A 72,089-nucleotide genomic window follows, 5' to 3' on the forward strand; every position below is an offset into this window, starting at 1 on the left:
GTGTTTTTTTTTTAAATGTCTTTTTGTGTTTTGCTTTAAGTAAACATTTGTCTTCAAAATTGTTTTTCAATGTAAATGGACTTTCCCCCTTTGCACGGGCAGAAAAAGGCCAAATTTTCAAGTCAAGTCTCACATGCCTACTATTTTCACAACATTTTCACAATGCATAAATTCCAAAAACAGTCGATTTTGTGTTTTTCTTGATATTAAGCTTAGAAAATATCAATCGAAAATATGTGCATTTTAACTAAAGAAAGTCGTGTGACATTTGCAATATACATTGGTAGAAATCAGAAATTAAAAACACGTGTACCGCCCGGTATCTACAACATATTAGCTACTCCGCTGCCTTTTATAGTCCCAACATTTTTTTATATATTAAATGAGCTTATCGTTATTCCATTCACCATTTGCTTGCTACACTGAATAAAAAGACATGCATTATTTTTATTTAGTGAAAGCAAATGTTTTTTCAACGTCAATACATACATTCCATTGTTACTACAGCATTGGCATTATAATACTTTTCTCAATGTCTTTAAGTGATATAACGTCGTCGTAGCCGGGTGTAAGATATCCATGGAAACGTCTATAAAAACAATATCAAGTAAAAAGCTTTCTTTGACAGGTTTGTCATGTCTAAAGATTGCACATTAGCTGGCAAACAGCAAAGCAATCGTAAAAGAAAATATTAAAGTGAAGTTTTGTTGGAGTTTCTTGTTAATTTGCAGACGACAAATTGTCTTTGCTGTGGTAGTGGTTTTCGTTAATTACAATTTAAGATATTTCTGTTTTCTTTATCTAGAAACTTTATCACACCGTTGATAAAGAAAGAGAACAAAAATTGAAAAGGAACGTATGCTGATATTCTCTTCATTTAGATAGGAAGGATTTTATCTGTTCAGATTTAAAGGGGAGGTTTTGTTGCTCATTATACCGATTGAGGTAATTTTTTTAAAACATGATACCTATTTAAAATGAAAAGTTTTTATTTATTTATTTTTTTTTTATTTTTTTTATTTATTTGTTAGTTTATTAATTTATTTATTTATTTGTTTTTTATTTTTATTTATTTTTATTTATTTACCTTTTTATTTATTTTTTATTATTTTATTTTATTTATTTATTTATTTATTTTTTTATTTATTTTATTTATTTATTTATATTTATCATTTATCTATATTATTTATTATTATTATTATTATTATTATTATTATTATTATTATCATTATTATTATTATTATTATTATTATTATTATTATTATTACTTTATTAATTCAGTCATTTATTTATTTATCTTTTAAGCTTCTAGAAGTGTTTATAAATCGGTTGACCAGTTTGATAGATTTATACTTAGACATTTTTTCGTACATCAATACACACTGCAAATAGTTATCAACGTGTCTGCCATCACAAACATTTTTATCAATATTTTGATATTTTATATTTTTTAGCTTTTGAATTTATTTTTCATTATTTTGTATACTTTTGGTAATTTTTTGATAAACTATAACGAACGCAGGTACGAAAAGTTAAAAATAAAACAGAAAGAGAAAAATGACATAGATTTTCTATGTAACGGTCGATTTTACATTTGAATTCCGACGTTATGTGATGTGACTTTTATCATCATGTGACGTCTGTGAAGGCAGAGATTAAAATTCTGCCAAGGGAGGTAATCACTGTGAGAAGTTTGCTCCAACACAATAGTATGAATACACAGAACGGATGCGGTATTTTGGTCTACCTACGCTAAGAAACAAATGGCAATTTAATGCTGGGAGTTGTTGACAAGTTTATTTGGTAAAAGTCTACCTAAAATAAGTGAATTCATAGATACAAAAGCAAACAATACATTATTTCTATATTTATTATTATGAAACAACCTGTTGACATTTAGTCGGATTAGTTTAAAATTGTACATCAGTGGGCATATTTAAATTACAAATTGTTGTTAGACATATTTTCAATCATAAGTGTACTGAAACAGACAATATTTTTCTTTTGGCTGTCAAATATGTACATTCGTTTTACATTATCTCTGTTTCTGTTTACATCTGAAACCACGTGGTAGAACTACTTTCAATCCGTATTGTTTCCGAGGTTATTATAGATAATTGGCGAGGACGTTCCGATTGGCTCTTCTTAAAACCGCTAAACAAGGTTGCCATGACGATTAAAGGAGCTCTACCGAGGTTCAAAATATATAATATAGAGGATATTAGTTTAGTTCAGTGTAAGATCGGAATATATTTCACCGAGTGAGCACCAAAAGGTATATTTCACGAGTGGCGCAGCCACGAGTGAAATATGAACTTTTGGTGTTCACGAGATGAAATATATTTCGAACTTACACTAAACTAAACAAATTTTCTTTTTATTATATGCAAAGAAACGTTTAAAAAGACGTTTTTACCTGATGCTAAATGAAAAGTGCGCCAAATAAGAATACAACGTAACGTCATTATGTTGGTTCCTAGTACTTCGTTCTCAGGTATTTTCACTGAAACAACGTTACGGGCTTAAATGCAAAACAGTGAAAATTACCAAATTGATAATTTCACTGTTTGAAACAGTGAAATAACAGTTTTTATTTCACTGATATGTTTCTATAAACTACCGAAAAGCATGTAATAAATGAAAATCTTACATCTATAGATGAACTAGTGCATTTCAAAGGTAATAATATAAAAGAAATATAATAAAGAAAGATACTCAGAATCTTATTGAAAAAAAAAGAATTTGTATTTAAAGCGAGGCTCAGTCAGAATAATAAAAAAAGCGTTTCTTATTGTACAGAAAAAATAAAAATGATTATTCCGGACAATCAGAGTGTCTTAGCGAATCAATCTTAAATTTCTGCACAGAATTTTTGGTAAGTCTACATCAAATGATACTATAAAATGTTGAAAAAAATATTCTCGTTCCGTCATGTAAAACAACAACAACAACAACAACAACAACAACAACAACACAACAACGAACATCAACAACAAAACAGTGTAGTCCCTTTAACGTAACACTGTGGTACCAATGCTGGAAAATAGTTTTTATACAGTTGGTTTACATGTAGTTACAAAAAGCTGGTTGGTGATAAAATGAAATTATTATACATTGTTGAGTACAATACTGAATTCTATTGAACAAGTACACAGCTGCCAAATCTATATTGCACGAGATGCTAGACGAGTCTGATATAGGGTTTGCAACTGTGTACGAGTCCAATAGAGTCAGTATTGTTCTTTACCATTTTAAATTGGCTCTGTATATCACACCATCAATTTCTGATATTTTGACAGAACTTTGTTACATCAATGGCCATAAGGTTTTTATATGGATTTTTGACTCTCCAAAATGGAAACGAGGCTATACGGGGGGTGATATGAATTTGAAAAGAAATGTTTGTTCTCTTAAAATTAAAAAGGGGCTGTATGGGGCCTGATATGGATTTGATATAAACCTTTTTGATTCTTGAGATTAAAACGTGGCTAAATTTATAAGATTGGATCCAATATGGATTTCTATCGGAACATTACGTGGTACAAATTTTGAAAGTGCATTAGTTATATGTTATAAGGTGTGAAATAATTGAATGTATTTTAATAATGTCTTCAACCCTTTTACCTGCAGAAAATCTTAAATGGACTTGTCAATCTATCTTCTATAATTTTTATCACGATGCGTATTTATATTTATGTGAAAATTTGTAATCTGTGTGGGGTAGTATTTTATGTTTTTTATGCGATCAAATGTAGAACCCCACTCATTCTAGTGAGGATCCCATATAAAGAATGTTTTCTGGAAAAAAATATATCGTGAGTATATGATTGTTCAAACCCGCGATTTTAACTTTCCGTTAAAGACGATTTTATCACTTTTAAATATTCTATGTATGTTTTACAAATAATAGAATGAAAGGGTCATCTTCGGACGTACGTTTATGAATACATTTTGAAAATCTTTTTGTATGACGGACTACCACTTTTTCTGTTTGTTTCTTTTATTTGTTTTTTTTTGACCTTGGATATTCAAAAAAAAAGTTTTCAAGAGAACATTATCCGTATTCCAAATCAGTCAATCATTAAAATGGCATGCAACAAATTTTGAAACCATATATTTTTTTATCAATCAATGCATGTTTCTTAATAAAGTAGTTTCTTTTGTCATTATTGCTTGATACATGATACTTTATAACCAACGTTTTATATTAATTTATAAATTCTAATATGAGTTCTTGATAAAGAATCGATTATTACAAAGTCATTTGATAATAGCTTACAAAGTCATTTGATAATAGCTACTAAATTAATTTCTCTCTCTTTATTTGCAGGTTTAATGATAAATATGTAAGATGAACAAGACTAATTATACGTCATATCAACCGAACAAATATCAGCCCGAGCACGATGGTCTCCCCGTTGAAACAGTTGTTATTGTTTTTTGTATGCTTGTTGCCACGTGGATAATATCTGCAAACGCTGTTATTGTCGTCTGCTTCACAATCAATCGGAATAAGATATGGCCAAGTTTTTCTACACAAATTCTAAGTTTGAGCCTCTGCGATATATGCGTCGGTATTGCGTCACTTCCGGTAATAGTGTTTCCGTTTATTGGAAAAGAAGTACGGACGGAATCTTGTGGTATGGTAATGTATATATTCTTTGCGTCGCAATGCGCCTCCATAAATCATATATTATGTTTGTGTATACAAAGATGTATTGCTATACGGAAGTTATCAAAAATTAGAAACAACAGATCAAATGTTCTTGCACCATTACTACTAGTTATGTCGGCATGGATTGTGAGTTTTGTATTGTGTATATTGCCGACATCTTCCATGGAAATAAAGTATCCAGAAAGAACTGGATGCAGGCTTGTCGACCTTTTCGAAGACAAAACAACAATTATTTTAAGTTTCTTGATGACCATCTATTTAGTTCCTCAAATATTTACAAACATTTTATACGTTCTAGCCTGTTTTCGATTAAAGATCCTTCTGACGCAAGTGTTCCCTAGCAGCAACTCAACTTCAACCGAAATAAGATCTTGTGAAGCAGAATCCTTGCCAACTGAGATGAGTGCAAATAGGTCAAAAGTGCAGATACAAAAGAAGATTTTAGGAACTATAGGCCTAGTGATGCTTATTCTAAACTTGTGTACTATACCGGAAGTAGTATTGCTAAAACTTGGAAATAATAACACCAACTTCCGGTACATGTTATCAGCATTATTTTTGCTACGTTCTGCCCTAAATCCATTTGTGTACGCGTACAGAACAAAATGGATACGATTGGCATTAAAGAAAATGTTTATTGACTGCATAAAAAGCTTGTTTTAATGCTGTTTGCTTGAAGATTAAAAACTAAGCCAAGAATATGTCAAAAGACAGGATGTGTTGTATTTTCCCAAACAATACAGACGTTTTTATGGTAACAGAAGAGATTATTTAAAATATCTTGGATATACATTATTTTACTTGTTTCTTTGTTAATAAACTTGATACAGATACTTTTAAATTGACATGATGTACATTCTGTCCCAGTATATACATTTATGCAGAAACATACACATGTATTTTTTGTTAAAAAGTAAACCTAAATTACCCTGTTTCTTTACATGGATCAAATACTTACTAGATTTTTTTTTAATGTTGTATCAGTTTTAACTCTTTATTCATTAGAAAACATGGACCTATATTTACTTAGGTTTTTGTTTAAATTAAGTTTGTTGTTTCTTTAGTGAAGCAAAGAAATACACTTCCGTGTTATTATTATGAAGTCATTAAGCACAACACTTAATTATAATTGACGATTACACAGTTATCAAACCTATACTGGACGAGGCGCTAGCTGAGTGTGATATAGGTTTTGCAGCTGTGTACGAGCCAAATAGAATTAGGGTTGTTCTCAACAATGTATCACGGCCTCTTTATTCATTTTGACTGAACTGTGTTACTTCAGTACAATAAAGGTTTGATTTTATGTATGTACCCTGAAAATTAGACGAGATGGAGTAAGGTATGCATTTGATATAGATGTTCGGATAATGAAAATGAAAACGAGGCTATATGAATTGCAAGATGCATTTGATGTATTTTGATGATTTTTTGTATTCTGGAAATGGAAACGAGACTAAATTGAGAAAAAATTGATCGATAATGATTCATATTGAAACATCACGTGGTTCAAACTCTGAAAGCTCATTGGTTATATTTTATAAGGTGAGAAATTACGGTATTATAACGAAACATACATTTTATTGCATTTCTATAGCCTTAATTTTTATTTGTTTGTATAGTAAGTAGTTTGTTGTAAAAGTCCGTTTCTAAAGATGATAGATTTCGCATGCTTTAAGCAGCTTGCCTCAACATGCCAATTTTCATGAAAATTTTGAAAACGTGTCAAAAAGTAAAATATTGTGAAATAAACAAAGGAAGAAGTTTTACACATTGCAAACGCACTTACAATTCATTTAAATTATTAAAAAGAGGTCGAATTTTGCAAAAATATCCCTTACTGCGTTAGTCACGCGATAGAAATATGGTGATATATACTGAAAAAATTAGTCATTTGTTCCACATAACATGTAAATCTTTACTTGAATCGAGAATCCTTTCAATTTACATTTTTCTCAAATTTGATTTTCTTGAAGTATTTTTGCTCAACAGAAAACATGCAGCTTTAAGTAGGTCATTAAACATGGTACAGTTGTGGATTTTCTTTTTTTAAATTACTTGTAATAATTTTCCAACTGGTTTTCATTACAAAGTCTTGAAATGAAATTTGATTAATCAGAATATGCAACGTAATTTAGTTTCATAGGAGATTGTCCGGAAAAGATGAATCCATAGTTATGCAAACATGAAGAATGATTTAATTTTTTAAACTTTACAGAAATGATCTTTTTTGTGATCCTCTACTAAAGTTATGTAAATGATTCGTGTTTTTAATCGACAGGTAGGTCATTGGAGCGAAATTATAAATTTAGAACTGAGGTCTTTTTTAAAAAATTGTCCCGACATAATTAATTCCACAGTTTCGTATATTTCATAATGACCAAAGGGAAGCAAAATTTGTAGCTGATTAACTCGAAATTGGACAGTGGAATGACTCAACATCTGGCCTTCTCAGAGCATAAATGTGCTGTAGTGACTTAATTTTATGACAAAGGCTTCCATCATAGGATTTTTCTGAGTGATCTAGTGTTATGGTAACCCGATTGGTATAATCTAGCTCAAACTGACGAAGAAAAAAATACGTAAAGCTTTGGTCTCGACCTCCAAGCTGGTATAGGTTTGATTCTCTTTTTAACTGATTTATTCAAAATTGGAGCACCTGAACAAGAGAGTGGATTGACATGTCATACCATTAATGTGCCGTAGTGACTTACTTTTACGACAAAGGCTTCCATTGGCCTTTCTTAGCATATGATTTTTTTTGGTGATCTTTTGCCATGGTGACCCGAATCTAGCTCCAACTGGCAAAGAAAAAAATGTAAAGCTTTGGTCTCGACATCCTTGCAACTCTCATAACGCATTTTTCCGATTCCACCAAATATACTCATTTCAGACTCCGCATACTGTAAAATGTAGACAAGGCAGCTGGTAACCCCATGTTTAATTTGGCACAACTTGGTGTCTCTTTGACTCAGTTTTAATAACTTTCACGTTTCAACAATTATTTTAATATGGGTATCACTTAAAATTTGAGGTTTGAGGTTCTTGTGCACAAAAATGAAAACGTATACAAAAATTCAAATTTTGCTCAAGTTTGCCCCTTCAAGCATTTCCAATGTTAGTTACGTTTCATTCATCAGTATTTATATCTTATTTAAAAGTTCTTCGCTTTGAACAGTGGAACCAATCGTAACTATATTTAGGTCCTATATGCATGTAGGTCAAAGAAATCGATTAATTATTTTGTCATGGTTATTGCCTATTGTTTTGAAGTATCAGCAGTGGTTTGTGTGAATTCTCATGTCTTAAAGAGCGAAAAAGATGTTTATTTTATGCGTGTTTGTTTTGATGTTCTTTGTTTGTTTGTTGTTGTTTTTTTTTTGTGTGTTTTGTTTTGTTTTGTGGACAGCTCATGATATTATATGGTGCCGTAATAACTTTGTTATTGGATTATGTTACAAGACAAAGCATATTATCAGAGAACTATTATTTGCAGAAATTATCTGTAAAGGTCAAGGTTGTACATTTGTAATTCCCTGCGGTCCGGAGACCGCAGGGTATTGGTACGCGTTTTACTTTTGAGGCATGGAGGAGCACGTGACCAGTTTTCGGGCATGGAGGAGCATGTGATCTGTAAACCGTACACGATTGGTTAATTGACCTTTTCGATAACATGGCTAAATACCGTTTGTCGTTACTTTACGGAATTACCTCGAAGGAATTAGTCAGAATTAAACCTAATTAAGAACAAAAACCTATTACGTGATATTTCTAATTTTTTCTATAATTATTTTACCGTTTAAGGTGGAAAACTTGAATGATTTATTTTTGAAAATTATCATTGTTTCTTTAATATATGTATCTCAAATTTTACAAACAATAAATTGTTTATACTGAAAAATCTACAAAATTAAAATATTCGTAGTGGCATCTGCCATAATAAAATAGAGATATTTTCTGCGTAAACTTGTGTGTTTACTTTATTTTTGCTTTTAATTATTCATAATATGGTAGGCCTATTTAATCATTTTCTTAAAAAGAAATAATTGTTTTATGTTCGACCTTCTCCGGTCATCAACGGTCACCAGTTTTGAAAGACCTTCTTCTATATTGATCAATTATTGTCTACTATATTCCCGATATAAACGTTTATTTATTCCCCTCTGCCAAAACGGTGTTGAAAATAGTTAAATGAAATATCTTAATATCATGAAAAATGTTCCCCGCAGGAAACCATTTTACTTGTATGATAATTGTGAAAGAGTTAAAAAAATTCCAGGCATGCAAACCCGGCTTTTTTTTTGAAATTTTTCAAAAAAAACCAATTAAATAAATTTTTAAAAAATTTACAGTTCTACTGTGTTTTCCTTTTCTGTAATCAAAATATTAAATTTTAAATATCCCAAAAGAATATTTAACATATTTGGTAAATCTCCCTTACCAACCATATAAATTTAAACCTAAAATGCAATTTATAAGGCGTCTTTTTTACAAAACTTTTACAATGTTTAAATTAAAAAATAAAAAATCCCTTACATTATAAGAGCGCTTGTAAACAAATTTAAAAAAAAAAAGGGGTTTTAAAAATAAATCTAATAAAATTTTGGGGGTTTTTTTTTAATTTAAATTTTTCCCTTCTTTAATTGGTTTTTTTCCTTTTTTGTAACTTTTACATGAAAAATTTCGTGTTTAAATTAAACTGTTAAAAAAAAATGTCAACAACCCAGACAACACATTCTACTAAATGTATTTTTGCCTTTAATAAGTCTTTATGAAAAATGAAAATCAACAACATCTTGTTAAAATCAAGGCGTTTAGAGATAAATAACCACTCCTTACTTTCCCATCCAATCTGTTAACCAGATAAATCCTCTTTTACAGAGCGATAAAAATTGATATAACGTGGCCATAACCGGATATAAGATTTCCTTGGAAACATCTACAAATGTAAAAACAATTAAAATCTAATGTTAATATCTCATTTCTGTTTCTGCGTTCTGATCTAAATCCATTTGTTTACGCGGATACAATTATTATTAATACAAAAGCTCATTAACTGCCTTATTTCAAATGTGTTGTCAGTACGGTAGCAAAGAGGGGACATTGTGTGTGTATGTCTTTTTCTCTCCTTTTTTCTTTGCCTGAAGCCATATTTTATGATGTATTAAACCGGGAATGTGTCACGAGACAGGATTTTTTTTCTAACAAACAGACGTTTTTATGTATTCTAGGTTTAATGAGGGTCCATCAGCCCTTTCAGGCACGGGGAGTACGGATCACTACGTTTTTTATGGTTGCATACGATATTATTTAAATAAATAAATCTGCTCAGATATACATCTTTTGCAAACATTACTATAAAAGTAATTTGTTTTAGGCATATTGCTATCGTCTTTATTCCTCTTTACCTGTTTATAGTTTGCTGTAAAAATACGGTTCCGTAGATAATCGTGTTTATGTTCTCGGACTATTTCACATTTCCGGCAAAGAAATTATTCAATATCATTGATTCCCATATTTTAGTTAAAAAGATTTTAATTCTGTATAAGTCACCATGGTTTCATGTAAGTTGTCATGTATTTCTTAGTACAGCTCAGGGTCAAGGAAACGAATAATACATTTAAGTTGATTATCGCATGGTTTGGAACTTTTCCTTTGTTCTTACTAACCCATTATACTCAGTACACTTCAATAAGCATTTGAAAACTGTATTGATATATAGCAGTACAATTTTTTCATTCATTCATACAGGAAAAAAAACTCGACTGTTATATAGTGGTTGAGTTTTTTTTTGCACCTTGTATATATCAATGTAGTTTTTTTTCACAGAGGCTCCAATGGGGCAGTGGTAACGAACATTCAAATAAAATAAAAAAATAAATAAATACAATGACAAATATAAGCAAAGATGATTAATGAAATGAAATTTACTCTCATTTAATCAAAAGGTACATCCGCTGAATGAATTATTTCCACTGAAAAAAAGCCCTTTAATCTTGAATCAATATTGGTAACAGTTTACAATCCGCCTCTAACATTGGATGTCTTTTGTATATCTTAATTTTTTGCGGCAGCGAAAACAACTTGAAGAAACTGCCTTATCATAAATAACTGTAATGTAGCTAATGATTTATTTATTTATGTATTTATTTTTATTACAAAAACAGAAAACATTATGCCATTGCGATAAAACAGTTATATTATATGAAACGAGTTAGTTACGAGGATATAACACTGGCTAGGCGACATCTCGGGATGTTTCTGCAAAAGATTGCCTCGGCCTAACGGTCTCGCCCTTTTTTAGCAGAAACATCCCTTGATGACGCCCCAGCTTGTGTTATATTCTCGTAACTAACTCGTTTCATGTACTATAACCATTACATATATTGTATATGTTCTTTTCTTATTTAAATATAGTTAAAACAATTAAACGCGTGCATTTTTAAGATATTAAAATTTGTGTATTTTATTTTACTAGCATCCTTTTTATCTCGTTTGAAATGAATGTTAAAAGCTAATATAAACTTTCTCTAATCCGCTTCCTAGGAATATATTTTATCTATATTAATGCTGGTATCAGTACTCGTGTCATACTCAGAAGGTTATGAACTTTAAACAAATATACACATGTAAATCATAAACATTATGACCTATATTTATATATTATTGTTTGACTGCTTTAGATACCAGTGCACCTGTAATTTACTTATGCATTCACCTATGAATTTGCCACTAGAAACCATTTTCCTGTTTACGATATGATCTCAATTGTTCTTACAGATAAAAAGAATCCTTCTTTTTTATAGAAACGCTTTCAAACAATTTGAAGAGCACTTACACTTAGCTAATAAAACTGCCTTCAAATATTGCGTAATGATGTGACATGAACATTATAGAATTGCTTCAAAAAGCAATACAATAAGCCATCTCATCTGTCAATTACAAACTACAAGTCAGCGATTTTCACTGAACTGAACTACATAAATACAACAACGTACTCAGTTTAAGATGGTTTTTATATCTCCAATCAGCATTACATGACATTAACACGTGATAAAAGAATATACTTCACCATATTTCTACTGCGTTATTAACGTAGTAAGGGCTATTTTTGATTAGTTTGACATCTTTTTGGTAATTTTCGTGATTTGTAAATGCCATTTGCAATGTTAAAAATACTTTTTTATTCACTTCACAATATTTTACTTTGATATACATTTTCAAAATTCCAATTCCACTTAGGATCAATCTGGAGGCACACTGCTTTAAGTGAAAGCAAGCGTTGATGTATGGCGACCATTTTGGATTTTTTCCGCCTTATTGGACTTTCACAAGCGGATCTAAATGCTCATTTTTTCTTATTTATCCAAAAGTTTATTTGTACCAAGTTGCGTAACCAGTTGTCTCCACCTAAAGAGGAACGCTGTTTCGCATTTGGACAAAACACATCTGTGAAAGAGCTGTTGCATTACAGTGTCATAAAATATCTGAAATTTTCAATCTGACCCTTTGTTGACCTTTAGAAACGAGGATACAAGTTCGTTTTCAAAAAAAAATTATCTTCTAAAGTTTTGTATTTTTCTTTTGAGATGATTTTGATAGTGCTGTGCGAATATTGATCTGGTTTCAAAAACTTAATCAGACTTATTGGGTGACTGTAACACTTGACCTATTTTAAGCATAAATGGGTTCCTTATAAAATAATGAAAGCGTTTCATTGCTATTTTGTCAGCCATATTTAAACTTATTTCAAAATGATTCTGTAGCCCCCTTTTATATAGAAAAACGAAGTCAACCGTGTGCTGTTTCATTTCGGTTAGATTTGGCAAAGGGTCATTTAGCTTATTAAACGTTTATATAATTATCCTTTTTTAATCGGGATATAATTAATCAATGTTCAAGGCATTATGATTACGAGCAACACTGCATACCTGTCACAGTATAAAACAAGTGCTACTTGTACTGACGTAATGCAATTTTTGTGTCGTATCGCTTTCCCTTTAATTTCAACAACTGCGTAGATCTAAACAGACATTCGTCTAGGTAGCATTTTATTCGGGTCTTCTAAAGATATGCAGCGCACAGCTGACCATTCTTTCGTAACCATTTTACACGTGCGTAATCCCTCGCTTGCTTTGAATCTTTGACTAATTTGGACTAACAATGAAATTACATGAATCAAATTAAAAATAAACGTTAATGTAAGCGTCAGACATTTAATATTCTGAATTAGTGAAATCTTACAGGTTATTTAGGTGCTATTGTAAGGTTTACAAAATATATCAATTCTATGTCCCACCAAACCGCAGCCAAATAAAAAAATAGATAACATATCTTAAAATTCCTGCCATATATTAATTTCTTCTAAATGTGCACCTATAATCTTAATGAGTTTAATATTTTATCAATTAATTGGAATCCATGTTGGAACCCATCTTAAATGTTTCAATTTTCATTAGTTTTGGCAGCATGGCACCCAATTATTCTTTTCAAATACACAATGTCTTTATAGAAAGAACTAGACTTAATTTTTACAGAAATGTTACTATAACTAAAGAAATAGGAAATAAGTAAATATTGTCGATGGGTCGTCGTAAAAGTTTTTTTGATTTTAATCGATTTCAAAAGCGCAAAAACGCCAAAAGGGGTTGCCGGGTTATTTTTAAAAGTTGTGATTTTTTTTCTCGGCCCGGTTTTTGCAAAATTTGCCTTTAGATTCAAATCAGTCGAAATGGCCCCCGGGCAAAAAGGGAAAGGGGGCAAATTCAAATAATTAGCAATTAAATTTATTAATTTTTAGGGAAACCCTTACAACTTCTTTTAATTTAATGTACAAGTATTTCCCCAAATAAACTTTATTAATAAATTTAGGGGTGCCCGCGTTTTAGTATTTTTTCATTCCCCCGTGAGTAAAATCCCTGTACCGGGAAAAAAAAAATTATGAACATACCATACAAAGAGAAAAAAGGAATCACTAAAGAAAGCCCAACACGGCAAAATTTAAAATGTTGCAGGCTCCGTTTGATTGAGCCTGTTCATGGACGCCATGGAATACGAACCGGTTTTATGACCTTCAAAATTCCGCTTGACATATACTTATATACATATGACTTGCGTCTTAAGTCATATAATCATCAAAGGGAAAACAAACAGAATTAGATTGTCGATTGATTATAATAATGTTTCACACAAAACATTTCTTTTCAAACACTGATAATTGTCTTTGATTTTCTATTTAAACCGTAGAATTCTACGCAACCAGGAAAACACGAAATATCAGAATTAAAAGAAGAAGTGGATAATTTGCACAAGATTGAAAGGGCACGTAGCAGAAATGATACCAAAATTGCAGGCTCAAATTCACAACCATCAGATCAGTCGGACTCCATTCAGCAAGGTAAAATCATGAATAAACAAAAAATTGTAAAACAAATTTGTTATGTAACAAAGCACAAATAAATATTTTGTACAACGTATGGGGCTTTAGACAAATAACTGTTTGAAATGTTTTTCTTGAACAGAATATTCCTATAAACACACTGCAGACAGTCGACAACATAAAAGCTGTTCTTATGTCTATATACAAATGGGTTATAGAAGTCATTAACAACATAGAGTGTAATTTAAGATTTAGTTGAATATATAATGAATATTTATAGACGATAGACGAACCTAGAAAATTAAGTGTTTTTCAATGTCGATAACATTATTATTATTCATCTATTGAATGTTGTTCAATCAAATGCTCTTTATAATTGTATTAACATTTTCTTTCAACAGATATGAGAGCGCTTAACTCAAATGTGATGGTTTCACGGTTAAATTGACAAACAGCGCAATTGACCTTCCTGTTGGATCTACAGTTGTGTTTGACAATGTCGTGTACAACGCTGGGAATGGATATGATAAAACAACAGGAATATTTACTTGTCCCCGATCAGGAATGTACATTTTTTTCTTAAATGTCGAGGCTGTTTATGGAAGACAGGAAGCCGAAATCTCACTTAAGATTAATGGATTATCACGTTTACATGCCATTGCGGAGAGTATGGATGACACTCATGATGCAACTAGTAGTAATCTATTGGTTCAACACATTGTTGAGGGTGATAGAGTTTGGGTTGAGACTTACAACAAAGATAATCAAGACTTATTTAAAGGTTTCACAGCTTTTTCAGGTGTTCTTATTCAAAGCACTTAAATTACACTCTTTATGTGACAAAGTTTTTTAAATATATTTTACTACTATAGATCATTAAGGCTGAGAATGGAAACCGCGCCGTATCCTTCATTTTGTACAGAAAAGATACCCTGAACCCGCCAGGAAAATAAGACCACAATAATGCGACCCGGTGAAAATCAAGTCATGTCATGCATCTTTTTAATTATTGGTTAAACAGAAGTCTCATTTCAGCAATCTAAAATACATTTTTTTAAAGTTTGGTATCTCATTGATTCTTTAAGACGTACAAAAAATATAAGTATTTTTTTATATACAATCTCAACTTGTATTATTTCAAAATAAAGTTAATTGTCTGTATTACTTATTCATCTTTTTGCTTTAAATGACAATAATATAGAACAATTACAAATAATTTCTTACGAGAGGGAAAACATTTACTTGTAAACGCTTTTACGAATAATCTGGTCTACCGTTATGAATAATAAGGACTACAAAGAAGTTCGTAATATTGTTTACTGAATTTCATAAAACAATAGTAACAAGGAATACATCTATCATCTTACCTTTTTTGAAATGTACAACAATAAACAATCTGATCACTTGCAACGATTCAATTCCATCAAATCGTTGTTTCTCATATATATTGTGAAACAAAAAAAATTTATCCTGCCTTTATACTTCAACAATACATACCTGAAGAATTTGATTCTATGTTTGTTTGTTTGTATTTTTCACGACATTATTCTATCTTAAAGCATTAAACAACACAAGATTTTATTTTGAATTAATGTAAGATTTCGTTATTAGTTGATATTGACATTTGGATATTTTCTGAAAATACTGACATCTGATGCAACACTAAAACATTTGTCACATTGAATCAGACTATACTTTCTTTTTTTTTATTTATCTTATTTCATTTTATTATTTTTTTTTGCAAAATCTTGGCATTATAGTAAAAGAACAATAAAACATGTCAGATAAAGAACTATATACAATCAGCACAGGAGATTTGTTTTTAATAAAGTTGGTCTATTTGCCTAGTTTACTACTGTTGTACTGTAATAGTTACTACTCAACTCTTAATAACTCATTTTCTTTCAAAGTACCGAACAACTCAATATACATGTAGTAGTTTTTTCACTTTCTTTGTTGATTTTTCACGTCGCGCCAACGTAAATGTAAAAATCATATGGCGCACCAGCTTTACTGGTGAGAGGAGACCTCGGGTATCAGAGTAGAATCACAGACGTTACGTAAGCTGGCCGGTTAGATTTTTTGACCTGAAATAATCCAAGGTCCCTGGCGGGATTCGAACTAACAACGGTGACGGGCAATTGGTTTGAAGCCAAAAACCGTAACCCCTCGACCAAGAACGAATCTAGACCACTGTCTGTCAAACTTGTGAACAAACGTTTCAAGGGAAAGACTGATCACGACCTTAATATACACACTTTTTCACGGTCTTTAACACAGGTTTGACTGTAAATACAATCAAATGATAGCATCTAATTGCACGAGCGGAAAATACCATTTGCTAATGACGCCACGTTCAACAGTATGATATTTATAATATACATCGAATCGACCCTTAACACATTTAGATTTATTAGCTGAATATTTTGCTCAAAAGAGTAAATTTGAAAGCTTGTAAACATAACAGTAAATGCACAGTTACTACTATCACTGCATTTGTAGTTCTTTTAAATAACTTAGCATTCATATTTGACGGGGTTTGACTAATTAGGTATGTTAACCACACGGCCATACCACTACCCTTCCTTATACAACCACATTTTAAGTGACTTACCAAAAATAAAAAAAATGTATAATTATACGACCATTGGTACCAACTTTGTTTTGATCAAACATTGAACGTTCCTGTGGTTACGACATTTAATTAATTTCATTAATATACATGCAATATATAGCTAATCAATTGGTCATTGGTACCTGTCGCTTAATTTGTTTTCATCAAATATTGAGCGTCACCATTATAACTGGTGCAAAAAACAATTAATCTAAAGTAAATTAAAAACGCTTTAATCTGTCCGATATTAAACACATATAACAGATAACGGCCCCTAGCTGTTTTTATGCAAATAATACAATATTTATAGGCGAGTGAATAATCTGCTTTTTGTTTCTCAATGGAATAAGCATCTATTGAATAAAAACTGCAACATCTCATTGAGTGTTTTTAGTTGAGACCAAACATAATGTTTTGATAGACGTGCAAAAGGTTAAATGATGGGAAATAATTAAGATTTAAAGCTTTACAATAATTTGGAAATGAAATAAAACCGTACATCGGGGCTATTGTTTTAGTATTGACACTGATGCTGTAAGGTATTGTTGGAAATGTACACGTATTTTTCGTGTATTTACTTCAATTGAAGAAGGCTACGAGTTACAGAATTTTCATCATAGCTTTGGCAATACTGGATTTGATGTCATGTTTGATCAGTATGCCTTTTATAATTGCTGACATCTTTCTAAGGTTGACTAACTTGTCGAATATTTCGGTTCCTTTTGTATTTCTTTGCTAGAGCTTCAGGGTTTTTACTTCTACCCATTGCTATTGGCAGGTGAGATAATAAACTAATACCGTTTTAAAATAGTTTTTGTTCATATTTATGATCAACTGGTGATTGACCAAAAGCTGATTTTGGAGAAAGTTATTGATAAAATATAAGTTTGCCTAAAATATAAAAAGACTGCTACCACTCTCTTTTTTATAAATTGAATATTACATTACAGTATATTTGAAAGGATAATTACTGGAATTTCCTTGGGCAACTTGAGTTATTTACTGTTGATGCAAAGTAAGTTTTATAATTTAAAGGAATTATGGCAAGATTTAAAACATACTTTGACCTTTCACTTGTTCACTCACTTTATGCCTTGGATAGACATAATGAAACTTTAACATATTTTTAACAGTTTAATTTTAACATGACACCGGGATTCAAATTATATGACTTACAAGCGTACATTTCTGGATTTTTTTATATAAAGAGTTATTTCAAACAACTCTGATATTTGTAACAATCTTTGAGGCATGATTCGTATTCTGTGTATCTTTTTGTATTTGTATTTTTTTGTAAAATAACTGCAGAGATTTTGTAAACATAAGTATTTTAGAGCGCAAAAAATTGAATTGTGCGTAACTGTATCACTTCTTAACTTTATAACACGGAAACGCCGATTTCGATATTTGTGTATCATTTCAGATATTTTAAAACATGCAAACCATTTGGCCAGCAGATAGATCTTCAGAGAGCAAAGAAAGTGTGTTCAGTCGTTTTGGTGTTATGTATATCCTCATTTTGGCCGATTCCGGTCTTTATGGCAAGACAACGGTTTATACTCAAAACCCAAATATTACCGGGTCCAGACGTTACATTGACGATGAATTTAAGGGCACTTTATACCTAGCATTTGGAATTGCATCATGCTGATCCTCGGGGTTTGCACGGGAATTTGTCTTGTTATACTTTACTGTATGATTGGTTAAAGTCTGTTAAGCAGCATGTCAAAGCAAAGAATGATTTGCTTACAAAGGAAGACAAACACACAAATGCAGTTACACCTGAATCGTCTTTAACCAACTGCAAGAAAAATGGCGTGTTCCGCAAAGGAAGATATCCTGAAACGGGCAAGGATATGAAACAAGTTGATCTAGAGATATACAGCATTATCAAAAGAAACAACACAGAAGTCAGTTGTTCTTGCGGATCAAATCTTATTGTTGCAAATGATATAGGACTTAGTGTGACGGGAGAAGGTAATACAGCAGCGAACAAAAATGAAAGTGTTATATTAAGTAAAACAAACCATATGATCCTATCTGACATGAACGAAGATTCGGGTAATGATAAAGATCATTCATATAACAGCAATGAACAGGAATATAACATTTTTAGTAAAAGTATTGAAGAATATGGAGATTATGACAAGAAAACAATTGAAAACGATAACGATTACAGAACCAATAAAGCACATGTCACACCAAACCTTGCACATCATGTAAACGATATACATTTTTTAGAAAGTAACGGACAGAAACAAATATGCTGCGAAAACTCCGCAAGCACAGAAAGGCTCTACGAAATCTAAAAAAGTCAGCTGATAAAAGGTTTATTGAGAAGCTAACAAATATTGGAGACTTTTACATTAAGATACACACCTCCCGATTGATATTTTAATTGTTTAAAAAAAATGTCTGAAATATTAATTCAATTGTCAAATAAAACAAAAAACAAATCATGGCTGACATAAAACAAAGTTTATATGATTTACTCAAATGTTTAGAAAAAACGCAAAATTGAATTATCGTAAGTACCGAAGTAAAAATATACATGTAGTAATAACATAGCAAAAAATGCCAAAATATATTAGCCCACCTAAGCACAAAGTGCTAAAGGGTAAGCTTTTGTGATCACTCTGCGTCCGTCGTGTGTGGCGCGTCAGTGCGTCGTGCGTCCTTTAAAAATTACGTTAATTAAACTCTGAAAATAACAACTCCTACTTAACCAATGGACTAATATTATTAAAACTAAGCAGGAATGTTCCTTACATGAAGCCCTTTAAAAATTGTTCAAAATATTCTAATCCATGCTTAATTCTGGTTGCCATTGAAAAAAGAACTAGAGCTAAATATTTGGCATGACACATCTTCTAGTGGATGTTTATCAAGTTTATCAAATAAAATCCCTAGGGTCAAAATTGGCCTGACACCAGGAGGTCATTGATATTCTTTATATGTATATACAGTAAAAACCTAAATAATCTTGTGAAAATCCAAAAGCCCTAAAGCTTCGATATTTGGCATATAACATCTTCTAGTAGATGTCTACAAAGTTTATTCAAATAAAAGCACACTAGTTTCAAAATTTGCCCCGCCCAAGGGGGTCTTTTGTTTTCCTTCTATGTATATAATAAAAACTAAAAAAATGTTCTTGTGAAAGTCCAAAACGCTATAATTTAGATATTTGGCATAAAACATCTTCTAGTAGATTTCTACCTAGTTTGTTCAAACAAAGGCCCTAGGGTAAAAATTGGCCCGCCCCAGGGGTCATTGGTTTTTGTTATGTGTATATAGTAAACACTATATACATTCCATTCTGGCTTAATTCTCTCCCTTTAAAGTAATTCATAGCAAGAAAATAAATAAAATTACTTAAGTATCATTTTTTAATTGATTGTTTATTACCGTAAAGCTTTAGCTTCCTGTAAGTTGTAATTATCCTTTCGTAATTACATTGTGTTATATCTGCAAATGCAATTTAAACTGCAGTAACGTCCTGTGTTAAGATCATGTAACACAACATTTTTATGGTTTTATATCATAAATCTGTTACTCATATGACCTCCACAGTTGACCTCTACAATGGTTTTTTTTAATTGATAGACATCAGGTCAAAATTGGCCCTGTCCCAGGGAACATTGATTTTCCTTTTTTGTATGTGGTAAAAACTTTTAAAAAGTTCTTTAAATCTACAGAAGCTAAATCACAGTTTCCATAGCATCCTGTGACTTCATAGCCGCCATTGACTTTATAGAATGTAAGATATCATGGCCACCAGTGACTTCCATAGCAAACCTTATCTACCATTGAAATTCATAGCAGGCACTGACTTCCAAGGAAACCATTTATTTTGTACAGCAACCAGTACCTTCTTATGTAACTGTTGTTTTCCCTTAGCAAAAACAACGAGTAATGTTTTTACATGTGCACTTTTTCAGATACAAATATGAACTTTGTGATATCAGTTTAAGATTTAGATACTACATCTGCTTTTGTTTATAGTTTACAATATAACTCGTTCCTTGTCACGGAGAGTATTGATATTCAGGTGAGCGATATAAGGACCATCATGGCCCTCTTGTTTAACACTTTATATGGGAAACGTAAATCTAACATCTATCAGGTAACGGCAAGTTTAATACATTATTTGAGAATTGACTGCATGCATTTCATTTAAAATTTGTCAAGATAAACAGTTCTTTGTCAAGTAAATATATTGAGATCACTGTTCATTTCAAATTTGTTTGGAAGTAAACTCATGAAATAGAGGATATTAAATGAGTGTAGGTTTAATACTAAATTTATTGAACGAGTTGAATAAAATCATATTATGCGAGCCTCTGGCAAGCATAATATTGTTTTATTTAACGAGTTCAATAAATTTAGCATTGAATCTACACGAATATAATATTCTATTTATCACATATATAAAATAAGAACGATAAACTGTTAAAAAGAGTCATTTTTCATTGACGCGCCTATAGTGTAACGGTAACATTAGCGCGCTTTTATGCTATGTTTGTACGTATATAGCGCAAATGACGTCACGTCAAAGTGTTATTACACTAGTGTATTCTTGCATAGCAGACTGGCAATTCCGTGAGTTTTACCCATGCCGGAAATTTCATCTGGCATTGGGGGTGCCAGATTAGTCGCGTGCCAAATAACAACGTCATTTTAGCGCACTTTATGAATGAACCGCGTTAAAATGACGTCATTTTAGAAGGGAAATATGTGCTTAGGATGACGTCATTTCGCCGTTGTTATTTAAGTTGTAAGTTCATACGCTATTGTAAGAAAATAGTTATGGATGAAATGACTTTAATTTCCATGAACATATATCATATTGAGGTAAACCATTTTAAATATGAAATAATATGGCAGAATATGCAAGAAAAAATATCTTTCATATGTTTGCGGTTCGGATCGGAATATCCGTCCCTCGGGAACCCGCCCATGGGCGGTAACTCGGCAAGCCTCGTTACCGCCCAATGGGCGGGTCCCCTCGGGACGGATATTCCGGTCCGAACCGCAACATATGACAGATATTATTAATATCGTTTTTATTAAATGGCTTTTTTACACTCCTGCGCCGCGGTTTATGTGATAAACTCATATAATATTACTACTATATAGTTCGTATCAATAAAATAACCTCTGTTAAGTACCCCGAACGTAGTGATGGAGAGAATGAATAATTTCCCAAATGAATCGGCATTTATTGTTATACGGCGCCATCCTGAGTATTTGGCATTTGCAATCAAATACAGAGAGTAAATAGATCTGCTTAAAGTGAAAGTATGGAAAATAATTCAGATTTAAAGTTTTACAACAATTTGGAAATAAAACCGTACATTGGGGCTATTGTTCTAGTTTTGACACTTATGCTGTTAGGTATTGTTGGAAATGTACACGTACTTTTCGTGTATTTATTTCGTATGAAGGCTACGAGTCACAGAATTTTCATCATAGCTTTGGCAATACTGGATTTGATGTCCTGTTTGGTCAGCATGCCTTTCATAACTTCTGACATGTTTCTAAGGCTGACTTTCAACTCACCAATAACTTGTCGGATACTTCGGTTCCTTCTGTATTTCTTTGCTGGATCGTCGGGATTTCTACTCCTACCCATTGCTATTGACAGGTGAGAATCTAATCTTAATGCTGTTTTAAATATTACTTGTTATTTCCCATTATATATTCAGATGTTTTGCCCTTCTCACCAAAAGCCTTTTAAACCGTTATTTAAAAAAATAAATAAAATTCAATGTTTTCTCCAACAATGTAATGTCGCAGACACGAAAAGATGTGTCCATATTGATACGTACGTTGCCTGTTCGATAAGGTATAATGTTATTTTAAACAAAGTCGTGTTTATTCTTTTGAATAGTAAAAAATCAAACGTTAAATGATACAATAATTAATTAACGTCATTATTTTCGGATGCTTGATACTATTTCTTAAAAGCAATATTGTAAGTCTTTTTTTTCTTTTTGAAAAAGAGCAAAAAATGCTATATATTCTCTAATAATTCGGAAAAAACACTAAATTAGTATACAAGTATATTTAGCAATTCTAGTTTTTAAGTCAGTTTCAGGATCAACTTCTATAAAATTAAAACCATTTCCGGGCCGGGTGGGGTGTTAAAACAATAACTTTACAAAGGCAAAGAACAAAGAAGGTAAATTATATAAACTAACACAGAGAACTTCTTAAACTTTGTAGGATTTACAAAATCATAATTGAAATTGATCAATTAAATAATTTGGGGAAGGGGATTGCGGGAGTCATTGTTTTATTTTTTATTGGGTTATCTGCCCTTAAAAGTTAGTTTCTAACCGGAATTACCATTGTTGTTTAAACAATTCAAGTATTATCATGCTACAGGTTGTCCTTTAAATGAATATTTGTTTCAAATTCCATAAATTGATTTACGTTTCATTGTATCAATTTCAACCGAATTCGTCGTCAGACCAAAACGGTATGCTATTTCTATATTTTGGTATCCTTTCAGATACCTGAAAACATGCAGACCATTCGGCCAGCAAATAGATCCTCAGAGAGCAAAGAAACTGTGTGCCGTCGTTTTAATGTTTTGTATCTTCTCATTTTGGCCGATTCCTGTACTGTATGGCGAGACGACAGTTATTACACCCAACCCAAATATAACCGGGATCAGCTGTAACATTGACGATACATTTAAGGACACCTTATACCTTACATACTGGAATTGCCTTATGCTGATTATGGCGGTTGTCATGGTATTCTGTCTAGTTATACTTTATTGTATGATTGGTAAAAGTATACGCCACCATGTTAAAGCTAAAAACAAATTGCTTATAAAGGAAGACAAACATTTAAATATACCTAAAGCTAAATCGACTTTAGCACATGGTAAGACAAATTGCAAGATCGGTAAACGTGAAAGAATTGACTGGGATAATGCAATTGTACAAGTTGATTTGAAGGCATACACTATTTACAATGGAATCAATACAAATGCCAATCATTCTTGTGGATCAACTCATATTGCCGAAAGTGATACAGACTTAAGCGTCGCTGGTGAAGAGAGTACAACAGCTTACACAAATGAAAGTGTAACGCTAAATAATATTAACATTATGATATCAACTGACATGGATTCGCGTAATGATACAGACCATTCATATGACGGCAATGGACAGGATAATCAAAATATAGATAAAACTAAAGAGGAAAAGGTAGACACACACTCCGAGAAGAAAGCTGTTGAAAAGGAGAATGATTCTAAAAACCATGAAACCAATTTAACACCAAATATTGATCAGACTGTTAACACTGGAAACTCTCTAGAAAGCGTAGAAAGCAACGGACAGACTCCCGTAGGCCGCGAAAACTCCCGCAAACACAGGGAAGCTCTACGAAATTTAAAAAGATCTAAGAGAACAACACAAATGTTCTTTGCAATTACTATCCTGTATTTTTTAACATTCATACCGCATCTTATTCTTCAAGTAATAACTCTTACCACGGAAAATTTTGTTTCCAGCTTATCCTTTGCCTGGCAAACGATATATCACATAGTGTTTCATTGCTCGTTCCTTAACAGTACGATAAACTGCTATGTTTATGGTTTCTTTGACACAATGTTTAGAGATGAGCTATGGAAAATATATTCTTTGACATGTTGTAAAAAGCGTAGAGATCGTTGAAACAGGACCTTGTCATTTTTCTAAAACAAACATTCGTGACCAGCGTAATCCCGCTAAAGGAAAAAGTGAGCAAATATCTCTTTATAACCTTAATGTAACGTTTGACCTTTCTGGACTCATCTGTATAAATGGACTGCAAGTAATAATTGATATTAAATTATTGTAATGAAGTGTTGTTCCCTTGGGTTGAAATCTAATTACTAATTTTTGCAATCACGGTATGCCAAGTTATCACGATATCCCTATTATATATACCTACATGGTACATATATAGAAGAAGCTTTATTCATTTATTCAGGCACTCAGTCGCGTGAAACTTGAAAAAAACAATTGTTGGATTATTTTATCAGTATTTTTTATCTTGATTATGAAATTGTAAACTACAAGGACAAGAGGGGACTTAGTTAGAAACGCACGTGATGGCAAAACCCACATGGGCCGAAAGACAGATAATTTGATCCGCATCAAATCATACCTCTTTGGTTTGTTTACGATGATTCATTTGTGTGATATGTTCATATATTTGTAGTGTTTATTTTTACCATATAACAAAACGAAATTGACGTTTTACGTAATTTGTATTACGCATTTATGTACGTATATTTTAAAAAGACACTCTCGTTATCAAATAATTTAATTTGGCTTTTTACCGGGCATTCTTAATGAATAGTTAAATAATTATAAGACATAATTATTTAAGTCAGAACGTTTAATTTGGGACTAAATATCAATGGTATGTTACTTAAATTTTGGAATACATCTTCGTTTCATTGTTTTCTGTTCCCTAAATACTGGTACTTTCTTATTTCATGTGTTTTTAAACTGTGCATTGCCACTGTAAAATTGAATCAATTTCCACAGATATCAACTAATATAATTGTACAGATAGAAAGTTAAAGTACATAAATCCGAACACAATATAAATGAAACATACAGAAAAAATAAAACATTCAGAAAAAAGTTCCAGAAACAGTCATTATCAACTGGATGAAGTTTTTCTTTATGGGCGTTGCTACACAACTATCACTCTTGGATTTGCACGGTTGAAATCATGACGTCACCATCAATACGGAGTGTATCTATACAGCTGAAGGGCTCGATCGTGTGATTAAATTCCACAAAGTGCTGATCATCAACTGCGACCTGAAAATGTAGCCATTTCAATGAATATTCGTTTCCATTATTTATCACGTCTTATGTAACACTTGATGTAGCTAAATTTACCTTTTTTATAAAAAGATTTATTCATTATGAGGAAAACATCCGTATCTTTTTATTTAGTTAAGATTATACAGATTAAGCTAGGCTCGGGTATGAAACTTGTCCCTGGGTTTGAACTTCCCCGGGACCAACGCTCTCAATAAATCATCCATCATATTTATCTGTATGGGTTAAAGTAGTTCGCGCTTTATGTTTGTCGCGTATGAGATCTTACAACAACAACAACAACAACAACAACACATCGTACATATGAGGTAATGTTTGGTTATTTATCGTTCCTTTGAGCTTTGCTATACAATCAAAATTGAATACATGTAATGTACATGGTATGTATATACCGGTATGTGAATATCTAATACAAAAAGACATCGGCATTGCCATTGATTGATTGACATTGATTACCTTGAAACAATCACGGTCAACCATGATAATGATCTGAAAATCTTTGACTCGTTTGAATGGGAAACACGGAGCAGTTCTCTCCTCCTGATTGCTATCCCATGCTCCTTCTTTGTGATTTCTTACTACGCAGGTCGTACTGACAGGTGTACCCCACCTAAATCTAACATCAAATACCATGGCAACAAGTTTTGGATCGTGACTGTCCCCTTGCTGCAGATATATCGAGAACCTGAAAAGTTTTAGCGATATTATTTCATAGATTTATCTATTGTATATTCAGACATGTATCAGGGTGACGGACCAAAAGTAATGGTCACTGACAATGGTTGCTGACAATCCAACGGTCTGGTTGCAAATGGTTTAGAAAAAAAGACATTTTAAGTAAATATTTCCGATAATTGTGTAAACCCTACCTTGTTTATTTATTTTTTAATCTTACTTTATATGGGACAAATCCGTAGGCACTTATCTTTTTAAAAAATCACATACAAACAAGATCACCATTGAGCGTGTCAAGGAAATATTTTGAGTCATACTCCTTTTGTTTTCCTTATGATGACAAGTGTTTCTAAAGAGTGTTTTATCAGTTACCAAATTTAAAATTTCTCTGATTTTCTATTTTTCCCAATGATTCAGTCGTTAATTTTTGTACTTTGTTGATTATATTTCAACGACTAAATCAATTTAAAAAAAAAATGCAAAATTGAGAGAATACTGCATACAAAGTAAGCAACAGCCGAAAAAAAATCATAAATGTATGGGTTTGATGCATTATTTTAATAAAATCCGTTCAGATATTAAAAAGGTTTACCAAAAAATATCGATCTGAAAAATCAGTACATTTTTTAGCATTTTGCGCCATGCAAATTGTAAAATAACCCTGCTATTGCACAAAGTTCACGTTCAAAAGCCACACGGTATTACCGGCACCAGTGATAACAGATTGCTGCAGTGGTGACAGAAATCCTAATTTACTGATTCACACACTTCTGGTTAGTAATATACTTGGTTCCTATATTTATATTACGCACACAAGGTCATTGTCATGGCTATAAACTTCTTGCCCATTGACTGGTGATACTATCGGGTAATTTTGGACTTATTTCCTCATTTCATAAAATATTCTGAGCGGGTTAAAAATGACAGCTTCGGGAAAATCCGTGAAAATGGATGTTTTTTTGTTCGAAATATTTTTTTTTAAATGAATGAAGAGATTTCGTGTTCTACATGTACACATAAAATTATAATTTAAGGTCACGTACGCAAGATATCAACTCTGTGCTTCTTTTCTTGAGATTTCCAAACTAGACCGTTTGACAAAAAATGTTGCCGTTGTAGGTAGAAATGTATTTTCGAGGCCGCCGATGATCTGAAAGTGGCTTACATTCTGACAGAAAATCAATATAATTCAGTCAAAATTGGCCCCGCCCCAGGTTTTTTTTCTTGTTTTTCTTATGTGTATATAGTAAAAACTAAAACAATCTTCTAGTAGATGTCTACAAATTTTGTTCTAACAAAAGCCCCAGGGTAAAAGTTGGCCCGCCTCAGGGGTCATTGTTTTTGTTATGTGTATAAAGTAAAAACTATATATTCATTTCATTGTGGCTTAATTTTCTCCCTTTAATTTATTTAAGTAATGACTGTTTTGCATTCATAGCAAGAAAATAAGTAAGATTTCTTACGTATCATTTTTGATTTATGGTTTATTAAGATATGAAGAAAATATGAGAAAAAAATAAATTTATTGATTTTCCTTATCCCAATAAATTTTACAAATTACTCCAGTATATATGCAGCAAAATACATCGATGCTACTGTAAATACTATAATTTTCTTTTATATGTGCAGAAATACATATCTTGACTACATTAATTACTGTAAATCCCCAGCTACCTGTAAGTTGTAATAATCATTTTGTAATTACATTGTGATACTTCTGCAAATGCAATTTAGACTGATATAACGTCCTATGTTGAGATCACGTAACACACCTTTTTTTGGTTTTATACTCATATGACCTCTACAGTTGACCTCTACAATTTTTATCAAATGAGAGCCCTGGGGTCGAAATTGGACCTGCCCTGGGGCAGGGAACATTGAAAATTCTCTAAATCTACAGAAGCTAAATCGCAGTTTCCATATCATCCTGTGACTTTATAGCATCAATTGATTTTATAGAACTGTAAAATATCATGACAACCAGTGACTTCCATAGCAAGCATTACCTTATCTACCATTGAATTTCATAGCAGTCACTGACATCCAAGGAAACCATTTATTTTGTACAGCAACCAGTGCCTTCTAATGTAACTGTTGTTTTCCCTTAGCAATAGCAACCAGTAAAGTTTTTACATGTGCACTTTTTCAGATATTAGTTTAAGATTTAGATTTTACATCTGCTTTTGTTTATTGATTACAATATAACTTGTTCCTTGTCATGGAGAATATTGATATTCAGGTGAGCGATATTAGGGCCATCATGACCCTCTTGTTTAACACTTTTTTATGGGAAACGTAAATCTATAATCTATCAGGTCATCGTAAGTTTAACACATAATTTGAGGATTGGCTGCATGCATTTAATTTAAAAAATTGTCGCGATAAATACATCTTTGTCAATTAAATATATTGAGATCACAGTTCATTACAAATTTGCTTGGAAATAAACTCATTAAACTCATAAATATCAATACTATATAGCTCGTATCAATTATAACATGACCTTTGTTAAGTGCCCTGAACGTAGTGACGGAGAGAATGAATAATTTCCCAAATGAATCGGCATTTATTGTTACACGGCGCTAACCTGAGTATTTGGAATTAGCGATCAAATACAAAGAGTAAACACAGCGGCTTAAAATAAAATTATGGAGAATAATTCAGATATCACGTTTTACAACAATTTGGAAATAAAACCGTATATTGCAGCTATTGTTCTAGTGTAAACACTTATGCTGTTAGGTATTGTTGGAAATGTACACGTACTTTTAGTGTATTTATTTCGTATGAAGAAGGCTACGAGTCACAGAATTTTCATCATAGCTTTGGCAATACTGGATTTGACGTCGTGTTTGGTCAGCATGCCTTTTATAATTGCTGACATGTTTCTAAGGTTGACCTTCAACTCATCAATAACTTGTCGGATATTTCGGTTCCTTTTGTATTTCTTTGCTGGATCGTCGGGATTTGTACTCCTACCCATTGCTATTGACAGGTGAGAATCGACTCTTTATGCTGTTTTAATATTACTTGTTGTTTCCCATTATTTGTTCAGATTTTTTGCCCTTCTCACCGAAAAACCTTTCAAACCGTTATTTTTTAAATAAAATTCAATGCTTTATCCAACTGTGTAATTACTTGTCACAGACAAGAAAAGATGTGTCAATATTGATATGTACGTTGCCTGCTCGATAAGGTTCAATCTTATTTCATATTAAGTCGTCTTTTGAAAAGTGAAAAAATCAAATGTTAAATGAAACAATAATTAATTAACGTCATTATTTTCGGATTCTTGATACTATTTCTTAAAAACAATTTTGTAAGTCTTTTTTTTCTTCATGAAAAAAAGCAAAAAATGCTATAAATTCTCTAATAATTCGAAAAAAAACAACACTAAATTATGAAACAAGTATATTTAGCAATTCTAGTAATGTTTATAAGTCAGTTTCGAAATCAACTTTTATACAATAAAAAAACATTTCCGGGTCGATGGGATGTTTAAACGATTACTTTACAAAGGCAAAGCACAAAGAAGGTAAATTATATAAACTAGCACAGATAACTTCTTAAACTTTGTAGGATTTACAAAATTATAATTGAAAGGGATCAATAAAATAATTTTGGGGAGGGGAATGCGGAAGTCATTTTTTTATTATTTATTGAGTTTTCTGCCCTTAAAAGTTAGTTTCTAACCGGAATTACCATTGTTGTTTAAACAATTCAAGTATTATCATGTTATAGGTTGTCCTTTAAATGAAATTTTTTTTAGCTTCAAATTCCATGAATTGATTTACGTGTCATTGTATCAATTTCAACCGAATTCGTCGTCAGGCCAAAACGGTATGCTATTTCTATATTTTGGTATCCTTTCAGATACCTGAAAACATGCAGACCATTCGGCCAGCAAATAGACCCTCAGAGAGCAAAGAAACTGTGTGCCTTCGTTTTAATGTTTTGTATCTTCTCATTTTGGCCGATTCCTGTACTGTATGGCGAGACGACAGTTATTACACACAACCCAAATATTACCGGGGTCAGCTGTTACATTGACGATGCATATAAGGACACCTTTTACCTTACATACTGGAATGGCCTTATGCTGATTATGGCGATTGTCATGGTATTCTGTCTAGTTATACTTTATTGTATGATTGGTAAAAGTATACGCCACCATGTTAAAGCTAAAAACAAATTGCTTATAAAGGAAGACAAACATCTAAAAGTACCTAAAGCTAAATCAACTTTAGCACATAGTACGACAAATGGCAAGATCGGTAAACGTAAAAATATTGACAGGAATAATGCAATTGTACAAGTTGATTTGAAGGCATACACTATTTACAATGGAATCAATACAAATACCAATCATTCTTGTGGATCAACTCATATTGCCGAAAGTGATACGGAATTAAGCGTCACTGGTGAAGAGAGTAAAACAGATTACACAAATGAAAATGTGACGCTAAATAATATTAACATTATGATCCCAACTGACATGGATTCGCTTAATGATACAAACCATTCATATGAAGGCAATGAACAGGAAAATCAAAATATAGATAAAAATAAAGAGGAAAAGATGGACACACACTCCGAGAAGAAAGCTGTTGAAAAGGAGCATGATTCTAAAAACCTTGAAATCAATTTAGCACGAAATCTTGATCAGACTGTAAACACTGGAAACTCTCTAGAAAGCACAGAAAGCAACGGACAGACTCCCGTTGGCCGCGAAAATTCCCGCAAGCGCAAAGAAGCTCTACGAAATTTAAAAAGATCTAAGAGAACAACACAAATGTTCTTTGCAATTACTATCTTGTATTTTTTAACATTCATACCGCATCTTATTCTTCAAGTAATAACTCTTACCACGGAAAATTTTGTTTCCAGTTTATCCTTTGCCTGGCAAACGATATATCACATAGTGTTTTATTGCTCGTTCCTAAACAGTACGATAAACTGCTACGTTTACGGTTTTTTTGACACAATGTTCAGAGATGAGCTTAGGAAAATATATTCTTTGAAATGTTGTAAAAAGCGTAGAGCTCGTTGAAACAGGACCTTGTATCTTCAAACGTCATTTTTCTAAAACAAACATTCGTGACCAGCGTGATCCCGCTAAAGGAAAAAAGTGAGCAAATATCTCTTTATAACCTTAATGTAACGTTTGACCTTTCTGTACTCATCTGTATATTAAATGGAGTGTAAGTAATAATCGATAATAAATTATTGTAATGAAGTGTTCACCTGTCTAAGTGTTCTCTTGGGTTGATATCTAATTACTAATCTATGCAATCACGGTATGACAAGGTATCACGATATCACTTTTATATATACCTACATGGTACATATATAGAAGAATCTTTTATTCATGTACTCAGTAGCGTGAAACTTGGTTTAACAATAATTGTTGGATTATTGTATCAGTATTTTGATCTTGCTTATGAAATTGTAATCTACTAGAAAAAGAGGGGAGAAACGCACGTGATGGCAAAACCCACATGGGCCGAAAGACAAATAACTTGTTTCGCATCAAATCATACCTTTTTGGTTTGTTAACGATGACTCATTTGTTTTATACGTCCATATACTTGAAGTGTTTTTGACCGTATAACAAAATGAAATTGACGTTTTACGTCATTTGTATTACGCATTGATGTTATACTGTTATACTGAAGTGACTAGCCTAGAGTCATGCATACGTCCTCGCGAGGGGTTTGACATACATACCTTCATAGATAGATAGATAGATAGATAGATATATAGATAGATAGATAGATAGATAGATAGATAGATAGATAGATAGATAGATAGATAGATAGATAGATAGATAGAGATAGATAGATAGATAGATAGATAGATAGATAGATAGATAGATAGATAGATAGATTTTTTTTATCTGTTCCCTAAATAGTTTCTCTATTTTCAAGTGTTTTTAAACTGTGCATTGCCACTGTAAAATTGCATCAATTTCAACATATATCAACTAATGTTATTGAACGCATACAAAACAGATAATTTATACCCGAATACAATACAAATGAAACATTCAGAGAAAAAATAGTTCCGAAAACAGAGTTTTCATCACGTGGATGAAGTGTTTCTTTATGGTTGTTGCCATGCAACTATCACTCTTGGATTTGCACGGTGGAGATCATGACGTCACCATCTATCAGGAGTGTATCAATACAGCTGAAGGGTTCGATCCTGTGATTAAATTCCACAAAGTGCTGATCATCAACTGCGACCTGAAAATGTAGCCATTTCAATGAATATGCGTTTCCATTATTTATCACGTCTTATGTAATACTTGATGTAGCTAAATTTACCTTTTTTATAAAAGATTTATTCATAATGAGGAAAACATCCGTATCTTTTTATTTAGTTAAGATTATACAGATTAAGGTAGACTCGGATATGAAACTTGTCCCTAGGTTTGAACTCCCCCGGGGCCACCGCTCTCTATAAATCATCATATTTATTTGTATGGGTTAAAGTAGTTCGCTTAGGAGCGCTTTATGTTTGTCGCGTATGAGATCTTACAACAACAACAACAACAACAACAACAACACATCGTACATATGAGGTAATGTTTGGATATTTATCGTTCCTTTGAGCTTTGCTATACAATCAAAATTGAATACATGTAATGTACATGGTATGTATATACCGGTATGTGAATATCTAATACAAAAAGACATCGGCATTGCCATAGATTGATTGACATTGATTACCTTGAAACAATCACGGTCAACCATGATAATGATCTGAAAATCTTTGCCTCGTTTGAATGGGAAACACGGAGCAGATCTTTCCTCCTGTCCGCTATCCCATGCTCCTTCTTTGTGATTTCTTACTACGCAGTTCGTACTGACAGGTGTACCCCACTTAAATCTAACATCAAATACCATGGCAACAAGTTTTGTATCGGGACTGTCCCCTTGTTGAAGATATATCGAGAACCTGAAAAGTTTAAGTGAAATTTTTTCATAGTTTATCTATTCTATATTTAGGCATGTAACAGGGTGAAAGACATAAAATAATGGCAAATTAATCTGACAAGGAAAAGGACATTTAAAGTAAAATAATTTTGGTAATTGTGTAAGTTGAAACATTCGAGTGTTCCGTGGTATACTTCTTTTTCACTCGACATATCACCTTTTATCAGTAGAATGAACAAACATCTACTAGCTTGGTGTATGTTGCCTACTTGTTTTCAGCAGCGATTGACCTGTGCATGTGCAAAGAGAGTACCTTCGCAAAGAGGGTACCGATATGGATATGCATCGTGCTCACTATTGACTGTTTTAATTCTCATTACCAGGAGTTTAAAATATATGAGTTAAAAATGATAATAAGTTTAAAACTTCTACTTATATGGATTTTAAAACTCCTAATTTAGAGTTTCTAAGTGGAATTTATTTTTTCATTGAACAAATTTAACATTCTATAATGAAAATAACCTATAATTAGGAGTTTGTAAATTCCTTAATAAGACTAAGCTTAAAATCAAATTTAAAAATTACTTCTATCTTTTATAGACTATAACTTTTATAGAGTTCCCCTATTGTTTTCTCGTTTAGGGCACACGCTGTCTTTTACTTAGGGACCATACGTCGCTTGTCATGATATAGCATAAAAGTGTCACAGAGAAGGTTTCATGATAACCGCAGCATGAACACATCTGCGGATGTTACAAAACTTCACCATGTTTCATGTTTAAATGTTGAATTCTACTTAACCCGGTACTTGGGTGAGTGGACGGTAATTTGCACTTTCCAGTACCGTCCATGAACAGGCTCAATCAAACCTGCCTGCAACATTTTCAATTTTGTCGTTTTGGGTGATCTTTAGAGATTCCGTTTTCTCTATTTGTTTAGAAGCACTTAAGTTCATAATTAGGAATTTGTACAATCCAGTTAGGACTACATAATCCGCATGTAAGGACTAACTTATTCCCAACAAAAGTTGTTAAATTCACTTGAATGTTTTATTTTTTTATTGGACATTGTGTCTTTAGCAGATGCCAACAAAAATTATAAACTATATGTAGTAATCAATACATGTTAGATCACCACAGCAATCTGTCATCCCTGATGCTGGTAATATGGTGTGGAAGCATCATTCATTTATAATTCCAAAAATAAACATCAGATCTATAAACAAGTAAGGTATTATACCTGTTGGCGTTGGATTTTGGGACGCCACACACTAAAATGATCTTGCCCTCATGGAGACCATGGATGTTTTTAATGTAAGGAGCTGGTGACTAAAAAAGAAAACACATTACATGTCAAAACAAATTATCAGATAATACAGTATAAGGCTTTGGATAATGTATCACAAGTCATTTATCGCCTTTACGCCGAGCAAGCACGTACCATTGCACTAAGAAACTTTAAGACAAAGAATAGCAAATAAAATATAGCTGAAGAATATTAAGTATTTGTATGATTTGAGGCATTACTGGTTATAAACCATATTTCTAATCAAATGGAATAATGTAAGTTTTTGTAAAAATAACAATAGATGATATAAATGCAACTAAATCAATATGTTTTCATAAATCATTTTACTATGTGGAGAATAAGGATTGTTAATAGTTGATATGAAGAAACAATGTTTTATGATTTAACTTGTTTTGTATATTTCATGAATTATTGGAAATATCTTTCAAGTATTTGTCACAGGTACAAATTCATAATGATTCTACTGAACTATTCCATACAGGAAATGTTCGTACAGGGAGACATGACCTTGTGGTCAAGGTGCCTGTCGGTCAATCCAGTATGTTCAAATCTTATTGTGGTAACGGCCATATTTCCTCATATGGCACTAGTAGATTTTAACTTGATTTATTTGTAGTTCGAATCTAAAGAAAACTATAAGCTTACAGACACACTCTTGACAAAATTATTTGCTCAAGGAAACAACAATTTCGAACCAACGACCCTTCGGTGAAGAGGCAGACACCTTAACCACTTGGTCGTCTCTTCTTGTTGAGACATTGAACATGCTGTTGGCATAGTGTAGATTATATCTGTGGAGTATGGTATGGTATGGTATGGTATATGGTAAGGTATGGTTCGATATAGTACAGTATAGTACAGTATAGTACAATATGGTATACATTGTAGTATGGATACGATACGGTACGGAACGGTACAGTACAGTATGGTATGGTATGGTACGGAACGTTAAGTATCACCTCATATTTGCAAATACGAACTATTTTAATGACAACAATGTCTCGTTAAAAAACTCTTAAATGGGCAATCCTAAAATCTTATTTATACAACTTACCTCGTGAATACCTGCAGGAATTCCTCTTCCCATTGGTCGATGAAAGGGAGACGAATCTTGTAGCTGTAAATTGAAAATTATATATTATAGATATTTTATTTCGAAATTATTTTACGATAATCGCAAACAGTTCTATTCTCTTTTGTTTCATATTTATATATTTACGCCACTTACTTGTTTGAATTCTTCAGGAGATGTTGGGCGAGAAAAATCATCCATTTCTTTCTGAAAAAGAAATAAAACACACGTCTTACAAAAACGTTGCAAATTCAGTACCAACAAGTTTTAATATTCGGCGACATTAAGTTGACTTCCTCACCTTCTCAAGGGTCAATTTTCATTAGACGTGATACAGTAGGGTGAACGTTTCGGTTGTCTTAAATAGCGTTTTTCGTGCGTCCGTTTTTCGTATATCGTGCGTGCGTATATCGTGCAACGTGCGTTTGATAAAACGCTTTCTGAAGCGTGCATCGTTTACAAGCGTTTAACGTTTATCGTTTTTCGTGTATCGTTTTTCGTTTATCGTGCGTTTGAAAGCGTGCGTTTGTTATCATCAGAACCGTTAAGCATGCGTCTGCGTTCGTCTAAACGTTTAAGTACCGCGTTTTGCGTCTGTTACTATTGAGAAGTTAAATAATGTCTTCAATAGTTCTTTTTGTAAATTTCGAGTTTCTTAAAGATGTCCAGTGTCTCTTTTGAAGAATAGAAATATTATATTATACAAATATTATTGTGATATTTACATTATAGTGACATCATGGTTCGAAGTGTTTTACGCTGAAAATTATTTTGCATCCCATTTTACATAGTTTACGCATATGATTTAATTTCTACTAAATTGCAATATTTTGTTTATTCAATTCAGCAAACATGTGTTTAAATGCGTACCAATATTTGAAAAATTAAACTTAAAGGCACATTATGCTTCAGAAACAACTAGTTTTTTTAAAGTTTGAAAGTGTTTTTTTTTTCAGAATTGCGCATATAAAGACAAACCCGTTAAATTATATTTCTTTTTAATATTAGCGCATGATAGCTTCTATTTTTTTTATCCGTTTGTTGAGGTTGTGACAAAAACTTAGTTTGTGCCAAATTGAGTGCATTTCAGCTCTAACATAAACCCGTTTAAAATACATGTCTAGCTATTATTCAATCACATCGCTAAACGATCTAGCTAAAGTTGTTAAAGACTGATATGATTACGATATTTTATGGTATGGTATGGTATGGTATAGTTCAATTTAGTACAGTATGTAATATGGTATACATTGCAGTATGGATACGATACGGTACGGAACGGTACAGTACAGTATGGTATAGTATAGTACGGAACGTTAAGTATCACCTCATATTTATAAATACGAACTATTTTAATAACAACAATGTCTCGTTAAAAAACTCTTAAATGGGCAATCCTAAAATCTTATTTATACAACTTACCTCGTGAATACCTGCAGGAATTCCTCTTCCCATTGGTCGATGAAAGGGAGACGAATCTTGTAGCTGTAAATTGAAAATTATATACTATCCATATTTCATTCCGAAACTATTTTAGGATAATCGCAAACAGTTCTATTCTCTTTTTTTCATATTTATATATGTACGCCACTTACTTGTTTGAATTCTTCAGGAGATGTTGGGCGAGAAAAATCATCCATTTCTTTCTGAAAAAGAAGTAAAACACACGTCTTACAAAAACTTTGCAAATTCAGTACCAAAAAGTTTTAATATTCGGCGACATTTAGTTGACCTTCTCAAGGGTCAATCTTCATTAGACGTGATACAGTAGGGTGAACGTTTCGGTTGTCTAAAATAGCGTTTTTCGTGCGTCCGATTTTTGTATATCGTGCGTGCGTATATCGTGCAACGTGCGTTTGATAAAACGCTTTCTGAAGCGTGCATCGTTTACAAGCGTTTAACGTTTATCGTTTTTCGTGTATCGTTTTTCGTTTATCGTGCATTTGAAAGCGCGCGTTTGTTATCATCAGAAGCGTTTAGCGTGCGTCTGCGTTCGTCTAAACGTTTAAGTACCGCGTTTTGCGTCTGTTACTATTGAGAAGTTAAATAATGTCATAAATAGTTCTATTTTGTAAATTTCGAGTTTGTTAAAGATGTTAAAGATGTTCAGTGTCTCTTTTGAAGAATAGAAATATTATATTATACAAATGTTATTGTGATATTTACATTAAAGTTTGTGACTTCATGGTTCGATGTGCTTCACGCCGAAAATTATTTTGCATCTTATTTTACATACGCATATGATTTAATTGCTACTAAATTGCAACATTTTGTTTATTCAATTCAGCACACATGTGTTTATGTGCGTACCAATATTTGAAAAATTAAACTTAAAGGCACACTATGCTTCAGAAACAACTAGTTTTTTTTAAAGTTTGAAAGTATTTTTTTCAGAATTGCGCAGATAAAGACAAACCCGTTAAATTATATTTCTCTTTAATATAAGCGCATGATAGCTTCTATTTTTTATAACCATTTGTTGAGGTTGTGACAAAAACTTAGTTTGTGCCAAGTTGAGTGCATTTCAGCTCTAACATAAACCCGTTTAAAATACATGTCTAGCTATAATTCAATCACATCGCTAAACGATCTAGTTAAAGTTGTTAAAGACTGATATGAATTCGATATTTTATGGTATGGCATGGTATGGTATGGTTGATATAGTACAGTCTATACAGTATAGTACAATATGGTATACATTGTAGTATGGATACGATACGGTACGGATCGGTACAGTACAGTATGGTATAGTATAGTACGGAACGTTAAGTATCACTTCATATTTATAAATACGAACTATTTTAATGACAACAATGTCTCGTTAAAAAACTCTTAAATGGGCAATCCTAAAATCTTATTTATACAACTTACCTCGTGAATACCTGCAGGAATTCCTCTTCCCATTGGTCGATGAAAGGGAGACGAATCTTGTAGCTGTAAATTGAAAATTATATATTATAGATATTTTATTTCAAATTATTTTACGATAATCGCAAACAGTTCTATTCTCTCTTTTGTTTCATATTTATATATTTACGCCACTTACTTGTTTGAATTCTTCAGGAGATGTTGGACAAGAAAAATAACCCATTTCTCTCTGAAAAAGAAGTGAAACACTCGTCTTACAAAAACTTTGCAAATTCAGTGGTATCAAAAAGTTTTAATATTCGGCGTCATTTAGTTGACCTTCTCAAAGGTCAATTTTCATTAGACGTGATACAAATGTATTAACAGTACGATTGTCCAACGAAAATGGATAATTTAAGAGCAGTATTGAGAATATGCGATTATTTGCCATATAACCTGTATAAACGGATTATTATAATGAGGGTCGTTACAAACGTACTAGTTTGTAAGCAAGTACACCGAATGAGACTTACTTTTGTTGTCGTAAAACAATAAATTTATCATTCTTAGCATCATTACCAAAATAACAAATGAGTAATTTTTATTATCAGCGTCTGAGTATGTTTATGAAAATTATTATCAGATACCATAAAAGTGGAATGTCGAAATCCGGACTTTTCGCCAATAGGTCGGTCGGCTTGGATTATAACTTTGCCGACCTCACCGAGGAACGACCCTGCCAGATTTGTCACACTTGCAGCAATTTTGAAGCATCTCTCACGCCGTGACGCTCTTTCCTAAAAAGTCATTGTTTCAATTAGAACAGAAACAAGGAGACCAACAACGACACTACGAAAACTCATGCCAAATATTTCAGGTCAAGACTTTATCGTTTAAGAAATTGAAGATGATTTTTAAGATATTTTTTATCACATACCGTCAAAGGAGAATGTCGAAATCCGGACTTCTCGCCAATAGGCCGATCGGCTTGGATTGCACCTTTGCTGACCTCACCGAGGAACGACCCTGCCAAATGTGTCACACTTGCAGCAATTTTGAAGCATCTCTCACGCCGTGACGCTCTTTCCTAAAAAGTCATTGTTTCAGTTAGAACAGAAACAAGGAGAACAACAACGACACTACGAAAACTCATGCCAAACATTTCAGGTCAAGACTTTATCGTTCAAGAGATTGAAGATGATTTTTATGACATTTCTTTTTACATTTAAGGTAAACCCGTGAGCTCCGTGGAACAGGGTCAATTTTGACCCCAGGGATATAATTTGAACAAACTTGATATTGGTCAATTTTACAATGTGTCATGCCAAATATCTAAGCTGTAGTCTTTATGGTTTAAAAGGAGGTGTTTTAAACAATCCATTATATATATAAGTCGAAACCAACGACCTCCGTCCCCCAGGACAGGGCTTTTTCGATCCAAGGGCTTTAATTTTAACAAGCTTGGTAGAGACCCACTAGATGTTTCATGCCAACAATCTAAGCTCTAACCTTAGTGACTTTAGAGAAGATAATTTTTGAAGAATTTGCTATAAACATATAAGGAAAACCAATGACCTTCTTGGACAAGGCCAATTTTGAAAGGTGGGCTTTTATTTGAACAAGTTTGATAGAGGTATGGTACATCATGTTTTGTGCCAAATATCTTTCCTCTGGCCTTTATGATTTCAGAGAAGATGATTTCTAAAGTTTTTTCTCTTTCCGTTGCCGCGACAATCATCGTTCTGCATGGAATGCATTTTTTTTTTTAAATTTAAAAGATCACCCAAGAATCATTCCTAGATAGTTTCTTACAGATAATGCCAAATAATTACATGAATTTCAATGGGCTGATTGCTTTAACTGTACATAAGTGATTGTAAATTCAATATTTCTAAATTCGTTTTTTTACATTTTTTTACATAGGAAAACGGCAGCATTTGATATCTGGGTTCGAACACCATGACTCGGGAAATTCACCTTTATCGTATATTATATTAAAACTGTTTACGATATATACGAATGAATTTATTTGAGTCGATAGAAAAATCCGCAACATTTTTATCAATATTGCAACTTTTATGCCTATTTAGACATGATAATTGTCTTCCGTATTTCATCTTTACTAAATTTACAGTCAAGACTTTTCAATATGTATCGTATCTGTTTGGCGAAGAAAATGTTCAGGGTTAAAACAAATACATGACATCAAGAACAACATAAACAAGAATACGTTTTATGGTCTTACCTCTCTGTTGTGATTCAATCCGTACATTTTTAAGACAATAGAATATCTTTTCTTGATCCGAAGAGTATCTTTTACGTTCTATAAGTTGTGACTATCACTGTTTTTTTATCATAAATTTCCTTTAAGCAATTAGTTTTTCCCCCATTTTTATCATAGAATCAAAACCTACTTATTTTAGTTTCCTCATGGAAGAAAATTTTTAGAAGAGTTTCTGATTTCAAGTTCTGGTAATTAAGTTTTCACTAATGGTGGAGTAGGAGTATTTAAGGCACCTGCAGTAACAATAGTACTACATAGGGGAATACATTGTTTATTTCTTCCTTGTTTTAATTACAGTATGGTGATATATATATATATATATATATATATATATATATTATATATATATATATATATATATATATATATATATATATTATATATATATATATATATATATATATATATATATATATATATATATATATATATATATATGTGTGTGTGTGTGTGTGTGTGTGTGTGTGTGTGTGTGTGTGTGTGTGCGTGTGTGTGTGTGTGTGTGTGTGTTTTAACGTCCGTGCAAAATGGTTATAACATCATACATCCTGGAAAAGTAAATAATGTAAATAAATACTGTAACTCAAATGGTTTAACGTATGTTTAACACATATTTAAAGAAAAGAAATAAATATATTGCTTCTTACAAATATTTATAACTTAGAAGAAATGTCAAACAATGTCATTGGTTGTGCACTTATTTAGAAAACAATGTACTTTGTTCAACTATAAATTGAGTTTCGCCTTTTAATGTACGTCTTTGCTAAGTATTTCGCTACTTGTCTTGGAAACTTGTTCATAAGTTTTCTAATTCATTTTCAATTGTCATTGAATTATTAGGCTCAATGTTTCAATCACGAAAACAGTCATTTCGTATACGGTCATAGGATGGGCAAACTAAAAGGAAATGTTTTTCGTCCTCAATTTCATGTGGATCACAAAAATTACAAAGTCGATGTTCGGGGTTTTCACAAATTAAGCGCCCGATTTTTTATGGAGCGGAAAAAAAATCCACAACTGAATTGCGCAACTTTCTTGATAAGTTCATTTTAACATATTCTTCAGTGTGGGGGTGGATTTATCTTTTAAAAGAGATATATGTTCGAAATTTTGAAGCATTTCTAACACTGTTGAACCATGAGTTTGCTACTGATATGTAATTGCTATTTTTTTTAAAGAATTGAGCAGTATCATAGATTAATAATAAAGAGTTTCTGCATGTCATGTGGTCATGTGTAATTGCTTGTTTGCTATATAACTCTCTGCTGGCAATTGGGGTTATATAACTCAACAATTGACTTTACTGGGTCATATAAAGTATATAACCTGTTAAAAGATTTTTTAATTAAACAATTACACTGAAACGCAGCTACATATTTTTGGTTCTTTCTATTTCTTTCTTTTTCTTTCAATCTTTCTTTCTTTCTTACTTTCTTTCTTTCTTTCTTTCTTTCTTCTTTTCTTTCTTTCTTTCTTTCTTTTCCTTCATTAAAGTGATCGTAATACAAATAGCCGAGATGGTAATAATGAGGAACCAAATTTGAATGAATATAGCGAGGTACCACGTGCATACTTAAAGCCATACTTAAAGTAATATAAATCTCTATTTAAGTCAACTTATGATAATTAATAATTAATTGGAAGTGGCCTCTATGACAGGTCAATGCGGCGTTAAAAGAGTAACACTATGTCTTTGCACACCATATTCCTCTTATTCACCTTTTTACCTATTATCACGACGTATCTGGTTTCGTGGACAAAGCAAAATATGATAACAAACAAACTGTATACTAGTATTTAATATACAAAAATTTTATTTTCATTGTGTTACAAAGCCAATATATATCTAATACAGTAATAATTTCATATACTTCAGATGGTAAAAAGAAACAACAAAAAACAGAACGAACGTTTATTATCTTTTAACTAAAGATATTATTTCATCATGCCGTTAATTTTGAAAACAAACCAAATGGTTGTGTTCAGAAGAGTATTTATCAGAATGGTAGTTTTTACAATAATTTTGATTAAAATTGTAGACTTAAAAAGAGTTGTGATCAAAATGGTAGTCTTAAGAATAGTTGTTATCAAAATGGTAGTCTTGAGGATAGTTGTGATCAAAATTGTAGTGTTGAAATTGTAGTCTTGTATACTGAAAATAATGATACTAATTCTCGTTATCACAACCGTTTCGCAATTTATCAGTCACGATTTTTTCTTCAAATCATTTCAACATGCAAAAATAATAATTTAATAACATTTATTGAGATGCATGATGCGTTTTTATCTTCACTTCAAGTCTGGATCCTAACCTGGGTAAGTGTGACGTCACCATCAATGCGAAGGGTATCGACACGGTCGAGTTGCCGGATCCTGTGATTGAACTGTAGCATATGCTTGTCGTTTACGGCCACCTATAAATAAAATGTACCAGAAAAGGTATATACAAACTAAATTTCGGCCCTCATTATTTCACTCAGAATTTGCAAGTCTATAAGAACCACGAAGGATCAAATGTGTTTGCAACTTTATATTGTTATTATAATTAAAGTATCAGTTTTAAATGATAATCACCATCGTTCACTTCAGCTTATTGCCAGTGTAAGATACAGAGTAACCTCTGCAGAGAGGCCCTCTGTAGAACCATAACCTCTTAACAACAACCAATTTTCCCACATTGATATTTAACTCTGAATTTATCCTCTGTAGAGCAACATCTCAAATAGTAACTTCCCAAAGGATTTTGCCGTGCAGAGATTGTACTGCACGAACTTATTTATGAAATCTAACAAGGTGTTTAACCACAGACTCTATCCGATTAGGGGTGTCATGGTTAGTAAAAATGTTAAAATGACGCCCTAATAACCGTGTAAAAGGTTTAAACGATCATATTACGATCTATTTTGACCCCAGTCCTTTTATTTGAACAAACTTCGTAAACTCTCATTTATTTAGACGATGTTTCATGCCAAATATGCAATCTCTAGCTCTTTGGGGTGTTTTAAAAAGAAGATTCTTTTTAACTTTTGTTTTCGTTTGCCATGGCAACCAGAGTTCTGCATGGAATTAAATTCCTTGAACAACTATTTTAAAGTTTACTACCAAAGGAACATTTCTGTGAAGTTTGGATGAAATTGGCTTAGCGGTTTATGAGGAGATGTCGTTTAAAGTAAAGGTTTACGGACAGACGATGAACGGACGAAAAGCGATCACAAAAGCTCTGTCACCATGTCACTTTGTGACAGTTGAGCTAAAAAACACAACACAATGAAATATCTTATCATAATTAAACAAAAGTAATAATAAAACCTAATCTTAAATTTCTTCATCTTAACCTCGGTTTCCGGTTTTTTAATTGTTTAACCGATTTATTGCTCAAAGCCGACAGAAGCCGTTTAAACGGATAAATGCGTGGCACTCCTATATCAGATTGTGCCGGCTATTGATATTCAATCAAATGTTGTAATAATTCTAAAAACATTTCAATAAAACAACATCTCCAATAAGCAAAGCAACATGTAAAACATTTACCTTGAAACAGCCCTGTTCAACCAAAATGATCATCTCGAAATGTTCACCAGTTTTAAATGGGAAATACCCAATCTGCCTCTCTTCCATACCCCACCCACCATCTTTATGGTTTCGTACAATGCAGTTTCTATCGTAGCCGTAAGAAAATCGTACATCAAAACAAAACGTGATTAATGAAGGTTGAAACTTGTCGCCATTCTGCAGGTAAACTGTGAACCTAAACAGATATATAATGTCTAAATGACATAAAACTGTTTGTGTCATTGCACGTGCGTGTGCGCGCGAGAGATAGTATGTGTATGTGTTTTAAGAAAGATTTACGTAACATCTCAAATGCTTACTTCCGGAAGCGGTAAAAACTATAATGGTGGGACACTTATCTAGTGCATTGGTATATTTTGTGGAACTCTTTTTATGATATTTTACATTCTATGTTTATTATTGTATATGTGACTGATGCCTCTAATAGGCCAAACATTTTCAAAAACTGTTCAATAATAATTTTATGCTTATCTTATAAAAAAAGTTATCATGCATATTTTATATACGGCTGAATATAATCTTTTCGATGTCAATTTCAATAGAAATTACAAAAATTATTAGATCAAACTCATACAAATTCGTTTCGGCTAATTTCTTTGAATTATGTCGTTGAGGTCACAAGATTTGTTCAATATCTATTTTACGCTGACGCTGCGTTCTTAGAATGACGTCATTTTGCCGTTATAAATGAAGTTGTAAATTCATAATTATGCTACTGTAAGAAACACAGTGCGACATGAAAATATCAGTTTTCGTAATTTCTTTCCGAAATAAGATAATTACATGTCGTCACAAGCAAGAATATCAAGCTCTCATGTAACTGTTTAGTGGAAATTCGGCAGAGCATCGTTACCGCCGTAAACAGTTACCCTCGAGCAAGATATTCCTGTCTGTACCGGCGCCCGGTGTACCGGCCCCGGTGTAAGATTAATATATTCTGTCGGAATGTACCGATTATACCCGAGCATCTGCGGTATTATTACATTAAATAACACTGAACAAATTTATTTTGCATACCTTGTCGCCTTTGGTCGTGGTACTCCGCAGATGAAGATTATATTATTTGGCTTGAGATGACCAGTTTTATGTATATATGGCATAACCTGTAAAGTGCAATATCATATCTATTCAAACTCGCAGATAAAATTGCAAAACTGTCTGTAATACATATCATTTTCCACTACAAGCAATAAAATATGCATTTAAACTAGTTCGATAAAATAGAAAAACAGGCACATGCATCAGCACATTATTCAGATGGTGATATTGTGAGGACAATAAAAAAGAGAAAAAATACAATCAAAGTAAACAAAACTAAACAAAACAATGGGGTATAAAAACAGCAAAAAATAAGAGTTCAGCAAACAAAAATGATGAGATTAAAAAAAATAAAAATGATTAAAGTGATAAGAAAATAATGAGTAGCAACCAGATAATGCTAGGGCTAAGGAAAGTCAGACTAATAGTTAGGTAGTTAGGCGGGAAAGCAAGCACATATCACAAGGTAGAAAATTATTTGTCCAGAAGTCAAGAACGAAACTTATTCTGTAAATATTTTGTTTTAATTATTATTATAACTTCTTACTTACATAGGCATGCGACCGACGTCCTCTTTTGTTACATGCACTTACACGATGGTCTTTGCGGCTGTTGCCTGCCGCCTGTTCACCTGAGCATGCTTTTGATTTCTAAGAAAAAATGTCATACATATCCATAAAGTATATTATGTGTAAGTCAAAGATAAATCAGACTTGCAAGAAATAAAAAATTAAGATATATTAAAATTGGAATAGTTAATACATGCCGAGTGTTAATGTCTCCTTACACTGACCAAATACGGTCCTGTATCAATAAACCGCTGTAATCGTGGTAGACAGGCGAAGGGCATATTGAATAAAATATGTCGGGTTTATGGGAACAATGAACTTTCTTCTTCATCTGCCACACAGTGGTGTAAGAAATTTAAAAGTGGTTTGGATTCAGTAAAAAATGCACCTCATGCACGCCGTCCGAAAACTGCAACTTTGCAAAGAAATGGTTGAAAAAGGAAATGACTTTATTGCTTTTGATACAAGATTTACAATTAGGTATATAGCTAAATGTGTTGGTATCTCTGCAGGAGCCGCTCATACAATCGTCAGAAGTGATTTAAAAAGGAGGGTAAGTGCCAGATGGAAACCCCACCCCCTTACAAAAGAGCAAAACCTTGCTCGAGTAAGAATCTCCAAACAATTGTTGAAACAGTTCCCTAAATACAACAATCGATCTTTCGAAAATATCATCACTGGCGATGAGACGTGGGTTCAGTTAAATAAACCCAAGCGAAAGATACATAACAAAATATGTGCAACCAAAGGCAGTCAAAGACGTTCGCATGAATCAACGAGCAGTGAACATCAGAAAGCCCATCGAGCTTGTGTATGTATTAAGATCTATCACGCTGCCCGATCGTTCAATCTTTTCAAATATGAAGGCAACTGGGTCAATTTTCAGAAGTGCTTAACAAACAATGTCAAAATAATTATCTCAATCCTTCAAAATACTCTCCACCATTTGGTATACAAAGTTTTAGTCTTTTAATCCAATTTTTAAATGCATGATCATAATCTTTTCGAGGTATACTGTTCAGACACGGGAAAATAGCCGAACCGAGATTGTTTCGCGTTTGATATTTCTTCCAGCAACGTGTTTTTTGAGCGTCGGAAATAAAAAAATGTCACAAGGGACAAGCTCTGGCGAATAAGGAGGGTGAGGAAGCTCGACAACCTTTTCCTGTTTCAGATCTTCTGTACAATGGCCGCTTTGTGTGACGAAGCATTCTCATTTAACAACCTGACACCACGGAGACCAGTTGCTGGTCGACGGTTTTTGAAATATTTCCTTAACTTATGAACGACCTTGCCTTTGTAAAACTTGGCATGTACAGATTTACCGTTTGGTACGGCAATTTGAATAGAATGATCTTGATTGGTAAAGAAGATTATATACATAAAGTTTTTGACACTCATGGTTCTTTTGCTACGCATCGTCTTATTATACCAACATGCTTTATGTACGTTAGGCATTTAACAATGTAATGAACTAACTTAAACATTTCGAATGAAAATTGAAATAAAAGAGTTGAGAAAAAGCTGTTAAAGATAAAAATTATCATAATGCACATTTAGAAATATTTTTAAAGGCGCGATACTACATTTTAGCTGTGATAACGATAACTTATTATTACACTAAAACATTTAAGCTGTTGTGTTTGTATTATCGTCATACAGATCATTTAAAAGCATATTTTCCTTGATTATATCTCATGTTAAGTTATGGTGACACAAAAGAAAAATAACAAGGAAAACATTTCTTAGACCTATCTTCATAACAATAGAGACACCTGGCTATGTTTAGTTTTTCTGATACACAGTAGTAAATTATTTTTTAATCATTTAAGCAAGTGCACACACTCAAAATAAGACAAGGTACGCCCCAGTCAGTTTCTGCATTGTGTTGCAATAACAGGTCAATGTCACATCATACATTAACACAGTGAAAAAGGGTCTGAAATGTTCAATTAATTCATTATATTCATGCTCTCGATTGACAATCATTATTCAGAATTTACTGTTTCCCCTACTAAAGTGTAGAAATACATACACGTGACTGTTGTGGCACATGAGGTGGTTGGCTACGACGTCCAAGTTCGTTCAACACCGCTCCAGCAAAATGACCGGCCGCACCAGATAGCCTCTCCATGCCTGACTGATAATCTGCGTTCTTATCCTAAACAAACCAGATTTGTACTTAATAAACAATAAATTGAAACTTCCTTTCGTGGATCGTTTAATAATTATCTATAATTAAAAACTCGCTAACATCGTTTCTTTTATTAAAAGAAAAAGATAATATAATTATTATTTAGATTTAGTTTTTAATCTTCAAGACCTCTGTGCTCTACTTTCTATTTCACTATATTTTCATCGTTTTTTAGATGTATTTTGCTCAATTCACGTAAGAGACGAAAGTACATAAATTGGTATTAATTGTGTGAAGACAAGAAAATAAGCCGAAAAGCAAGTAAAATGAGTGAATGACGTATTTGGTATCGTGTCACAGTTTCCAAAAAACAAAATATGAAAAAGTACTCAATTGCTACACAGTTTCCAAAAACAAAACATGAAAAAGTACTCATTTGCTATAAACATCAAATATTTTTTGCTTAATTTGCTCGGTTGGAAAATGGTATATTTAGTGAACTATAGTATTTTTATATGGAAGTCAAAGTGCATGTACTACTAGTACTTTGTTTACCTTTTAATATCTTTACGACACTTCACTGCATGTCCGGCGCTACTTTTGTCAGTTGTTGAATATCTAACAACATGCTCTTAATCCATTATAAAAACATTATCAAACACACCTTGGACAATGAGGAAGAATTTTTAAAAACATATGGATTTCTAAGGCATAATGTTTCTTTAAGTTTTCTGGTTTTGTAGTTAAAACTCGCACTAGGCCTAATACACTACTTAATTTAGCCGACATATGCATTAATTCATGTCTACCGACATGATAGCAGACCGACATGATAGCAGAAAAGTAGTCGAATAAGTGCTCATTAAAACAACATCGCCAACATGTAAAAAAAGTACAACAAATATTGAATTAAGTAAAAACTTACATTTCTCCGTTGGTCTCTACCGAACATCGTTTATGCCGACAAATTACGATAAAATTAGAAAATGAAAAACGGTGAATAATCTATGACCTATGTTGATAGTTGATAAGATAACAATATTTACTACATGAATTATAAATAATGAACTTTTACCAACTTCAAAGTATTTCAAGGAAATAAAAGTCTGTATTATTTGATATTCTCTTCCGCGATAAAAAAATCAAATTATTTTGTCCTGGTTTTACTACTTAACTTAGCATGAAGTTACTTGATATCTTCAATCACATGCATCATATTTGTGAATCTTATATGAGGTTAACTTTAAATGTGGGTGGGGTGGTTTTGTGACTAATTGTTTGATTCACCGGTTTATTTCCTTAAATACAAATATGAAACTATAATGATGTTTACATTATACAATACATATAGCTATTTCCGGTATTTGTCTGAATTACTGAGTCCATCTCATTAAAAAATAGCTTACACCTTTAGTTAGAGAGTCCTTTGGCATTTTATATGGCTACGTTTATATAAACAGGGTCGCAATGCATGCATGTTATATAACTAGCAATCATTAATACACGGTAATATATCCTATCAAAAGAAAGCTTTATAAAAGATTTAATTCAATTCTCTAATTTTCGTGTTTGTTTGTGTGTTTGTTTGGTTTTTTTTTTTTTTGTTTTTTTTTTTTTTTTTTTTTTGTTTTTTTTGTTTTGTTTTTTTTGTTAATAGATCAATTTACGAATGTAAGATCTAACGGAATTTTATTTCGTTCTTTTTTTAATACTACTTATACTTTTTACAAAAACAGACATAAAAATGTACATTTTTAATTTAAAAAAAACACAACAAACATACAAAACAAAATCATCCTGCACGTGAAATTAAAAATACTGAAATGAGTTCAAAAAGCATAAAAACATGAGCATTTTCGGGTCATTTTTCACAATAAGAATAAATATTCTGGAAAAAAAATGGAGTAAACAAATGAGCAGCGTCATGACAAAACCAACATAGTGCGTTTGTGACCAGCATATATCCAGGCAAGCCTGCGCATCTGCGCAGTCTGATCAGGATCAATAATGTTCGCTATCAGTTTCTCTACTTGTAATAGAGTTGGTAAGTGAACAGCATGGATCCTGATCGCGGACGCGCAGGCTGGTCTGGATCCATGCCGGTCACAAACACACTATGTTGGTTTTGTCATGGCGCTGTTCAAATAATCTGAACACTGCACTTAGCTATATAGGTTATTGGTCTAGACAAACATCAAATAAACACTCTCTAGAATTATTATTTTAGTCACGTCATGTCAAAATATGTCAAGAGAACCCCTTTAAATGAATTAACAGTGATGTCTTCATATTGATATAGAATGTTTTAGTCGGTTTGGTTCGTCCTTAATTAATGCATACTGCCGCCAAATATTTATCATTTTGATACATGTAGACAATAATGAAAGAACGTGTATTCATTTGAGAAAATGCAGATCTAAGTTCAAAACATAAGAGTACGGTTATCTCCCTTTACTTTGCAATATAAAAATGATATTGAAAAATATTATTCGAATTTTAGGCATCTAAAATAATAAACATAAAGCGATTTCAAAAGGCTTAATGTCCAGTTTAATTGACACTGGCACATACATTATTTGATCTTTTTTTTTCAAATGAAGAGTATTTCAGCAAGGACTATCCCCATCCAAGGATGCCGCAGAAAAAAATCGAATTTTTCTATACAAAGGAACTTGAATAAAATCAAGAAAACAAAACATTGAAAATTTTCAAGAAACAAATTTGTAACGTTAGTCTACAAATACGTGTTATGTACCTTTCAAACTATTTTGTAACTTCATATCACGTGAACGTGAACTTCATTTAATTTTTTGATGTGACATACCTTAAGGATTTGTATCATAGGTGTGTGTGTGTGCGTGCGTGCGTTGGTGCGTGCGTTGGTGTGTGTGTGTGTGTGTCTGTCTGTCTGGTGTGTGCGTGTGCGTGTGGCGTGTCCTTCAAAAGAGTCATTTTATATTTTAAAGGAGTGTAAGATACAGATACAGAAAGATGCCCAAATTCCAGCTTCTCCTGGTTCTTTAACATAGCAAGTGTTTAACCACTCATACATGGAACCATAAAAAGACTATTTTAGTATTTCAGTTGTTCACCGCGGGAATAGGAACCCATAATGTCGAGATTACAAGTCTCATGCTCCAACCGGCGGTATAAGTTAAGTACCCATATTTAAGCCGCTTTACTTCATAGTCTCTGAATATTATCCTTAAATGATACAGAAGACGGTGGTTATTTTGGTTTTATTTACCTTTAAGCTCATGCATTCTATTTTAAAAACATTTCACTCTGGCCAAGCCTTACATAGTGTCATTTACTTTTTGTTTACTGACGGACTAAATACATTTCGTATAACACTTTATTTAATTTCATCAACACAGTAAAACTGGATTTTATAGAAATATACATTCTTTGGCAATTTTTGTTAGCAATTGGATTACAGTGTAATGGCATTTTCCGGAATTAAATGCTAATCTTTCAGACATTGTCAAGACAATTTCATTTTCTAAATCAATACCTGGTATGTCCGCCAATACTGACTAGTACAACAGTCAACCTTCTCCTCATAGAGACACATCAGTTATATTCAACATATACCGTGGGATCGTGTTCCACTCTTCACGTACAACTGCCGTAAATTGCTGTACAGGTCTAGGCTGCTGTTGACGTTAACGTAAACGTTGTCCGATGTAGTAATTGGATATTACAATCTGGACAACAAGAAGGCCAGGGTAGTAAGTTAATGTTGTTGTGCTGAAGGTAGTCCCGAGTGATAGGGCGACATGTGGCCTGACATTGTCATGTTGTAACGTTAGTCAATGACGTTGGTTAAACATTGGAATAATTACAGGTACAAGATCCTGATTAATGTACCTTCTAGCCGTTATATGTCCCTGACACACCACCGAATCAGAATTAAAACCATGGTTAGTTGCTCCCCACAACATTATACCGCCACCACCGTAACGGTTAATCTCAGACAGTTATTTACGTACCGTAACGGTTAATCTCAGACAGTTATTTACGTAACGTTCATTTCGACGTCTGTACAACCGTACACGACCGTCAGCATTAAATCGTGACTTGGTACTAAAAACCACGATATTCCAGCGATCTTAAATATGTTGACGAGCCCATAAGGGACGTTGCTGGTGGTGAAGTCTGTTTAGAAAGACACCACGGTATGGTCTCCAACTTCGTACTCCTTGCTCCAACAGGCGTCTTCTTATTGTGTGACGACTCTCAGGCATACCACGATTACCGACCATCTAAATTGTCATAGATTCCGCCGTGACAAATCCGTCACGTAAGTGACATTGACGTATAAAGATCCCTGCCTCCTGGTCGTTACACGCGGGGCCCCTGAACGATGTCTATCGGCAAGTGTGACTGTTACCATAACACGTTGAACAAGCCGTGTTACTGTGGATCTTGAACAAATAAAACGGTTTGCGACCTCATTTTGACTTAATTCACATTCCAGCATGGCTAACACCCGAGCTCTCTCTCATTAACATTATTTTGTATAGGTGTATGGAATAATGATTATGTTTCGACTAACACATGTACATGATATTTTTTACAAATTTAAACCGCATGGTTATAGTGCACGGACTACACGAGAAGTTCATGACTGTATCCTCGGTTCGAACCCCGTGTGCAATGAAGTGTATCGATATTTTATGTGTAGGTTAGAAGTCCATTATACACGTAAATTGCAATGTTTCGTATGCTCGTGTCTCTCAGATTTTTTTAAGTGACATTTTGGGTTGAATCGGTTTTTTTAAGCCTGGCAGTATAGTATTGTGTTTGAAAGTCACATCGGCACATCTGTAATGTTCTACCTATAGATAGAGAAGGAATAAAAATCCCCCCGCCCAACATAATTACAGGCAGTGACCAACATGAGGCTTTTTAAATAAAGTTAAATTGATCACTAAAGCGGAAAAGCATTGCACTTTTATATCAACAAGCTCTGTTGATAATTCTTCAGATGATTATCCTGCAGATGTGACAAATGACGATTTTTCTTCCTACCGGAGTGCTTAACCCTAATCGCTATATGCCTTAAATGGACCGGTCCATCTTTCAATATGGACTAATCCACTCATCATTTGAGGGGAAATTACAAAGTATGTACCGACTGAATAGCGATCAGTGTAGACCATGATCAGATACCATGGATAATGCCAAATTATCTTGGTTTGTACTGTTTGCATAAGAAGACCCTAGTAGTCTAGTCAATATACCCTAATTTGGGGGTCAACCTAGAACTAATTGCAAGTTTTAAAAGTTTGTTTTTCTGAAACTACTATGTATGTACATTTTTCCATAAAAAGTCCCGAACTTTTGCTGCTGCCATTGCTGAGAAAATGATGCCTGAATTACATGGTACCTTGGATTTCATGAAAAATATACAAAATCAGGATGTCAGTTTAAATATCAATATTTATTGTAAATTTTAAAATGTATTAATTATATCATTACAATATCAAATAATAAATAACAAAATCATAGTGTCAACCAATAATAATACAATTATCATATGATTACTAACTTTTTACTTAAACTGCAAAATAATATTACCCCACCCACTAATGCATTTTACAAAAGTATAACAATTGTATTCCAGAAATAATTCCTGATAACATCATTAAAGGAAATAAGATTTTGACAGTCATTTCATCAAACAAAACACATTAAATCCATTTTAAGGTTCAAAGGAACGTTTATAACACTCAAAAATGTAATTATAAGGTATGAGCCTCTGATGATGTGCGACTGCTGCCGTGCTGGCGCTATCATAGCAACGTCTAACATTTATTTACTCATGGTTACAGGTATTGTTGCAGAATAGATTTTGTTTGGTTGGTTGGTTTTATGGCGCACAAACACAAATTTGGCCATGTGCGCCGAAATAGGAAAGATGAGTTGGATAACCTCGGGGTGTTAAAACTTAAAGCAAACACCAGACAACCTCACCTGCTTGAGCATAGAGATGTGCATAGACTCCAGCAATTCGAACTTATTTTAGTTGTCCCTTACAATCACGAAGAGATAAACAGTGGCTGCATTGCAGGATTGTGTAATAAGTAATTAATAAAATAATTAATTGAATCGAGAATTATATTTTGTTTATGGTTACCGTCTCACCAACACTATAAAAGTAACATGGCGCCTTTTAAGATAACCATGGAAATGATGACCACAGGGACCTCGCCGTGCATTATTTCAGGCACAAACGGACGCCTGAGTAGAACAAGCTAGCTGAATAGTCGCCTCACATGAAAGAATATGGCCCTTATATGGCTCAAAGTTAAAACATACATTGGTGAGAGGTTTATGGTTTAAAGCCAACGACCTTATCCACTCCCCGCCCCACAACAAGATAGTAAATCAGTTAGTTATTAAAGATGTATGACAGGTTTTACCCTTTATTAGTGGTTGTTTGCATATATAGCCTGAGCTGTTAGGCGTCAGGCTTATATTATTAATCTAAAATGCAGCATGTTTCCTTGAGAAAAAAAAAGAAAAAACATTTGTTCATTAATTGTGTTTATATATAGTTTATATAAATGAACGATTACATTATCCTTGCTTTACTAAGAAAATTGCCAAGTTTAAATTTAAAATATATTTGCTCAACAATCTCAAATAAACTTACACTAATAGTATAACAAGTATATTCACTGTCTATAAAAAAATAGGGGTAACTTTTTCCCCACCCCTTTAAAAAATATCAAAAATACAAATAATTAAAGATTACAATTTTTTCAAAAATGCAAATAAAGATATAATGTATGTTTGATTTCATTTAAACAGTACCCGTTTTAAATTTACACATGTGTGGGACATACGATAAACGTTATCGTATATCCCAGACATGTTTAATATTCATTTCTATTTGGTTGAGTAACAATGGCATACACAGGGTATACTAACTTATTTACCCATGCAAGTCAAATTGAATTCACCAGAGCACAGCTCAGCCACGGCGCCATTCCTGTGCAGATATGTAAACCAGTTGACCAGTACTAAATGCCTTTACTTTCCTCCGTACATGCCAGAGTAGTGGTATAATGCAAATGACTGTAGAAAGATTTCATGATCAAACACAACAAAAGTGACCTTAACCTTGCTTGAATCGGCCGGTTTACAGTCCAGCGCCATTCTGACTGATGTTTTCTATCTTATTGTGTTTACATGTAGATCTTATTGCCAGTAACTCATTTTCAACTTTTTGCCGATTTGGATTTTCTGATCAGGTTATTTTAGCAAACTTACAGAGAATTATTTACGTCACCCATAAATTGATTTTGCCTTAGAAAAATAATTAAGTATAGATTTAGAATATGATTTCTGCGAAACATTATATTCTATCAATTTTGGTATCGAGGCGTTAAATCCAGGCCATTTATCTAAATGACACTAAAAAAGTGTCAAAGGGCATCGTCATTTTTGTTCAAATGTAATGTCTCGAAATCGTGTCAATCGCATAACTGTTAACACGTGTCTGGTTTCCAACTATTAAAAATAGAAATCCTCCATTTTCGTCAACGCAAAAGCGGCCACTGATTGGCTGATTAAAATGTTAGATAAGCGTGACGTTGTTTCGGTCATCGTCAGATCTACAAATAAACATAAGAAGATCTAAACTTCAGAGCCATACGGTTAGCTCAGTAGGTAGAACGTTAGACTGTGACCTACACAGACCTGGGATGGTTTCCAGGACTGTGTAGGTCACCTTCGTTGTGATTGATCATGAGTTATTCGTACTGTACGTCTGTTCTGGTACAGAAGTTACAGTTCAATGAGTAAATGAAGGCAATAGTACTAGTAAAATACTTTAAAGTTTCCCCAGGAATGATGCGGTGGCTAAACTGTGCTCTGGTAAATTCATTGTTGTTTACTGTTGTGATCCGAAGTACCAACCATCAACATAAACTTAATTTAGTCAAATGGTTGCATAAACCACACACCAATGACCATCATTAATGCTTGTTACCACATTATAACTAAAGTATTCTTCATATGTTTGGCCTTGTCGCAACATGAAGATGACTTTTTGATATCTTGGACACTAATTAAGTCACTAAATGTAAGTAAATGAAAAGACCTTTCAAAAGCATCTCTCTGTTCCCTTTCTTTTCTGGTTAACCTGGACTTCTGAATGTAAGTGGTTCATGTTTTCTATCTGATATGGCCTCATGATGCCTTTTCAAGTTTTCCTGTCCGTCCTTAAATTTACGTTACAACACTGATGGCAATTGTATATTGGAATAATGAAGGTAAGTCAGAACACAAGGCAGACGAATTTTAACATTATCTGCCCACTGATCACTACAGTATATTTTTTTTTCATGATAGTGCTTTTAAATTCCAATCTAGAAAACAAGATAGTATCAAAGGAATCTTTTTCTATTCAATATACTTTATCAAGCAAAAGTTCCACACAATAACCATCCAGACTTGAAATTTGGGAGTTATAGATCTTTCTTTCAAGCAGATATATCTGCCATATATGGTTTGTCCCAAAAATGTTTGCGACGTAAAACATGAACATGGATATTTGGATTTATTTCTACTTCAAGCAAATGTTTTTCCAAGCAGCACATATCCCTTAGTATCCCTTTTCTCCAACTCGATTACGGACAGAAGATTCGCTGTCATTGATTGACTCAGGAACTTGGTGTCCACCTGGAACAAAAGATCCATGTTTTTGATGGAGATCAAATAGATTAGCGATATTACATTTTGTAAATATTGATCAACATATATTAATAAGTGTGAATTAAACATCACCCAATAAGATACATGTAACAGTAAAAATATCAAATGATATTATTACATTGCTATTTTATTAAAGTGTTAATGATTGTTGAGTTAAACTTAATTAAAAAACGGCCATGATTTCAAAATAAGACAAAGTTTGATGACTATGAGTTTTGTTAATTTTATTATCTCGCAATTCACAACAAATTTTAAAAGCTAGCAGTATGATCTTGCCATTATTATATTTGGCAATGACACATAGAAATTCCTAAACAGTCATTTTGAATTTAACTTGTGTTCCTACAATGATAAAACTTTATTAAAATCGAAAAATAAATCAAAATAGAGTAACAAAAATAATAAACCAAATGTTAGATTTATGTTCCGTATTTGCTTCCGTAGTACAAAATGTCGTCAAAAACTGAAGTACCATTATCGATTCATTCTTTTTGTTTCGTATAAATAATAAAAAAATAACAAAATGCAAATGAAGAAAATTAAAAAATACGCTTGTAGGTGATTTTTTTGCATGCAATTTCAAAGTATTTTTATTTTTAGAATTAATTTTTTACAATGACGCAAGCATGAACTATTCGCTGATTTCTTTATTGTTTAAACGTTATCGTCGAAATATTTGTGATATAAACATCTGAAAAAATATTGGTTATATATAAACCTACCTAGATTTTATGTAAAAACCTTGTACTTTACCCCCAAACGGTTCAGAAGTTACAAAACGAAGGTTGTTGACAGCCGTTTCAGATTCAATATGGGCGCCGCCATACTTATTTTCCGTGACGTCACAAACAATGCGCGTGAAATCTACTGGTATGGTAGCGTAGTTGGAGCAAGTTTTAAAATGGAAAAAATCACTACATAAAACCGCTTTTATCTTTTTAATTGCAAATGCAAAAATTCGGGACATTTTATGGTAAGCACTTAATATTAAGTTCTTTCGTGAGGTGTTGATAAAAATTCTTTTGCAATTAGTTCTAGGTGTATCTTTATATTGACTGGCCTATAGATTCAGTTGTCACCTGAAAGCTAAATGTTTAGGGTAACAGTATTTATATTAAAAAAGGACGTAAGCCATGTCCTATCATAATTCATGGACTATCATAAGTCATGTCCTATTATAAGTCATGTCCTATCATAAGTCATGTCCTATCCTCGAGTCACCCCAAATCGTGATATACCCGAAATCGTGATACCGGATGTTTATAGTTTAATGCGCACGCGCTATTTCGTTTCGACGTCACAAACCCGGATATCGGCGTTAGAAGTGTCAAAGAAGTTTTCTGTCGACAAAATGCTTCGTAATAAAGCTAGGAGGCGTAAGATTTGCATAATTTTCTGTATACAAGTGTATTTTAGCATATATTTTGTAAAGCAAATTTACATTACCACTTCACCATTCAATTTTTTCACGAAAAGTACTTCAAATCACAATTGTTGACAGTCGTCTGTTTGTTTACATTCATTACTTATGAGTCAAGGTCAGATTAGACTGGTTCACCTACTGGAAATTATCCCAAAGAGGTATTAAAAGCGGAAAGTTCCTTATACAATGGAAAACCCTAATTGAAAGTTAATTTGTTTATGGTTTTATGTGTATTGGTCAGTATGAATGTTTTTTTTGCTTATATTCTTTAGATATTTTGCATTTTCTGCAGGTTTTTGGGAGTCCCCCACCTACCAAAAGAAAATATAGGCAGTATTCACCATCAAGTTTGGATAAGGCATACCAGTGTGCAGTTGAGGGTGAGCTGTCTGTTAGGAAGGCATCCAAGGTCTATGGTGTGCCTATGCAGACCTTAAGGGACAGAGTTCTTGGACATATTGAGCCAGATACGACTAGGTGAGATGCTTCTATTATTCTTGATTAAGATGAAACTTATTAAATCTTTGCTTATTATACATTTATTAATGTTTCTTATTTGTTTTCACAGGTCAGGTCCTGGCCACTTTTGAGTGAATTTGAGGAGGCGAAATTGGTAGATCATATCAAGGACATGGCATATGTTGGGTACCCATACACTAGAGCAGAGGTCATTAACACTGCTACAGAATTTGCAACATGTCTTGGTAAACGTTCAAGAGAAAAGTCACTTACTTATAAGTGGTTCTATGCATTTTTAGGTAGGTGGCCAGAGTTTGAAAGTTCAGAGACCTAAAACTATCTCTGAACTTCGAGCAAAGGCAACTAGTAGAGAAAGTATTAATCGTTATTTAACGAACTCAGGTCTATCTTGGACAAATATGAAACTGACAGATTGTCCAGAATCAATCTATAATGTGGACGAGAAAGGTGTACAGCAAAATTTTTACACCTTCCTATGTTGTTGGCCCATCTGATACCAAGACATCTGTAGTAACTTCAGAGAGGTCCAGTACAACAACATACTTGGATGTGGAAATGCTCTTGGACAACAGATCCCTCCCTACTTTGTGTTTGCAGGTATGTCATTTGACTAAAGTTGTGTTAAATTTTATCTATGAGCAATACACTGTAATAAGTTTTTAAAATTGCAAACACTATTTTTCAGGAGCCAGAATGAGGGATGAGCTAATGGAAGATGCTTCACCAGGTGCTCAGGGCACAGTTACAAAATCTGGGTGGTCAAACAGTGAAGTTTTTCAGAAATACCTCCAGACTCACTTTGTGAAATATGCCACTTGGAAAGCGACCCATCCTCCTATTTATATGATGGGCATAGGTCCCATATTACACCATTTATTATTGACTGGGCAATAGAACAAAATATTATATTGTATGTTTTACCTCCCCACACATCTCATATTTTGCAGCCAATGGATGTTGGATGTTTTGGTCCTTTTGCTAAGATATATTCTCAAGAATGTAACAAGTTTCAAAGATTTACAGGTAGAGTTTGTGGATAAGTATAGTGTCTGTGCCATTGCGTGCAAGGCTTTTTCTGTTGCTCTTTCTGTAAAAAATTTGCAGTCCGCATTTATGAAATCAGGCATTTATCCTTTTAATCCTGATAAAATAGATACATCATTATTTAAAACGCAATGAGTTAAGAGCAAGTTTTGTGGATGAAGACACTGTAAGTCATGACCATTTGCCAGCTGTCCTTTCTACAGCTGATTCAGATGAGACTGTAAATTATGCTGAGAATGAGTCTGTAGCCGAGGATTCTGAACTTTTGACCGCAGTTCCATTGGATCAAGTTACTTCTTCTACACTTGTCCTTCCTCAAACATCATCTTCAGAATGTACAAGTGATGTTGCTAGTTCATTTTTTAGGAAAAAGAGACCAGTTTTCAAACCACCTTTAAAAAAAAAGAAGGTCTATAAGTAAAATAGTTTGCAGGCAAAGCTATTACTGAGCCTACAGTTGCAGCTGATGTAAAAGATTACATATCAAATACACAAAGAAAGTCAACTGCAACTGCTACAAAGGGATTTCGAACCCCTTCCAAAAGCCTGTCTGCTAAGGGTAATCCCAAAGCCCTCTTCATCTGGAACCTCCAAGTCTGGAGGCCCCATTGACTTGAGTACACCTCCTTTGATGGAGGATAGTGTTGATGATGACTCTGTTGTTGATGATGATGATGATGAATTATGCTGTGTATGCAACAAAATTTCAACCTGAAGAACTTTCAAACTGCCATGTTGTTACTTTTGTAAAATGGGCTAAGTGTGATTTTTGTGAACACTGGACACATCTTATTTATTGTTCAGAAGTAAGAGTTGTTCGTAGAAGGGATGAGTTTAGATGCCCCACTGTTAAAACATATTGTCATTTACATTCATGTTATTGTTAAATATTATTTTGATACTCTGTTTACTTGAAGAATAATCAATACATATTCGTAAACTAACATGATTTCTTGCGTTTATCCTTAGGTTTCGGTGTATTATTGATTTTTCTAAACATAACGAATTGAGGTATACCAGTCAAAAAATAAACCGTTTCCGGTATACTTTCAAAATGGCCGCGCCCAAGGCTACATGATAACAATTGTGGCGGACATCACAAACACAATATTTTCGCTAAAATTGCGTTTCTCTTCGGGTTTGCATGTGTGGACACTGAGCCATTTTGTTCATAAATAAAGCGTGTATTGCTTGATTAACAAATTTAGCTAAAAACTAACACTAACTGAATAATATGGCGAAAAACGTGAAAGGCGGCCGGGGTGGTGGGGCAGCCAAAGGCAATTCTATCCTTACAGAGAAGGATCTGGAAGATATTGGGATATAATATCCCATAGACTTGACAAATTCGAGGAAAAACTTGATAACTTGCAAACTGCTGTGGAAAAATGTGTTCCAGCTCCAATGTTTCAGAAAGCAAAATGTGCTATCAGACTTAACAAGTACGAAATTGATAATAACAACCAATACTCTAGGAGGGAAAACATCAGAATCCATGGATTCGCTTCGTCGGGGCAATCAGCATTGAAATCAGAACTTCTTACTATGTTTAATCATATTGCGCAGTTAGACGCGAAATGTGTGGAAATTGAGAAGGTTACGGGGAAACCTCTTAAACTGAGAAAATCCAAGGACAAAAAGGGGAAATCCACACCTAATTCAAATGTTAACGCAAGTGATAGGTCGGGTGATAGCGTGGAGGATATCATTTTGAAGCATCTCAACACGGACGGGTCCATTGACGAATCATTACTTAGTGTTCTAGAGGAAAACCTGGATAGCGATATCTCACCATTTGATGTATCCGATATTAGCACGTGTCATGCTGCTAACAGCTCCAAATCTCAATTTCTGGTTAGATTTGTCTCCAGGGTTTCCTATTCGGTTGCTGTTTTCATTGAAGAGTCGTGTTTCTCTCAGCGCCACGTATTCTGGGGTGTTTATTACTGAGGATCTGTCTCCCTTGCGTATGAAACTCTTAAACTACATCAAAGAGAACAAAGCGGCCTCCAAGGTGCATACTAGGGATGGAAATATCCATTGTACTTTTAACAGTAATCACTATACAATTTCTTCACCAGAAGATCTATTCAAGCTTGATATGGAGGTAGACTACGCGAGGTTAGGTCTGCAGGCCTTTGAATAGGATCACGGAGACTGCACTAAGAAAATATACTAATGACTCTGTGTCATTCACGTATGAATATTGACAAAGTAATGTTTAAATGCTAATCTTTGTTAACAGTTCTATTGGGTAAGTTGTTCAGCTTGATAGTTAAGACATCGTCAGTTAGAATCAGTTATATGCAACTATGATCAACTTTTATTGTACTCTAGGATGATGTATGTAAGAAAGGTTTAAAATTTTGCTCAGTTAAGGGGTTTGTGGGTGTAATGTCTCAAGCTGAAATAACATCCGACATTTGTTTCTTTGTGGTAGGTGAAGAAGTATTGATGATTGTTATTAAGAGCTGAAATAGCTAAGCTGGGTGGCATATTCAGGATACAAAGGCTGTTTTTCAAGGGATATGACTTTCTGCTAACACAATACAGGACGGAGAAGTGAAGAATAAGGGTCCGCGGGGTTGTTGGAATTTGGTTATAATTTAAGAAATAATTGTATGCAAATGAAAATGTACTCTGTTAGATTGTAGCACAGAAATTTTTTTATTCCTGAAATGCAATGTATCTAATATAATATTTATCAATACCTATATACCACCTGAAGGATCTAGGTATGGATCATCTACTTGACCTTTTGATAGTTTAGAAAATACCATTCTTGATTTAAGTGTTAAATATGCTAATTGTCAGTTTTGTATAGTTGGTGACCTCAATGCGAGATCGGGAGTTCTTACCGATTCCACTGTCTATGATAAATATATCTCGGATGATAATTTTGATGATATTACTGTGCAACAGATGGTGTTAAATAATTTAAGCGATCTAGGTTTTCCTATAGAACGTTTTTTCCATGGATAGAAAATGCAATAATTTTGGTTATAGACTTACTCACCTATGTAAGGCGTTGAATATTTTTATCGCCAATGAAGGTGTGGAGCTGAATGCGTATATTGGTAAACATACTTCGTATAAAGGCGAGCAAGTTTATTATTGAGGTTACACGTGTTGTCAGGGAATTTGTTTTCTTGTATTAACATAGTGTACAAATTTGATTCGGATTCAGTACGATATGGTGCATAAGGAGTTTGTGGTCTAATTGGTTATCCTATACAAGATTATGGATATTACATGCAGGTATTGGATATTAACACGAAGAAGTGCGATAGTGCTCCGGTAAACCATATTAACGAGGCAAAATTATCGATGTTAGAGTAGATTTGACCGGAATTGTTGTGTTCTACCTGTTAGAATGTACTTAAGGATGTTTTGGTAGTCAACAGTAGTAGCGATGAACTGGTATGCAGGTTAACTGTGAGAGAAGGTAAATAGATTTAAAAAGATGCTGCTAAAGTTTAGTAAATGTTCTAAGGAAAAAGTTGCATGTTATTCGCTAAACATAGAAACGCCATCAATACTTGTTTGATAGAGATGCATAGACCGTCGATTACACAAGTGTAAAATATTTTTCGTAAAAACCCTTCCAAAAGAAATAGAGAAATATTAGTTAATACTAGCAGAAAATATAAGAAAGAACTTAATAAAAGTTAAGGAATTTTCAGAGGGCAATTGTTGACAAAATTAAAGGGCTGAAAAACAAAGACCCAAAGGCGTATTGGAGCATGTTTCAAACAAATACAGTAACAATAAAAAAGAAATTGTTAATAATATTGCCACTGAAGCGTTCCATGAACATTTTAGTAAGTTGAATGAAAATATAGCGAATGACGCACCAGATGATTTCAATGTTTCAAATGTATCTGCGAATAATATAGGATTTAGACAAACCTTTTACAGTAGAGGAAATTAGAAGATCGCATTCGTTTACTTAAAAACAACAAAGCTTCATCTTCATTTGATGATGTGTTAAACGAGTATTTGAAATATGCACCAGATAATATGTATGAAATTTTTTTTGCTAATTTGTTTAACATCATTTTAGACTCGGGAATATTTCCTGAGTATGGAGTAAGGGTATTATTTTGCCAATATATAAGAATAAGGTGATGTTTTTCTGATCCAGACAATTATCGTGGTATTACAATTTTGAGCTGTTTTGGTAAACTTTTAACGAATGTTCTTAATACTAGACTCAATAATTTTTAGAGAAATAATAATATATTTGTGTGAAGAGCAAGCTGGATTCAGAAAGAATTATAGTACAACAAATCACATCTTTTCCTTAAAAATGTTAATTGATCTGTATTTGTCTAAAGGTAAAAAACTGTATTGTTCATTTATTGACTACAGGAAAAGCCTTTGATAGCATTAATAGAACTGCACTCTGGCAAAAATTTGTAAGTAATAATGTTGATGGTAAATGTATAAAAATAATATATGATATGTATAAAAAAGCTAAATCTTGTGTTCAGGTGACTCCTTTAGTAAAATGTCAGATTTTTTTCACAAGTCATACAGGTGTTAGGCAAGGGTGAAAATCTTTCGCCTGTTCTATTTTCTTTGTTTTTTGAATGATTTAAACCAGTTTTTGTCACAACATTATAATGGTCTAGTTTCATTATCTTCAGTAGTAAATGATACTCTGAGTAACTTCGATGTTGAGGTTTATTTTAAATTGTACATACTACTTTATGCTGATGACACTGTAATTTTTGCTGAAACTGCAGATGAATTGCAAAAGGCACTTGATGCAATGAGTAGTTACTGTAATATGTGGAGGTCTCCAAGTTAATCCTGCAAAAACTAAAATTGTTTGTATTTGTAAAAATGTACGTGGTATTCGTAATGCTCCTAATTTCATTTTTGAAGGTAATATGTTAGAAGTAGTCGACTCTTTTTCATATCTTGGCGTAAAGTTTTCGTATAATGGTAAATTTACTAAAACAAAAGAAATACTTGTTACAACAAGCTAGAAAAGCAATGTTCTCTGTAATAGTAAAGTCTAGAAGGCTGAACCTGCCTATTAGTATGCAAATACATTTGTTTGATACAATGGTAGCACCCATTTTGTTATATGGAAGTGAAGTGTGGGGAAATGAAAATTTAGACTTGATAGATCAATTTCAGTTAAAATTCTATAAACTTATTCTTCGGTTAAAACAAAGCACTCCTAATTGTATGCTATATATGGTGAACTAGGGGTGCTACCTTTGTCTATTCATGTTAAGGCTCATATTTTATGTTACTGGGAATAGAATTTTAAATGCTAAACCTGAGAAAATATGTCATATATTGTATAATGTTTCTTATAAGTTGTATAGTGATGATAACAATGTAAAAACTACCTTGGATCAATTATGTACACAATTTATTGGACTCTCTGGGCATGTCAAATTACTGGATGTATAATATACCTTCTTCACAGCAATTGTTCAAGAACATTGTTAAAACTAGATTGAGAGATCAATATTTACAACAATGGCATAGTTTTGTGGCTGAGTCCAGTAAAAGCCCTAATTACAGAATGTACAAAGATTCCTTTGTTTTTGAAAATTATCTAGATACTTTGCCTTACCATTTGTCTAATGCTATTTTAAAGTTCAGATGTACGAACCATAGATTACCTATAGAAAAGGGGAGATTCTTTGGTACTCCCGAGAGATGAAAGAACATGTCATTTATGTAATACAAACTCTTTAGGGGATGAATTTCATTACCTGTTTGTGTGTGACTTTTTTAAGCAGGAGCGTCGTAAATATATTTCAGTAAGATATACTAGTAATCCTAATACTTTGAAATATTCATTGCTAATGAATAGTACAGACAAAAACGAGCTTGTTAAACTTGCTGTTTATTGCAGGAAAGTAATGCATGTTTTCAAATGATAAACGAGGTTGTGTAATATATGTATACATTTTGATAGTAAATAGTATTGTGTAGTATAATATTATGTTTCTTAAGACTAACATGTATTTTTATCACCTATGTGTTAGGAATGGCTCAGTGTCTGATATTGCTCAAATTTTGTCTGATATTGCTCAAATTTAGTCTGATATGATAATTTTCTGTTTATCTAGTCATAGCAAATTTGTATCAGGTCATTTGTTCATGTTATATAGCAAATTTTCCTATGTGTTAGAAATGGCTCAGTGTCTGATATTGCTCAAATTTTGTCTGATATTTTTCAAATTTAGTCTGATATGATAATTTTCTGTTTATCTAGTCATAGCAAATTTGTATCATGTCATTTGTTCATGTTATATAGCAAATTTGTATTACGTCATTTGTTCATGTTTAATATGTTGTATTCTGATGCCTCTCAGAGGCCTAGAATTTGAAAATAAAAGTTCAAAGTTCAAAGTTGTTTCCCTTTTGTTGGATATATAGAGGTAAGATATATTTTGATTTATGAACAGTTTGAAAATTGTTTTTTGTTGTCATTAAATTATTGTCCGCGTCAATGCGCTTAACATAACGAAAACTGGTGACTCGAGGGTATCATAAGTCATGTCCTATCATAAGTCATGGACTATCATAAGTCATGGCCTATCATAAGTCATGGCCTATCATAAGTCATGGACTATCATAAGTCATGTTCTATCATAAGTCATGGACTATCATAAATCATGGCCTATCATAAGTCATGGACTATCATAAGACATGGCCTATCATAAGTCATGGCCTATCATAAGTCATGGACTATCATAAGACATGGCCTATCATAAGTCATGGCCTATCATAAGTCATGGACTATCATAAGACATGGCCTATCATAAGTCATGTCCTATCATAAGTCATGGACTATCATAAGTCATGGCCTATCATAAGTCATGGACTATCATAAGACATGGCCTTTCATAAGTCATGGCCTATCATAAGTCATGGCCTATCATAAGGCATGGCCTATCATAAAACATGGCCTATCATAAGACATGGCCTATCATAAGGCATGGCCTATCATAAAACATGGCCTATCATAAGTCATGGCCTATCATAAGGCATGTCCTATCATAAGTCATGTCCTATCATAAGTCATGTCCTATCATAAGTCATGGACTATCATAAGTCATGTCCTATCATAAGTCATGGCCTATCATAAGACATGGCCTATCATAAGTCATGGACTATCATAAGTCATGTCCTATCATAAGTCATGTCATATCATAAGTCATGTCCTATCATAAGGCATGGCCTATCATTAGACATGGCCTATCATAAGACATGGCCTATCATAAAACATGGCCTATCATAAGGCATGGCCTATCATTAGACGTATATCTATACTACAGAATCGTGGAAAACATGTTCAGTCATTGTATGAATTGCTTATATCATACAGATACATGTACACCTTATTTCGCTGCTAAGTCAGTGTACGGACGGACAGAGTGAAAATAGGACAGAGGGACGGACAAACAATGGGTAAACAATATGACCTTCATCCCTATAAGGGGCATAAAACAACAACACAAAAACTGTAAAAAAATCTTTTATTGCACAGACTTTTGTGAATCCTTAACTCCATGAAAGAAAAAATACTGGTGTGGCCTACTTTCTGTAGCATCTTGTCAAATTCAAACGTACAAAATATTTGACAGTCACCGAACAAATGATTTCCCGAAGATTTTTACTTAAACATGTGTGTGGTAACTGTTTAACAATAATCAATATCGAAAGTTCTGTTTAAAGTTTGAATATTATAAATATCTCATGATTTTTTTCCTAGACAACATAAAATCAATTTGGTGTAATTCTTGGAATACTCAAACAATTATCAACACTTATTATATATGAAGCCAGCATATCAAAACTCAAATTCGCAATTTTAAAGCTAAAATGAAAAGAAAAAAGAAAATAAAAGCACTCTTTTTTAGAACATACTTATTTAAGAAAAATTAACAGATTGAAAAAGTTTCACATAGTGTCACATTAATTCATCAAAAACGCTTATAAAAATTGTCAGCATCTGACACTGGATGCGGTACGAGTCGCATTTAGCCCTGGAATCGAACCTGGGTAAGCCTCAAGTCACCGTCAATGCGGAGAGTGTCAATCAGGTTCAGCTGACGTACTCGATGGTTAAACTCGAGTAAATGCTGATTATTCACCGCCACCTGAAACCAGAAATTAATATTTTTTAAGGAAAACAAACAAACATCTTTTTCAACATTGTGATACATACATATCTTTTCATTAATCAAGCTCAAAATTCAGGTAGAGTTAAAACACAGCATCTGTGTCCCTAGTAGGATTCGAAGTTAAATTGGCTTGACCTTAAATAGATGGTAAAAATCTTGGTAGTTTCGGTTTCAACATGTTATTGTCATAAAAAGGAAATCATTTACTAAATTAAAATTATTGAAACTTATTACTTACAATCTACTTACATTACTTCTTACAAAATGGTGTTGTAAGTAAGTAATAACAATAGTTTTTCGACACAGTATTTTGAAAATATCGGGTAAAATAATAATGCACATAATTTTCCATAGAAATGTCACCAATATAATACCCAGATTTGACCTAAAATTATTTAGATATATTATTTCATGTGGCCCTACTTAAAAAACACAATTATTATAGTATTCTATAAAAAAAAATCAATTAAAGAAAGGCTTAAGTTCAACATTTTTTAAAACAATAATTAAATGAGAGATTAAAGTACATCAGTATGCGCAGCAAGAGCTTGTAACAAAAAAAGTATATTTTAATATCAAATATTCATTTTGTCATACAGTTCCCCAGTGTAAAATTTTTAAATAAAATTAAATTTAAAGCAAAAAACTATGAATTGTATTTTCTAAATATTTAAAACCCTTTAATGCAAAGTTAGCTAGTTTTTTTTACTTTTTTTTTTTGTTCTATTTAAGAAAAAATAAAGGAAAATAAAAATTTTTAAAAAAAAAAGTTCATGCCAAAATTTTAAATTTATGCCCAAATTTAAAAAGGGTTTTTTTAAAATCAACAAAATAAATTTATCTCCCAATTTTATCGTCGTTTTAACAACTTTTGTTTACATTATAAAGCTCTACAAAAAATAAAAAACTTGCATTTGTTAACGGTTTTTCCCCCGGGAAAAAATCATTTCAAAATAAAAAAAAAAAAAACTTTTGAAAGCCCTTGGGTGTTTAAAAAAGCGTAATTTGCTTTGAAATTTCCAACCCAAGCGTGACTTTGCTTAAAAAACAAAAAGCGTGATTTTGCTTTGAAACAGAAAAAGCGTGACTTCTTTTAAAACAGACATAGTTAATCAGCAGAGAGCAAAGATGGACCCAAAAAAGGTAAAAAAAAAAAACACACAATGAAATGATCAAAATAGTTGGGTATTTATATCCAAAGGGTCACGATTTGGGAAGACCAAAAGGTAATGCTGCACAAAAGATACATAAGCTATCGGACAAAAAGTCTTTATATATTTTATATTTTAAATTCATTTATAATTCTCCCGTGAACTACTTTATGCATCAAACCGGAAATATTAATTTTACAATGTATATATCTTTCGGACACAAAGACCTAAGTGGTTTGTGTGGAGATGTTGCGGATACATGTTTTTGTTCTTTCTTTCTGTCTTTTGTTTTATCTTTTGTGGGGAAATTATTTGGTTATCTACCTTGTAGCAATGTGGCTCAATCAAAATGATCATCTCAAAGTTTCCATTTGGCATGAATGGAAAATGGGTCACGTGCCTCTCTTCTTGACCCCAGTTCCCTTGTTTGTGATTCCTTACGACAACATTCCGGTCATTGCCGTAATTAAATCTAGCATCAAAGCACATTCCGATATGGTGAGGCTCGTGCTGACTTCCCTGCTGAAGGTACACTGTAAATCTGGAACGAAAATCTCGTGCATTCATTCCACGTTGAGTCGCTAATCATGCTATGAGTTTGGGAATTTAAGATACATATGAACAAGGGTTATGCAAGCACTAAACTACGCAATTTGAAGTATCATGGATAATTCCCGTAACAATCGCCGTTACATCCAGTATATGCTCTAAGAAATTAAAATGAAATTCGTGTTTACAAGAAAATATAAAACCAGGATCGGTCAAAAATCAGGATCAGAATTTCAGATATCTTATTATGGTTAATAAATTTCATAAACAATATCAATATAAATGGCAACTAAACCTTTCACTACCGGACTGTCCACGATTTCTTACTATCTTAAACATTGCCAGATATATTTTTGAATATCAAAAAGTAAATGCTAGTCGTTAGACATCAAATATTGTTAACCAAGTTTCGAAAAAATGCCTCCGATTTTTCTAGGAAAACATATTAAAGCACTGCATAACTATCACAATTCTGACTTTATAGTTCTTACAACACGAAAAAAGAAAATGCAGAAGTTGACGATTGGAATGCAGTAAACATCAAGTTGTGTTGATACCTATCTAACATCCCTCTCCCTATCAGGTGAGACAATGAAATTCGGATGAACTCCAAGAGTAGAACAGGATTTCAAAAGCGTTCTTTTATCAAAATTGACACGTAGGTTTCTTAAATAAATAAAAAGGTTCTGGAAATCGTTTGATTTTTCAGTATTAATAAGTTATACTATGCAATTTTCAAAACTATCGGCGACTGAATTCCTGTTCTATGTCTCGGGATACCAACTACTGATGAAAAAAGCATAAATCATGTGTTGTATACGCAACCATCGCATACCCTAATAAAATCGGCATGTTTCAGAACTTTCCGTAAGCTTTCCGTGAGCAACAAAGAGCTTAAGCGACCAAAACTAACATATTTTTTATTCGCGATACATAATGGGTATGAAAAGTTCTGATGTTAGCGGAATTCTTACGAGCTATTTATAGTTAAAATATTAAAACATAAGCATTGCAAACATGTGTTAGCAGGTATACGCTGGTTATATAAAACAAACAAGCAAGCGATAAGTGCAATTAAACATACGAACACGCGAACTCCGTGCAGACTTCATACTACCTTAAAACAGTATGGCTCGACAAGAACAATCGCTTCAAAATACATATTTGGTTGAAAGGGGAAATAACCGCAGGGCAGCGTTCTTTCTTCCGGACCCCAAGAATTCGTAAGTTGGCTGTTTCTGACGATAACATTTCTGTCGCTTCCGAAGTTAAAACGAACATCAAAGTGAAGAGCAATGTCGCCATATCCGCATTGTAAGTTGATTGAGAACCTTTGACAAACATGCAGCATGCCAATATCAATTCGTTAAAATTCGGCATATTCCGTCACTTTACGTATACAAGTAATAGAAAGAGCACCGAAACACGAGGCTATCTGATTTGTACGAGGGGGCGTAGCCCCCGAGTATAAATCAGATTGCCGAGTGCTTTGGTGTTCTTTCTCTTTTGTATCATAGTCAAACATAAAAACACGTTCCCTGTTGTCACAATATGAAACCCCGGCAAAAATGAACCAATGAACGAACATCTGAATATGATATTTCTGTCGCTTTCCCTTTCTCTGCCGTCACAATATGTAAACCCCAGCAAAAATGAGCAAATCAATGGGCATGCTCTGGAGTGCGGGTAACTAATACCCGCACTCCAGTTAACGCACTGTGCATGTATATGTATACGATTTAACCCTGACACATTTTCAACAGAAAGGTCTCCAAACTATGATACAATACAAATTTAATAAACGGCTACATGACAAGGAGCAACAAAAAAGAATCTTACCAACCAAACGCTTCTTACATAGAAATGCAAATAGGAAAAGTGACGACAATGGTCGAAATTGTGCGAGCTATTTATAAATAAAATACAGTGAAACCTCTACATAGTAACACCCTTTCGGAAACAAAGTATTTGCTTGTTGCTTGCAGATGTAATACTGCGTAGGGTAGATTAATAGTAAAGTATTACTTCAGGTAGAATTGATACTGTTATCGGCCTATGTAGGCTACACTATACAGGTTATTCTGTATCTATATAAACTCATATAAATCAAAAGAAATTGAACTGAGAAAACTTTTAACTATACATATAGCATCCGACAGTTTTCTATCTTTAGTTGGAAGCTTGAGTGCAGTGTCTATAGAAGGCTACCCTATACAGGTTATTCCGTATCTATATAAACTCGTATAAATCAAAAGAAATTGAACTGATAAAACTTTTAACAGTCCTTTTAGCGTCCGACAGTTTTCTATCTTTAGTTGGAAGCTTGAGTGCAGTGTCTTTGTCATAAAATTATTTGCGACAATCAGAAACCTTAAAAATGTACCCAGCCGTTGTTTTTTACAGCCAACTATCTAAATGTCAATATCACAGTATGATTTTGATTTAAAACTGAACTGTCAAGGTACAAAACAACAAAAAATATCTGGGATTTGTTGTTCCTTGGCAACCTTGTCCATGTTGATATGAAGTATATTCGCGAATTTCATATGTAAACTAGCTGTATAAAACCTACACTATAAGAAAGCTGCATCA

General features: G+C 33.0%; 4 protein-coding genes across 7 annotated transcripts in view; 1 reads left to right on the forward strand and 3 right to left on the reverse strand.

Moving 5' to 3' along the window:
- Positions 1-28,933: 28,933 nt before the first annotated feature.
- LOC132714117 (muscarinic acetylcholine receptor M3-like) lies at positions 28,934-31,251 on the forward strand. The gene is made up of 2 exons (XM_060696870.1): positions 28,934-29,196; positions 30,075-31,251. The coding sequence occupies exons 1-2, from the start codon at positions 28,934-28,936 to the stop codon at positions 31,249-31,251; spliced, it is 1,440 nt and encodes a 479-aa protein (XP_060552853.1).
- Positions 31,252-31,519: 268 nt separating this feature from the next.
- Positions 31,520-40,828, reverse strand: LOC132714113 (galectin-9-like). Its single transcript, XM_060696862.1, has 12 exons — positions 40,612-40,828; positions 39,304-39,453; positions 39,014-39,163; positions 38,566-38,616; positions 38,391-38,453; positions 37,115-37,165; positions 36,942-37,004; positions 35,676-35,726; positions 35,502-35,564; positions 34,379-34,467; positions 32,933-33,161; positions 31,520-32,446 (listed from the first exon to the last, which is right to left on the reverse strand). Exons 1-12 carry the CDS (start codon positions 40,636-40,638, stop codon positions 32,327-32,329), a joined length of 1,107 nt encoding a protein of 368 aa, XP_060552845.1. The 5' UTR covers positions 40,639-40,828; the 3' UTR covers positions 31,520-32,326.
- A 1,720-nt stretch (positions 40,829-42,548) lies between these two features.
- On the reverse strand, positions 42,549-49,038 carry LOC132714115 (galectin-3-like). 3 transcript variants are annotated; one of them, XM_060696866.1, is made up of 6 exons: positions 48,890-49,038; positions 47,866-47,991; positions 45,813-45,911; positions 45,241-45,326; positions 44,182-44,398; positions 42,549-43,064 (listed from the first exon to the last, which is right to left on the reverse strand). In XM_060696866.1, exons 1-6 carry the CDS (start codon positions 48,914-48,916, stop codon positions 42,945-42,947), a joined length of 675 nt encoding a protein of 224 aa, XP_060552849.1. In that variant the 5' UTR covers positions 48,917-49,038; the 3' UTR covers positions 42,549-42,944. The 3 variants fall into 3 exon arrangements, with proteins under 3 accessions (XP_060552849.1, XP_060552850.1, XP_060552851.1); XM_060696867.1 differs by lacking the exon at positions 48,890-49,038 and adding an exon at positions 48,520-48,538; XM_060696868.1 differs by lacking the exon at positions 45,813-45,911 and having other exon boundaries at positions 48,890-49,037.
- An 18,097-nt stretch (positions 49,039-67,135) lies between these two features.
- The window catches only part of LOC132714114 (galectin-8-like), a gene marked incomplete at its 5' end in the record, with an annotated part of 10,663 nt that continues 5,709 nt past the window's right edge, over positions 67,136-72,089 (reverse strand). The window contains 2 exon segments of one of the 2 annotated variants that reach the window (XM_060696863.1): positions 67,136-67,773; positions 69,273-69,489. In XM_060696863.1, the coding sequence (XP_060552846.1) occupies positions 67,654-67,773; positions 69,273-69,489 (337 nt within the window). 2 annotated transcript variants of the gene reach the window in all.

Source organism: Ruditapes philippinarum, unplaced genomic scaffold, assembly GCF_026571515.1.
Source record: "Ruditapes philippinarum isolate M1 unplaced genomic scaffold, ASM2657151v2 ctg2648_1_1_1_1, whole genome shotgun sequence".
NCBI classification, from domain to species: domain Eukaryota; kingdom Metazoa; phylum Mollusca; class Bivalvia; order Venerida; family Veneridae; genus Ruditapes; species Ruditapes philippinarum.

Coding starts and splice junctions, on each gene's coding strand:
- LOC132714117 (XM_060696870.1), top strand. CDS start 28,934: ATGCTGTTAGGTATTGTTGGAAATGTACACGTACTTTTAGTGTATTTA. Junction 29,197..30,074: donor CTACCCATTGCTATTGACAG/GTGAGAATCGAC, acceptor GTATCCTTTCAG/ATACCTGAAAACATGCAGAC.
- LOC132714113 (XM_060696862.1), bottom strand. CDS start 40,638: ATGTACGGATTGAATCACAACAGAGAG. Junction 38,454..38,565: donor CTCCTGAAGAATTCAAACAA/GTAAGTGGCGTA, acceptor TTCAATTTACAG/CTACAAGATTCGTCTCCCTT. Junction 37,166..38,390: donor TTCCTGCAGGTATTCACGAG/GTAAGTTGTATA, acceptor CTTCTTTTTCAG/AAAGAAATGGATGATTTTTC.
- LOC132714115 (XM_060696866.1), bottom strand. CDS start 48,916: ATGTTCGGTAGAGACCAACGGAGAAAT. Junction 45,912..47,865: donor ATGTGCCACAACAGTCACGT/GTATGTATTTCT, acceptor ATTTTTTCTTAG/AAATCAAAAGCATGCTCAGG. Junction 43,065..44,181: donor TTGAACAGGGCTGTTTCAAG/GTAAATGTTTTA, acceptor TTTTATTTATAG/GTGGCCGTAAACGACAAGCA.